General features: G+C 38.2%; 2 protein-coding genes across 3 annotated transcripts; one reads left to right on the top strand and one right to left on the bottom strand.

The window, feature by feature from the left end:
* Nucleotides 1–1,534: 1,534 nt before the first annotated feature.
* NAALAD2 (N-acetylated alpha-linked acidic dipeptidase 2) lies at nucleotides 1,535–31,938 on the top strand. Of its 2 annotated transcripts, XR_010785498.1 has the most exons (20): nucleotides 1,535–1,642; nucleotides 3,125–3,236; nucleotides 6,157–6,343; nucleotides 7,927–8,028; nucleotides 8,831–8,956; nucleotides 9,634–9,820; nucleotides 10,885–10,978; nucleotides 11,308–11,406; nucleotides 13,096–13,181; nucleotides 13,834–13,953; nucleotides 14,358–14,440; nucleotides 17,273–17,336; nucleotides 19,266–19,333; nucleotides 22,333–22,424; nucleotides 23,840–23,930; nucleotides 24,586–24,850; nucleotides 28,061–28,142; nucleotides 29,342–29,434; nucleotides 30,761–31,074; nucleotides 31,733–31,938. XR_010785498.1 is itself a non-coding variant. In XM_066570417.1 (19 exons), the coding sequence occupies exons 1-19, from the start codon at nucleotides 1,555–1,557 to the stop codon at nucleotides 30,948–30,950; spliced, it is 2,229 nt and encodes a 742-aa protein (XP_066426514.1). In that variant the 5' UTR covers nucleotides 1,535–1,554; the 3' UTR covers nucleotides 30,951–31,513. The 2 variants fall into 2 exon arrangements, 1 of the variants encoding a protein (XP_066426514.1); XM_066570417.1 differs by lacking the exon at nucleotides 31,733–31,938 and having other exon boundaries at nucleotides 30,761–31,513.
* A 9,889-nt stretch (nucleotides 31,939–41,827) lies between these two features.
* CHORDC1 (cysteine and histidine rich domain containing 1) lies at nucleotides 41,828–54,890 on the bottom strand. Its single transcript, XM_066570433.1, has 11 exons — nucleotides 54,747–54,890; nucleotides 51,368–51,417; nucleotides 49,287–49,343; nucleotides 48,649–48,809; nucleotides 47,973–48,073; nucleotides 46,985–47,043; nucleotides 45,922–45,992; nucleotides 45,541–45,646; nucleotides 44,363–44,482; nucleotides 43,676–43,738; nucleotides 41,828–43,152 (listed from the first exon to the last, which is right to left on the bottom strand). The coding sequence occupies exons 1-11, from the start codon at nucleotides 54,808–54,810 to the stop codon at nucleotides 43,009–43,011; spliced, it is 996 nt and encodes a 331-aa protein (XP_066426530.1). The 5' UTR covers nucleotides 54,811–54,890; the 3' UTR covers nucleotides 41,828–43,008.
* Between the last annotated feature and the right edge of the window lie 17,199 nt (nucleotides 54,891–72,089).

The following is a 72,089-nucleotide window of genomic DNA, read 5'->3' on the forward strand; positions in this document are numbered from 1 at the left end:
TAGAAGCCATTTGGCTGCTGCTTGTTGTTCAACCTCAGCATTGCTAATGCCCTTGTCACTTTAAAAAGACATTCACATAGAAATAAATGCATTTCATACATTCTCACTGTTGCTAATCTTGCCTTCTTCCTCCACTGATGTTATTATCATGTGAGGTCTAATTTTGATAGCAATCTCCAAAAGCCCCTGTCAGTTTACTGTCTATTATGTGCCAGTCCTACACCTGTGGTGCTATATAAATGCTAATAATACATCAATATGTTCATTCTTTGTGAGTTCTGTAGGTGGAATTCCATCTGGTTTGTATATGTCAATTCAGATGCTGGTGTGAAATGTCATTGCTGTTCAGAATTTGTGATGGTTTATGAGCAGTTGGGAAATGACAGAAAAGAAATCACAGGACTGGACCTGCTTATCATTTGAACAAAGACATCCAGCTCTGTGCTTAAGACAGTGGCTGTGACTGGTGTGGAATACCCAAGTGGTTTAATTTTTCTCTGAAAAGCCCTAGTTTAAGTAATTAGGACATTAAGTAGTCTTTCCTGCTTTTTCTGAATATTTTCAGCTCGTCATAATGTATTTAAGAAAGTTTTGATACTCAGAGTACTGACATTTCTTTCACAAACAGTACTTTGGGCTTTGGGAATGAGTGGTAGGAATTTGGAGCATGCCCAGGTTCCCAAAAAAGCTTTCCTGCCTTCAGTCATATAACTGGTCTCAAATGGGCAGGTCCTCAGCTCCAGAAAGATCAGTCTTAGCTTCCATGTACCCATGAAGGAACTCGGCAGCAGGGAGTGATGCAAGGTCAGAGTAAGATTATGCAAAATGATGATTCTGTGAACATATCTTTTGACTATTCCCTGGGCTGCAGTTGTTTCCTTCCCCATGAGACACTGATGGATTCAACTAAATTAGACGAGGAAAACTTGATCTTAAGAACCTTGTAATCTTAAGTGCAAGTAGCTAGAGAATATAGGAAATAAATTTGCAACTTTTCCTAGTTGCAAATTGAATTATGTCTGGCCAATCTAAATGATATTCTCAGGTGCTCTAAGTATACATTGCTTGCTAAGGATTAATGTTACCGTGGATTAAAAAGGGAAGCAATTCAGTGTTTTGTTGGTAAAGAGGAAATAATTTTTTCTTTAATTTCATCTTTTGGTCACTTCCACTGGAACAGGTTGTGAACAAGCTTAAATCAGGAACTTTCAAAACCAGAAAGTCCTGATAATTAGTAGAAATTAAGATCTTAAATACTACATTGCTTGGTGCGCAGCCTGGATACATATCTGTTACAGAGATACACACCCAGCTACACAGGAGCTGTCTGGTGGGGTGAGACTAAGAAATGGAAGAGTTTAATTGCATTTGGAAAACTGTTTTATCACCACCACCCAGGGATTGAGGCTGCTTAGGCAGCATGAGAACTGAGAAGCAAAGAAGGCAGGGACAGCCCTAGGGCTGCGGGTGGAAGGAGGAGGAGGAGAAGGAGGAGGAGGAAGGCAGCTGCTTGCCAGCCCCCAGAGCCTGCCAAGTGCCGGTCAGTGTGACAGTATGGCCGGGAGCAGGAGCAAGGCTTCCCTCCGTGCATGGCTCGTGTGCCCTGGGCTGCTCGGCTGTTTCTTGCTGGGCTTTCTTACAGGTGAGTGCAGAGACCCAGGGGCTCAGCCCCCAGCTTCCCTCCCCTGCACACACCTGTGTGCAACCCCTCTTGTGATTGACTCACCAGCAGGGAGCTTATGCTGCTCTTCAGAAGCGTGATAAAGTATTTGTCCCACTGCTTTTCTAAGCTTTTCTGTCCAGCACTTTCAGTCTTCAGGGAGTGAGGAACAGAACAGCTCTGTGCTTCAGCTCAGGACAAGCCCTGGTGAGCTGACAGCTTCCCAAAAGAGGCTGCCAGGCATTCAAAGAGAAGAAATTAGTACAAGAGTTTGAGACTTCAGTGATTGCAAAATCTCCCAGATTTTTTTTTAATTTTTATTTCCTGTTTTTTACTGAAGATATTTTTAAATGCTACTATTCTGTTGCTATTTTAATGAATGAAGAGGAGGAGTTTGACTGACAGCCAAGTTACTGAAGTTTTCATTATGCACAATGAACTTTACTAGGCATTCTTTTCTGAAGTCACTTGCAGCATTTGATTTCAAATTGAAATTGCATGTCCTTTTTAAACTTGTGTTGTAACACAAACCCAACACTAAAGCATGAAAGAAAAATCCATGAGGGGTATTAAGTATGTAAAATATTAGTTTCATTTTGGAGATCCTTGAGCTGCTAATTTCTGGTGGTTTTGCTATGCTTATACATTTCCCTGAACATCATCTTTTGGCCCAGCTCCAAAACAGGATATTGGGCAAGATGTACTTTTAGTCTGATCAAGCATCACTGTTCAGTTCAGAGTGTTACTACAACTGTATTTAAGTGTAACAGGTCATATATACTGTGCATGTAACAGCACATGGATTTATCTTTCTTAGGAAAACTTTCCCACTTTGGGGTTGTCTAACTATAATAATAAAAGGATATTTTTGTTGTTGTTTTTTTTTCTTAAGACAAACTCATACAGTTGATATACCCTCTCCTACTACTATTATTCCTACTACTGAATAAACATTTTAAAACTGGCTTGGGCAACAGTTAACTTTATTCTTTTAATTATTAAATAGACTAACCCCAGCCTTCCCCAGGTCTGTAACTATTACAGTGTTGGCAGGGTGGCGGTTAAGTCCTAGACCTTCACTTTATCTGCTTACACATCTATTTTAAAATATATGCATAAATTAAATAAACTAATTTCATCATGAGTGTCAGGAGTTCAAACCTCACACTACAAACAGTTAATTGAGAATTTAAACTATAGTTTAAAATTAATGAGAGATGAATCTACCTTAAAAAGGGGATTTACCAGGGATTTAGGTTTTACTCTTTTCATTGTGTCACTTTTAGGCATTTCAGTCAATGAAATGTATTTTACTTTTCTGCTTGAGCCCTCAGACACTGGCAGAGGGTGCTCTAAGCCCTGTTCATCCTTGTTGTTTTAACTGATTAGTACCACAGGCTGCACCTGTGCTCAAACATGTGAGAAAATTCTTGCTAGGTGGGAAACTTTTCAAATGTGTTTCAGGGTGGTTTACAAAACTGACTGAGAAAAACCCCAGCTCTTCAGAAGTGCATCAAAATGTGAGACAGAAACTTGTGGCTGAAATGAAAGCAGAGAATATCAGGAAATTTCTTCGGTAAGCTTCGTGCATTGTTTTTTGAACAATTTTATCAGTCAAAAAACCCAGAAAGTGATAACATCCGCTCCAAGGAAGGGCCTCTGAAAGCAGAGCTTTTAAGATGCTTTAGAATGGTTTAGTTGGTATGAAATGTCTGAGGGAAGAAGGGAAAGGCTTACAATTCTTCTGTTCCCCTCTCCCCATTTTTGAAGTTGTGTTTTTGAAGTGGTTGTGCAGTCAAGTGGGCTTCCCTCAGCTGCATTACTGCCAGTGCTTACCAGTCTTCATGATTTCCCATCATCATGATTTAATGAAGTGTGCCTTTTTTTTATCTTCACAAATATCTGAAGCTCTAACCTCAGATAACTGCTTCCTTTCAGACTGAGATGATTTTACTCTGTTTGGGATACAATGATTGACATGAATTACATCTGACTGATCATCTGTTTAGTGTCTATTTAAGCTTTCAGTCTGAGCAGAAAACTAATGGATTAAAAACTAATGCTACAAATTTGCATAGCACTGAGTTGCATGCATACTTACAATTTATAATTCCTTTAGTGTGATCATATTGGATAATGTGCTGTTAATTGGGAGCTCTGACATCCCATTATATCCTGTCTTCTCAGATAAAGGGCTCTGTCCATGGTCAGTGTGCATGTATGGTTGGTTAAGGCTTGCATGATGTTAGTAAATATACTTTTTTGCATTGTAGTGCACCCATGCAGTTTTTTAAAAACATCTAAAATACTGGGGATATAAAAATATCCTTTTTTTTCATTCTACGAAAATTAAAAACCCACCTTATTCGCTATATTTATATTTTCTATAGAGGAACAAATATATTCACATGAAAGGTAAATAAATACTCACTCTGGCTAGTAAAATGTTTGTATTTAACATGTAAGTCAGCAGCTGCATCAAGAACATCAAAGAATTACTGGCAAATTTGATTCCTGTACATTTATTCTAAACCCAAAAGGTTTCTTACCTAATATCAATAAGCTTTTCAAGTCTACAGGCCCAATCTTACTTTGTATATGTTGCTTTCAGTAGATTGGAGAGTTCCTGAAAATTATTTTTGTGTGAGCATCTAGGCAACATAGCATGGCATAGCTCTGTAATTATGCCAAAGTCTCTTGGCCATGGGATATTAATGGTTTCTCATTTGTCTGCTTGCTTTGATGATGGGCCAAATGCTTCATGCTCGTTGGGGTTTTTTTTTGCCTAAATTCAAATAAAAATCAGGAAATGCAGAAAGATTGTATTAACACACTATCCAAAAAGTTAGTCAAAAGCATTAAAAAAAGAGAACTTGAAAATTTTGATCCATATTCTTTATTTTTCAGACTACTACATCTGCTTTTGTCACATAGGGAAAAAAAAACAAGAATCTCATTAAGTGCAGATGATTTGCATTGCATGTCTTAGCATTGTATCATAGCTCTGGAAAGGGTTAAACTGTTTAGAAGGGAAAATTTGAAAAAAAAAAACCACCCGTGTTTTTCCTGATGGCATATGTAGCATTTAGGATACCTAAAGAATTAAAAGGTACTTAAAATACTAGTGGGAATTAAAGTGCAAGAGGCAAACAAACAACAAGGTTGGGCAAAGGTTGCTTCCAGACTTTGGTGCATACCTTCACAGTTTAAAGAGAAGGAGTAACAACAGCAAAGAGCAAAAGGTTGTGGTCTACTTAGAGAATCTGGATGCATTCAAATTCTGGGGCCAGGTGGGCCTCATGTGAAAGACTTTTATGTTATGATTGCAATGTTGCTGTAGATGAGAAGTTCTGATGATTGCAAGAGGCCCCAGGTGGCTGAAAAGGGCTGATAGTGTGCCCATCTTAATAAGGACAACCTGGAGGACTCTGAGTTGGTCAGCTCCAGGTCTGGAAGGGTGACAAAACATCCTTCTGGAATCTGTTTTCAAGCACGCGAAGGACAGAAGAGTCAGCATTTATTTCCTGTTTGTTTGTATGGTCAGCATATTGCCTTCTGTAAGGAAATGACTGGCTACGTGCATAAGGGGAGACATTATAGTGGCTGTAACAGCCTTGACTTTAACAAAGCTTTGGACATCATTCTCCTTTGGAAGCTGAGGGAGTGCACACTGTAGAACAAGGGTTGAAAACAGTCTGAAGTGATATTAATCATGGTATTTGCTACCACTAATTAATGGTAATTGCTGGTATCTGACATCTGTGGGGCAGCCATTGATAAGTAGCCTGTTGGGAATTGGAAGCTGATGCAAAGTACCTGGCTGACTGATGAGCTTTCACCATTCCTTACTTGTTCACTGGGCCAAACAAATTGTGCATAGATTGCTGTAGGGCAGCCCAGAGGGATGGATGGATTCTGTTTGTGACTGTTTATCAACATTGTGTGTTATATCTGATATGGAAGTAAATGTTGTTAAGAAGGTTTTGCTATTCAGGCTTTTGATTAAGAAAAAAGAGCAAATCTGTGCAGATAATTTAATGTAATGATTTTCAAGTTAAACTTATTAGGACATTAGGGCACGCTGTGACAATGGTACAAATCATGATCAGATACCAGAATTATCTGGAAGGCTCCTTTCTGAATACTTAGCTTTCCTATATTTATTCCTATTTTTTGCATACTGCTAATATTCTTTTGCTGAATCTTTGACATTGATTTTCATTGCTTGTGTGTAGGTGTGGCTATTCCGTTGTTATGCAAAGAAGAAAGTTCAGTTGACTTATCTTAAGGCCTCAGGAAAGATCCTCTGCTTTGAGTACATTTTGTACATGTCCTGATGCAGATTCTGATAAGCAATCATGTTTTACAGCTCACACTTTAAGACCTTACTGTCCATGCAATGTGTCTTGAAGATTAGCTTTATAAACACTGATCCTATTTCACTATTGGGTATCTCTGCATTTGCTGCTTACCAGTGGTTTTCTGTTTTGTTCTAGTTCATTTACCAAGTTGCCTCACCTCGCAGGAACTGAACAGAATCTTCTTCTTGCCAAAAAAATTCAAGGCCAGTGGAAGGAATTTGGATTGGATTCAGCAGAACTTGTTAATTATGATGTGCTTCTTTCATACCCAAATGAAGAGCAGCCAAACTACATTTCACTAATTGATGATCAAGGGAATGAGGTGATCTTTTCAATGACAAAAACATTGTTAATGTAAAACCTAAAAAACCTCCAGTGATTTCCTGTTAAAAAAGTGTCATCTTCTGTATTCTCACGCACTCAGCTCAGCATGTGCTTTATGTTATTAAAAAATAATCCAGTGCAAAGGGAGTTAGTGTTTAGAAATGGTTTTCCAGGCTATGCAGAAAACACAGCAAAGGGCCTGAGATCTCAGTGCCTCATATGGAAGAGTGAGGATGTGTGGAGAAGCTGCAGTTAACACCCATAGACCATAAGGTGTTAGAGGGATTCAGCTTAAGGATACATCTAGGCTAATATCCTTAATATCCTGTTTCCATAAACAGCTTTAAGTGAATGCACAGGGATGTTTAAGGACAAAGAAATCTATTTCAGGCATGCAGTTCTTTCAGTGTCTAGCTCTTTTCAGCTCAGGGCTTCTCTGAATATGCTGAAATTAGTGTCTTGAAAAATTCTCATTAGACCTTTTCCAAGTATTTATCCAGTCAGTGACCCTCATTACATCTCTCTTCCAAGTACCTATCCAAACCCTGCTTGAACATCTGTACAATATTTTCTTCCACTACATGCTGAGGTAAGGAATTGTGGAGATACTATCAATTTTATGTAGTATTGCCTTGTTTCCCTTGCTCTGAACCTGATCTCACTGGCTTCCTATGGTGTCTTCTAAGTTAGTGTTGGAAGTACTAATGAACTAGTCAGCCTAGAGACATCTTCTCTCTTTTGAAAACCTGGGGAAATAAAGAAGTAGTTGTAAATTCTGACAAGGATCCTGAGCAAGGAGAGAAGGTGGGACTTCTAGAGAAGCATCATAGCACATAAATAAGGATGAAGAGCCAGGGTAGAAAGTAAGGAATGTGTGCTCAGGGATGACACGAGCTTAGAGGTGAAAGAATGAAGTTCTTCCAGAAACCCTGTAACAGTGTCTCAGCTACAGTCTCACAAGGTGACAGAAGGTGGATGTGCACCTTAAAGCAACATGAGTGTTACAATGCATAGTGATGAAGGGCAGCACGTTTAACTGGAGCATCACTAGATAAGAGATAAAGAGAATAATAATGCAGGTGGGAGAAACCACAAAAAGACACCTGGGATGGCATGGATGAACCAGATGTCTTTTTCTGTCACTACCTCTTGGCAATTTTAAGCTACTTCTTTCCTTAAGTTCAGGGAGTGACTGATGAGCAACTTCTGACATGTGATGTGTCTCTTTGTATTCATATCTGCATTCTGATACAGAATTTCAGCTCTGGATCCCTACCTGTGTTTTTGTTTGAACTTATGTGTACTAGTTAGAACTGTATTTTTTGCTATCAATTCATGGAAACTATAATTTAAGCTGCTGACAAAGCTAACTAACTTGGCCAAAGCCAAAGCTTTTGATACTTTTCATCTATAGGACTGCAATATTTTGAAATAGTAATTATTTGACAAGGAGTCTGCTGCACAGAAACTGAATAACTGTTATGAGTTTGACTTTAGTTTAAACTATAATTAACATTTTTTTAGTGTGTGAATTTGTGCCTAGAATGTTTGATCAAAAACTACTGTTATTTTATTTTATAGGTTTTCAATACATCATTGTTTGAACCACCTCCACAGGGGTATGAAAACGTTACTGATATACTACCACCCTATAATGCGTTTTCAGCACAAGGAGTGCCAGAGGTAAGAAAAGAAATTATGTAATGGTACTATTACCTATTTTTTGAAACACTTTCTGGGACAGATTGCTCCAACTTCTCAAAAATTTGTTGCAGTAGTTTTAATTACCATTTGTCTTAATTAAAGAACACTTAGGCATGGACAGACGTCATATTATGCAAAGGTTGAGCTTTCTCAAATAATTAGAACTCTGAATCACATAATAAGTGAAAAATTTTTATCTTGATGGAAAATTTTGGATACATCTCAGACTGTTCCATATTATTCAGTCATATGTAGAGGACTTGATTAAGACACAGGTAGAAGTAGCATTTAGTAGAATAACACTAGAATATTTATATCAAGTTGGAAGACATTTTGGATTAAATGAATGGCTTCAAAGGCCACAAAAGGTTCTCACTTAATCTGCTAATTCATTATGGAACAGGTCAGGGACAACATTGCATTGCATGAATGAATGAAATTTTATAAAAGTGAGTGTTTGCGTATGTAAGTCATACCACTGCTTTGTCACAGCCAGAGAAGTTTGTCAGTTTACCAAAGTACCCTGGTTTATTTTCCAGCCTGTTTTTAGGCCTGTTAAGTGCAGGATAATAGCCAATCAGAATTTTGAGCCAAAGCTTCCTATGGAATATTGTGGATATCTTTTGCTATTGTTTTTATGGGCACTGGATCTCAGTTGTAGAAATGAAAAAATAGTTAAAAATCCTCTGTCATACATAGTGAATGAAACATTATTTCTGATAAGAGTATTTTGTTTGTTGACTGACCAGTTGCCAGGACACTGCTTTTCTTTTCTGCCCAGGCAGATCTGGTGTATGTGAATTATGGGCGTACAGAAGATTTTTTTAAGCTGGAGCGTGAAATGGGAATTAACTGTACAGGAAAGATTGTCATTGCCAGATATGGGAAGATCTTCAGAGGAAACAAAGTAAGGGTTGAGTTTTAATTTTTCTTCTGTGGGTCAGACACTGTTGATGGTAGAGCTTGAGGGAATTAATAAGGGCTGTTCATTGGAACATATGAGCAGAAGGAAGACTACAATATATCCATTGTGACTGCAGTCTAAGAAAAACTTCCAAAATAATAAAAGCAGATGAATGTATTAAAGTCCTGAGACAGAGATGACTGCAAACTCCCTAGGCAGTTCTTGCAAGAGAATAGTTCAGGGAATGGAGTAGTTTGTAGAGTCAAGTCTATTGACACATGCCATCTATAGAACTGCACTACTTTGAAATAATAGCATTTTGATGAGGAGTCTGATGCACAGAAACTGAGTAACTATCTCTTCTGATTTTAGACAACAAATCTGGCAAAACTGGTGATAGTGGGGCAGTGGGGATGGTAGTCAGGTTTTGGTTGGGCCTCATTTTTATGTTCTGTTCTTCATTTCATAGCCTTGAGCTATGACAAAAGGTTTGACACAAATAATGAACATACTGCATTTCACTATGCTTGGTTCTTCTGCTAAATCTGAGGTAATTTTCAACTCTTTCACATACTTGTCTTCTAAAAACATGCCTGCATGGAAGCAAATCTCAACGTTCAGATTTCTTGCTGCATTAAAAAAAAAAAAAAGCTGCATCTTAAAGCCAAATAATTTCACAGGTTAAAAATGCCATATTAGCAGGAGCAAAAGGGATCATACTTTACTCAGACCCTGCTGACTACTGTGCACCTGGAGTAGAACCTTATCCAAACGGCTGGAACCTTCCAGGTGGAGGAGTCCAGCGTGGGAATGTTTTAAATCTGAATGGAGCTGGGGATCCTCTGACTCCAGGTTATCCTGCAAAAGGTGAGTGAAAGTTCTCTAGCCTGGGCCATCAAGTACTTCATAAACTGCTGCTGAAAGTGTGGCACTAGAAGTTAATTAATTTTTGGTACAGATGCACAGAAAAAAAAGCTGCTTGAAATTCTTATTGACAATAGTTAATTTTCTATTGCACACTAAGTTCTGTCTGTGTCATTCTAACTGCATTCAGTTAGGCAGGGGAATAAAGTTTCTAGGAAATTCTTTATATGGTACGACCTTTGTGACACTTAAAAAAGCAGGATGTGTAAGTTTACAGACTGTGAAGGAGCAGAAAACAACTGAGAATTATAGCCATTTTAAAATGTCTATGTTTCTCAAGAGGACCACTTTTAAACAAGGTTATACTTTGCCATCAAAGAGGACTAATAGTTTTACTTGGTGGTATGTTTCCTTGTTAATCAAAAGTTCCAGGAAAAAAACAGTTTAAAATCCTTTTTAAGGGGAAAAAAATTCCTGTAGCAAAAATAAGAGCAGCCTGGAGTCTTTCAAAAGTTGGCACCACGTGCTTCTCTTGTCCTTGTTGGCATCCTAAACTTGGTCTGAGCTAAGATACCTGCCAGTGCTGGGCGCTGGTGGGATGGCTGTACAGGGATGCTTCTGGAAAGCTCATGGGCTTGTGTGGTCACTGCTGGGGACATAGGACAACCTAAACCAGGAGAGGTTGTGTGTGCCAAGCCCAGCAGACTCACAGAGACACTGGCGGTCTTCGACCCAGGTAAAGGCATCTGTGGATGTCCTCTGCAGCTTGTCAAGCAGCTGCACAGGTGCCATTTTCACCTCACATGCCAGCTTGGAGGAAATGTTATAACATGGTTGGACAGCAAATCTAGCTAGCAAATCATGCATCAAGCATGGCGACATCTTCTGCACTGCTGTGCAGATGGTTCTGTCATTACAGTTTGGTTTTCTAGAAGCAGTGTGTGAGAAATGATGTAAGAATTAAAAAGAATCATGTATGCTGGTGGCTGCTCTGCTTAAAAGTGTTTCCAGTTTGGTTAAAGTTGTTAAGAATGCCATAAACTTTACATTTTCTTCTGTTTTCTCAGAGTACACTTTCAGGTACAAGGTTAATGAAGGTGTAGGGATTCCCAAAATCCCGGTTCATCCCATTGGATATCATGATGCAGAAGTATTATTGCGGTGAGTGTACATCAGCCCTCCTCTCCAGAAGTCAGGGTTGACAAATGTGCAGACAATTTTTTCATATTAAGATGGCAAAGTCTATGTTGTTACTTGCATTTGCTACTCTTTTGTAGTAATGAAAGTAATTCAGAAGTAATAATGTAGTAATTAATGTAGTAGTAATGTAGTTATTCCAGAAAATGTGGAAAATTTAAAGCATTCTATTTTTGCAATAATGCTTTTAAGAATTTTGTAAAACCACCTAGGTTTTGCTGCAGTAATTATTAAGAGAATTTAAGGTTTCAGCCTAATGGTCAACTGCATTTGTCTTGGTTTTCACTTCACAGTGCAATGGGAGGACCTGCAGCTCCAGACAGCAGCTGGAAGGGAAGTCTCAATGTGTCTTATAATATAGGGCCAGGATTCACAGGCAACTCTTCTGCAAGGTCTGTTTTAATACTTTTCTGTTCATACAATTTTGCCAAAAAAAAAAAAAAATCCCTCTGAGGAAAAGACTCTCAATCAATACATCTAAAGATACTCTGGAGATATTTACTTCCTTCTGCTAGGATACATTTGGAGATAATTATTAGAATTTGAAAATAAATTCCATTAGAAAAAGATAATAAATTAGCAGATCAAGCCACATGACACTGACATTTGACAATAAATTGCAATAAAGCTAAAGCTCACTTTTTTCTGACTTTTCCACATAAATATAGTTTAAGTTTACAGAAGTTATTATTCAGTGAGGACTGTTAGTGGACCCCAAAAAACAGTGTGTAAAAATGGTGTATCATTATCACTGCTCTATCTCCTGGAAAACAAGAGTATGTCTGAATATATATATATAATTTTATAAAGACTTCATTTATCATTATTCTTTTCTGCTCTGCTTTAACACTAGCTAGCTGAAAGTTAATAAAGTGGGAATAACTAAATAAGAAAGCATATTTGACATAATTACAGTGCTGTATGGAGTATCTTGAAGAGCAACAGTGAGAAAACAATATGATTCATCCACAAAACTTGTATTTTTGAGTAGGCTTTTTAACATCTTCCTACTTGATAGAGTAACATTTTTGTTGTAAATATGGATTAATTCTACACATAGTTCTTTCTCAGAGCAGTTCCATATCAAAATGAACCTTTTGATTCTAGGTAGAAAGTCTCTTGCACATGGGAAGTGTGCACATATATGCACGTTCAAGGCACTGGTGCCTGTTACTTTCTGGGCAAAGATCCAGTGGGTGTCCTGAAGTAGGTTTTGATTTTGACAGCTATGCAGATTTGCTGCTGAAAAGATAACTTCAAATGTGGATCTCCTGAGGTTTTGCCAGACACACAAACCCCCCCATTGTTTGGTGCTTTGTTTCTTCCACAGCTTAAGGGGGCTCAACATGCGTTAGTTTTATCTCTCCAAATATCTGGATTCCCTTGGTTGTTATAAAATTTCACAAGTGGATTTTACTGGTAGGGGACAGGGAAGAAAAAAATGTGCTTCTAGTAGAAGGTGTTCTGGCTCTAATGGAGGATTCCCTGCCCATGCCAGGGAGGTTGGAACTGGATGACCTTTAAGGTCCCTGCCAACCCAAACCATTCTGTGATTCTGTGACTGACAAATCTTAATCACTTAGATCTACTGTCCTAAACACAGATTTCAGTTTATTCCTGGATGAATATTCCTAATCATCTTTTCTTCAAGTTCTGTATTGTTGTATGGGCCTGTGCTAGGAAACCAAAGTGTATTCTTTATAAACATCTGCATATCCACAATTATAATTTTGGTCAAAATGTAGATTTTTTTTTTTATCACTGTGCATGTTTTTCAGTTTATTCATCTAATACACAATTATCTGATGGGTTCCCATTAAAAAAAGGTCTATAAATTCTGTAAATCTTTGCAAATGTATAGACTAGAACAGCTCATAGGCTTTTTTCTAAGGCATCAGCAGTAGGCTTTACTGAAATAAAAAATGGGTCTCTGAGACAGCATGACAGTGCTGAACACACGTTGGATCAGTGCTGAAAACTCAAGGCAGGACAGAAGCACAAACTCTCTGGTTTGCATGTTATTAGCATTGGCTATTTATTGGCTTATCAATCAGAAATGTATACTCCACCTTCCATTTCAGAAAAATCAGAATGCACATTCATACAAGCAATAAAATAACACGAATTTACAACGTCATTGGCATCCTCAGAGGAGCTCTGGAACCAGGTGAGCATCAGGTGCTTGATGATTTTAATTCCTTCTCTCTTTTGTATTTGTGTTGTACTTGTTTTATATTTCTATTGTACTTGTGTTGTAAGAAAATTAAAGTGTTTTAGATAACCATACAATACAGAGTCTTGAGAAATTCTTAGTAGTTTTTCTGTCCTTCCCATCACACTATTTGTCATTGGCATTCCCAAGAATAGCATTCCCTATAAAATACAGTGATAGACATCAGAGAATGTTTTTTTATAATGCCTGTCACTTTACAGTAGGCTTCACCTTACATCATTCATACATTTTGCCTTTGCAAAAATTAACATAATTCAAATTACAGAAACCTAGTGATGATTTGGAACATTAACATTATACTATGGATACTATTGATATATTATATATTGATACATTATGCTCTTGTAGCAGGTCATACAGAGCAAAGACTTTTAGATGGAAAAATATTTATTAAATATTTATTGTCTTTAGTTGCAGACCTTAGTAGAATAAGTGAATGATTGCAGTTTCCCTTAAGAAATAAACTTGTAGCACTAGTATTGAACTTCATATTTGATTTCATACAAGTAAAGATGCAGTCAAAGGAAATCACAGGTAATCCTAGTGCATTTTTAATTACTAATTGATACTGTATGTTTGTTTCCAGACAGATATATTATTTTAGGTGGTCATAGAGACTCTTGGGTGTTTGGTGGTATTGATCCAACCACTGGTGCTGCAGTTCTGCAAGAAATCGTACAGAGTTTCGGTAAAATGAAGATGGAAGGTAACTTACTACAGATGTAAAATGATGGATATGAAAAACAGCAGCTTTGAGGATCAGTGCTTCCATAAGTTGTTCTATTGATTTAACTTTTCACCTCTACAGAAAGTTTTATTTCTCATTATGAAAGTTGTAGATTCATTGAAGAGATGCATATGTGGCATTGTGTGGAAGTTGGCTGAATTTATCCCCTCGTGAGTGTAATGGTACCCTCTTAGCTGTGCAGATTGAAAATATTGCATTAAGAAGAAATGCCTCTGCAGTAATATGTTCCTCTAAGGATTTTAGAGAGGATTTTTTTACTGTTATATCAGTTAAGTGCTGTTTTTAAAGCAATTTCAATACACTGTGGTCAGTAGACTTTTAAAGTATAAGTTGAATTTTCAAGTTTAATGATGTAATTGCAGGTTGGAGACCTAGGCGAACTATTATTTTTGCTAGCTGGGATGCAGAAGAATTTGGATTATTGGGTTCCACAGAGTGGGCTGAGGTAAATAAAAAAACCTATGTAAAGTAAAGCAAAACTTGAAAGTGTGTTGCAGGTGACTACAGTACCCAGGATCTATACCTAAACTGCAATCAAAAACTCTGTGGTAAAATTGGAGTACAACAGACTCCTTCAGGTGTTGTGAGGCACTCATGTATTTATATAAATTACCTACCTACCTAGCTTCTTACACTTATGTTGTAAGTGTAAGAACTCTTTTAAGATTTAAAAATATACTTTGATTCAAAGCTAATATCCCACAGTGGTCTCTATGTGGAAATATATCTCATAATTTAACAGAATTATACCATTTTATTTAATCCAGATTGGTCTAACTTTCTATTTGAGAAATTCCTTAGTTTCTATAAATTCAAGTCCAGATCCTGAACTTCTGATCTGTAAGCATGCCAAGCCTTTGTATAAAAATCAATCCTACTGTGCAAATGAAAGAATAGATCATTTATGAGTGAATAGAATCAAAATTCCTGTGAATTCCAGCATTGTAGAGGCTCGGGGGCAGGACAGTCAATTAATTCTGTAGGAGGATCCCTGACTATATACCTGTCTGAAAGAAGAATGTTGGCAAATTCAGAAATGAGGTTCTGGGTATTTCTATCTTCCTTTTCCTATTGGGCATGCTATTTTTGGCTTCCTTTTCATGCCTGAGGGAGGAATGTTAGGAAATTCAGAAGTGAGGTTCTGAATACTTGTATCTTCCTTTTCCTATTGGGCATATTCAGTTCTTAGTAGATTTGTTCAACCCCAATAAGAAATATAGGTCTTACAAGAGTTTTCATTGCTTTGTCTGTAAAATCTAAATTAGAAATAGAGCAGGAAGAAAATTGCCTGATAAAACACATTTCTGCTGAACTATGTCAATTTATTAGTACTGAATAGTTTAACAGAAATGTGTTGTCTTATTCTTCTATTAGAATTTTATTTACAAGTTAATATTTAGCTGTGTGGATATAGCTTTCAGAATCTATAAAATAAAAAATCTTTCAGTTTAGTTTATTGCCATGTGTTTCAGCAAATCACAAAATTACATAGTAAAACGGCACGTGTCAGAGGAGATAACAAACCCAGAAAAATGCTTCCAAACAGCAAGGGGATTCCATCACTCTTCTGTTAACAAAGCTGAGATTTCTATTCCTTCAGATTTGCACTACTTTTTTCACTCATAAACTGGCTTCCAGCTTTAACAATGTCTTCATCTTACTGCTGGCTTATGAAACATGAAGAAAAAGTAATTTAAATTATTTTAAATAATTTACTAAGATATTTTAAAGAGTTGCCATTAAATTTTCGTCCCACCTGAACTCCACTGGTGGCAAAAATATGCTGTATGTAAACTTTGTGATTTCTTTGTATATCTCTGCATACATAGAGTTGCTGTCAAGAAAAAAACCACACAATTGTTTTCATTATGAGGAATATGAAACAATGATACCAAAGAAACCAATTTCTCTTGAACAAGTCATTAATAAATTAGGGAGTTTTCTTATGTTCTATTTGTTAAATATTGCTACTGCTGTTCTGTAATGGGTTTTGTGTAATAATTTGGTATCTAGTAATCTATCGTTCATTATTTCATGAAATGGCAGCTGTATAAGGTTAGAAAACTGTAAGCACAGTTCATATTTGAACGTGTCTTTTAATTTTATTTTTCCTTACTTCATCTTGGTGGTGTGCATTACTACTTTTTTAGACATGAATTAGATTCAGTTTCTCTAGAGACATTCCTCACAGCTTACATTCCTCTTCTCTGCAGCTGCCAGATCTGTCATGTATTAAATCTCGAGGAAAATTAACCCATTATATTCACCATCTTCTGTGTAACAGAAAGAATTCAGCTGTGGCAACATTCTTTTGATACACAGATGATCTCCATAGCTCGTAAACACAGATATTTATTTATGCTGCAAATATGATTTTGCATATATGCAAGGCTCCATATAGGCAAGTACAGTCTTGCTCCCTCCCATCATATTCTTTTGCATGATCTCCTCTCCTGTGTGGTTTTTTTTTTTTTTTTACATGGTGTAATTATTAATTACCAATTAAATTTTTAGTTCACATGACTTACAAATTATTAGTTGGGTTATAAATTGAATTAATCAAGTAACAATTGCTAACCTAATTAAAATATCTGTCACAAAGCAAAAATCTTGTGAAATACCACTTACTAATTAGAGTATCAATTTCAAACATAATTACCAGTTTGGAAAAAAAAAATAAACAACATGTCTGCATATATTTAGCATGAAAGCAATGCTTAGTGAACTCAAAATAGTCAGTCAACTGCATTTAAGAAGAAAATTTCAGTGCTTTGGCTTTCCCTTTTGAAAAAGAAGATTGTAGATATGTCAGGAGTGCTTGGTTTATCAGTGTTAAAATTGAGTTCGGTGCTGGGAGCACATAATGGAAGACTAGGGATTAAAAGCATGGAGGAATTCTGGCTGACCTCACAGTCACATGTTGCATGTTCAGAAAGTCCAGAAGTGCAGAGCTAAAATGCATGTAATAACCTAATTTTACTGTGCTACAATTCTATCCAGTAATTTTCCTGCTCCATTTTGCTCGTGTGTGATGCAGCAGGCAGCACCTACACTTTTGGATGTTTTCCACAACAAATTAAATTAAGTCCCAGAAAGGGTAATAAATTTCATATGCTCAGAACATTTACCATCCTCAAACAATATAATTAGTAAGGTACGCAGTAGTAATTATCCTGACTGAGATCTTAATAGTAATGCTCTAAAAAACAATGCACTTGACATGCTCTTGACTAAATGCCACTAACTGGAAGTAAGGATTTTACATTTACAACCCTAGGAAAATGCCAAAGTCCTTCAGGAACGGGCAGTCGCTTACATCAATGCAGATTCTTCTATAGAAGGTGGGTCTTTTATTTTAAAATTTGCGTGACTTTACAGCTATAATTTTTATTAGTTCTCTGTGAATTATTTACTGCATGAGATAGGTATTATGGTGTACAGAATAAGTGTAGCAAATATGGAGTTAAGAGGAGAGAGAGAACAATTTAAGTTTTCATGTTGCTTTCTTTTGCAAGTAGTGGCATCCATGAGCTGCAGTCCACGTGTCTGAGTCCAGAATATCTCCTCTGGAGGAGTTTATTATTCTGTGCTAAGGAACTGAGCATTCTGTATGTTAAACTGTCTCTTAGCTGCATTAACTTTAATTTACAATTGTAGTTTTAATATATGACAGTCTGCTCCTTGTTCTGGTCATAGCTCCAGCTCCTGTCCCTCTGGAATTATAATATTTTGAGACAGTAAATTATTATGATGGTAAGACCTCAGGCTTAGACTTTGTGGGGGTGAGAGATACTTTGGTGCTTTGAGCCAGTGCGCTCACCTTTGTTGATTGCCAGGAGCAGGGGGTTATATATTTATTACAGCAGGACTTTTTTAAAAAATAGACCCTGAAAAGTGTTTCACAAAAAACCTCAGCCACCATTATCCAATTTACTGTGTCCTTCAGATTATGAGAAGAATATGCCATTCAGGAATGCTGCTTAGAAACTGGCCTTTGTTTTTTTGAGAGGGCCCAACAGTATGATCTATATTACAAAATCCTTCTGAAATTGTGCTGGACTTTATTACAGAAAGACCTTTCTTACTGTTTCCTGTGCTGAAATAATAGTCAGAAGGGTCCTGTGAAGCTGCTCTGCATCATAACCTCTGTTACTCGGGGCATTACTCTTCCCACATCAAATCCAACTTATTTGGGCTTCCTGTGTGTGAATAAAATTGATATCTACAGGCATATTTAGGAGCTCTTTTTATTCCTGTCAGCTAAAAATTTTGTCTATCACAAGAGGATTGGAAAGAAAGAAAAGCCAAACCCAGTTTCTAAATGCTCAGTTGGAGCTGGGAAATAAGGAGGGTTAGAGCTGTTCCTTCATTTATGCTGCCTAGATGCTGTGTAAAAAGTAGAGCAGAATTTCACACCTAGAAAATCTCACAAATGAAATAATAGTTTACAACTGCTTCATATTCTCACCATGGATTGTAACGCATATTTTTTAGTTGGTTTGCAGCCAACATCCTGCTGCCTTAACAATTTTCTTCTAAATCTTGATTATTCAAACATGTCTCTTGCTTTATGCATTAAAGGAAATGTGAAAGCAAAACAACTGGAAAAGAAGTGTGTAATAAGGAAAAGAACACCATTTTCAGTGCACTGGCTTAAGTACCTTGGACATCTCTCACCTGAGCAGTAAAATCCCCTGTGGACTCATAGCATTCATCTACTCTGAAAATTATTTTGTTTATCATCATATGTTCTCCACAACACTTCTTATACCGCTTTTTGGACAGTGAATTATTTCTATTTATTGTCCTATAGCAATGAAAAGAAGAAAAGCAAGTCATTGTTTTAAGCACTTTTGTGGCTTGAATTTCCAGTTTTCACATACAGACTCTCCTTGGAAACATCATTAACATTATCTTGTATTTTTTCCATCATCTCACTGTCTGCCTTCTGTTCAACGAAAGCTTTAGGAAGTGTATGAGTGACAAGGGCTTGTAGCTAATGAGGGATAATTAGGCATACTTTAGAGCTATGGGAAGGCTTAATTACATTACTGTGGATGTACTATAACCAATACTTTATTGCCTTGTAGTGCCAGTAGCTTACAAAGTGAGACCATGCAGTCTATTGCTATATATCTCTGAGGCAAGATCAAAATTTTTGCCTTAGTCAAAAAGTTTATCTATGAAAGGACTGCAGGGTTTAATCCATTAAGAAGATAAAGCCACTAGTACATGAAGGGAAAATTTCCATGTTTTTGTTTTATTTTCAGGTAACTACACATTAAGAGTTGACTGTACCCCTCTTCTCTACAAACTGGTGTATAATCTGACAAAAGAGGTACAGAACCCATCTACTTTTCTGCCTTTCTAAGAATAAGTAAGACTCCAAGTTTATTTGATAAAATTGGACTATCAAATAATACCAGACTGTTTTATTGCTGTACTGGAAGATTCCACCAAAATCAATAGCAAAACATCCCATCAGCAGTACACAGTCCATGCTCACAGTTCCTCAGTATTCTTAAAAGGATGGAAATGTGTCACTGACATAAGTGGAATCTTATTTGCAATATACAGTAAAAATAGTAATAATAAAAGCAAAATGCTTGAGCAAGATCAATTCTCTAAAGTTATAAACATTGAAGGGAAATATTTTTGACATTGGCTGGCTACCATTTTCTCACTGTCTGTTCCCCTGAATCTCCTCCATATCTCACTCAGCCCCTGAAATATGTGATAAATATTGAAGGATTAAGAAGGTTTTTTAACAGGCCTGATGTGTGGATTTGCTTTGTTTCAAGTGGTGACTTGAAACAACCATGACTCCTTTACTTTCATCTCTCGGGATATGTTACCATAATGCTGAAAGGTTGTGATCCACTAAAGCATGGAACTTTATCTTCCATTTGAGTTAACCAGATTAGACTCCTTTCATGAGCCATTGCCATGACCCTCAGATGAGGATTCATCTCAGCTAACAAAAGACAGAACAAGAGCAACAAGGCTCCCTGTAAAGGCATTGGGTAGAAATTAGTTCCTTTAGGATGAGATTTGTTTGACCAAATGTGGTTGTCTACCTTTGTATGTACTGAACTCAAACTATTCCCCCCCTAATCTTAATGGAACTCAGGTCACTTGGTCCAATGTAAAAATCTGCCCTGTAATGGCACTTAGTAGGATGGCTCCAGCTACCAATCTCCCATCCTGCTAGATGCATTCATCCCAAGTTATTTTCAAACACGGCACACTTCTACCACCTGAAATGCCATGGTTTAGATCTGGGAAAGTTCATCTGTGCTATTCCCATGATTTTCTATTCTTTTCTACATTTTATTTTCCTGTCAATTCTGTCTTAATCTTTCATCCTTGCAGAGGGAAGAAGCTGTGCTGTTCGAATATTAGCTCTGACTCTTGGCACACTGAAGAGCATTCTCTTTTGTCTAAAAAACTTTTCGTGTCCTTAGTGCTGCAGGGCCGTTGATAAAATAATTTACTTTCTCTCTGCAGCAAGCCACTAACTCAGGAAGACATTTCACTGTAAAAGATAAACAAAGTTACAAAAAAGTGCTCGATGCTAAAATTAGTACCTAGCTCTGATCTTAAGTCAACTATCCAGCTATTGCTGATTTGAGTAGAAAACTTCCATTAAAGTAACCAGGCAAAGTACTTGAGACTGACTTGTAAAAATAAATGTCATATTCACTGTTATTTTAGCTTTTAACAGTAGAAGCATGATGTAAACAATAGAAAACCTGGCAGCCTGATTATGCCTGTCCTAAGGAAAGTTATTTCTGTTCCTATTAAGGTGTCCAACACCCAGTTATCCAACATCCAAAGACCTCTTTGCTCTTCTTGTTTTTGAGTGGGCCAGTCCTCACCAGAAAGAAATGTAGTGTACACATGAAGTGTTTTCTTTCAGGGAGTTCTGCCTTTAAGTGTGGTCCAGCATACAGATGGGACATTGAGCTGTTGACTGTCTTCTTGGCCCTGCTTTACTGCCAGGGTTTAGACATTTGGTCACCACCAAATGGTGTCTGCAATAGTTCAACTCCAATCCTCCTGTGATTATCACTGCTTCTTTTGCATTTATAGTTAGAGAACTCTTCATCTTCTCTTGAGTTAGCAGGAAGCTTATGCTGATCCTAGATTTGGATCTAAGTCCGGGCAAATATGTTTTACTATGCTCTCAGTGTTGTATGAAAAAGCTGACCAATGTTTTTACATGACCAAAACTGTTAGAATAACATCTTTGCCAGAGCATAGAGTGCTTTTCCTCCCACATGCCAGAGTTCAGCTTGCTCTTATTAATGTGCATTTTTCACTTTAGCCCTAGGACTTGACCAGAGTACCCAGAAATGACAGCAGCCAAGCAGTTATTTCACAAAGTTGTTATTTTCCTGCTAGTTGCTGACAGAATCTCAGAGGTCAGAACTCTTTGCAATTTCAATTTGGAGTCTGAATGTTTTTCAAGGTCGAATTTAAGTCTCAACAACATGGTGGGACCATGTAAGTGTCCATGAACATTTATGCTTTGTACTTTGGAAAAAAAAAATCCAATCCTCTGCACATAATAGCCAATCTTATACTTAAGGGACCATGTCTATTAAAGGTTGTTTAAGTGTAGGTGGAGACCAGGGTTGGAGTCTTGACTTATTTCTAGTCTGCCACAGATTTTCTAAGAGCTTTCGTCAACTTATTTTATACTCTTTCATAGTTCTGCTGGCAGCATGATGACAACACTAATATTTACCTTTTCCATCCTGGTTACAGAGCTTTTGGGGTTTTTTTTGAGGTGAGGGTGAGACCTACATTTGTACATACGGTGTCTTGCACAATGATTCTCCAGGCTTGGTTGAGTTCCCTTGGAACTGCTATAATTATTTTGTACCTTTCCTGCAGAACACGCAGTCGAATTTTAGGTTTAGCCTTGTTGAGAGAATATTGCTGCTGTGCAGGGCAAACCTCAGGACAAACAGGCTTGTGATTGTCATCTCCCCATGCCTGCTGAAAGGAAAGCAGGTTCCAGTAAACTGAGGAGTCCCACAGTATTATATTTGCTGTTGTGTGTGTACATGCCCATTTCCCCGGTAGTAGATGAGCTCCAGGTAGCATCCTTTTAACCTGTTCTTTCCTGCTATCTGTGGTTGGTTCCAAGTGCCTGTGAGATGCTTTCCTTGTTTGGGAATGCATAAATGTGAGTAACAAATGTCAATATTCACTTCCCTGCGTGCAGCAGCACTGCTGGTTAAGAATGAAGCAGGGAGCTGCAAAGATCTCCTTTGATAATGAATCGAGTTAGAGGTATTTTCAATGAGATTATCATATTTCCCTCTCCAGATTTTAAGCCCTGATGAGGGTTATGAAAATAAATCTCTTTATGAGAGCTGGCTGGACAAAGATCCCTCATCTGAAAATAATAACTTTCCCAGGTAAGTTAATATGTTTCAGGGTTTATTACCCCAATATTTTAATCATATCATGGCATGGCTATTCACTAGAATTTTTTGAGATGTGCTATTTATGGCAGCAATAAAAAATCTTCTAGTGCAAGGTGACCCTCTAGCAATAATATTTTTAATAGTAAAATAAAATAGTATTCTTTTTATTTAATGATGGTGACATTATTCCTGTGATGAAATGAAACCCCACACTTTCTAAAGACCTTTATATTAGTAGAAAAGCAATCTGAAAATTCAAAAAAAGCAGGGTAGGGAAAGGGTTCAAAACATAGTTTAGTCACCTACTAGATAAGATAAAATCAAAATTGTTAGGATAAGCAAACAGTTGAAAGAACCTGCCTAGAACAGTAATTAAAAAGCAGTAATTAAAAATCTTGAGATAATTATTTCTTGTTTATTCAATGAATGTAAATGTATTACATTACAAATCTATATATGAGTGTAGTAGCACTTCATATTTCAAGGTATTGCAAGTCCAAAACACTCTTTCCACCTGTGACTCAGAAAGGCTAAATCTCATTCCCAGTGTGGCGTTACTGACATAAGGTAGACAGAACTGCCCACTTCTGTGATTTGACAAAAATCTTCTGCATGTTTCTGGCTCTGCTAAGATGAGTTTCTGGATTCATTAGACCCACTGAGATTTCTTCCTTTTGAAAAAGCAGCCACATTTGATCTTTCTTAGTTGATGCACATCATTCCTTATGTACACTAACTTCACCTGGAAACAGAGGAAACTTTTTTTTTTTTTAGCTGATAAACACTAATTATTCATCCGGCCAAACATATAAACCTGAAACTTAACTTCAAATATAAATATTTGAAAATACTTCGGGTGCGGTGTCTGTCTTCTGCCGTCTCCTTGCCCCTGCCACGCCGCAGCTCCCCATCAGATGGCAGCGGCGGCCCGCGGGTGCCGAATGCCGCCCGTGCCTTTCGCAGCGGGAATTATTTATCGGTCTTGGATTCTGCAGCGGAACGTGCCAAGTACACAAACACATCTGTCTTTACACATACTGCTGCCCAATTCGTATTAGTTTGGAAATAGATGATTGATGTTTTAAGACGGCAGAGACATGGCTGATACAATTTTATGGCTCCTGTGCATAAATTGTTTGTATTTTTAATGTCAGCTTTGCCATAATTAGGATTGCTACAATTAAAAGATCTTCCTAGCAATATTGGATACTGAATCAGAGTGTTGGAATAAAATCAGTTAAGTAATTAAGCTTGCCATTAATCTGGCCTTTGATCTTGCTAGTGTCCCTGATGTGCCCTTCAGAAAATCTGACCTCAATTTCTCTGAAAAATCTGCATTTTGCATAAATTACTACCATACTGTTCAGTAAGTGCCCTCACTAAGATGTTGTCTTTTCTGCTTGCAGAATAAACAAACTGGGGTCAGGCAGTGATTTTGAAGCTTACTTCCAGCGACTGGGAATTGCATCAGGTAGAGCTCGTTACACCAAGAACAGGGTAAGTCTGACAGACTGCTCAAAGAAGTTTGATAGTGCTGAGCAGTCATCCTGTTAAAAGCATTTATTCATAATTAATAAAAAAGCTTCAAAGCATCTTTGACTGGTTTGTATACAGTGATGTTTCTTAATTTAACAAGAAACCTAAATGTTTGGAGAATAAAACATGTTACAGTGATGTGTATATTCTATAGGATGTCAAGTTCACAGAGAGGTATTTATAGAGTCTGATTGAAGGTGGACAGTTTGTTCCACCATGCTATTAATAGTCCCCTTAATATACAAATCTTCCATAGCTGTGTTCAGAAACAGCTACACAAGGTAAAAAGGGGCTATGATTGATGACTTTTGCTATCCAAACTCCAAACTGTTTTCACTCTTGGAGAAGGCAACCTCTGTGCAATGGAACTGAAGGCAGGTCTGTGTGGGTAGAGAGAAGGAAGCATGCTCAATCCTGTGCAACAGTCCATGGATTCAGACTGGTTTAATTTTTTAATACAAACACATACAAATGAAGGATATTAAATTGTGTTTTGTAGCAGATAGCTTTTTTGATTTGGAAACCAAACAAAGCATCAGGGTCATAAAGGGATCAATACATCTTTTAACTGCAGTCAGAATACAGGGCATTGACAAATTTGCTTGCTCTTTTCCAGAAAGCAGACAAATTCAGCAGTTATCCTGTCTATCACACTGTGTACGAGACATTTGAGCTAGTGGAAAAATTTTATGACCCCACCTTCAAGAAACAGCTAACAATTGCCCAGTTACGAGGAAAACTGGTTTATGAACTGGCAGATTCCCAGGTCATTCCATTCGACTCTAGAGACTATGGAGAAGCCTTAAAAGGATACAGCAACAGAATTTATAAATTAGCCAAGAAGCATGAGGAACAGCTGAAACTTCACAAAGTATCATTTGGTGAGTAGCAGCCACAGGTCTGCATTATGTGCATTAATTAGATGTGCAGGGACATGTTACATCTGTCATAGCTCTGCAAATTAATTCCTTTCTTTCCTGTTTGAAATTTGCCCTCATGGTAAAGAGCCTCAAATTTTTTTTTTTTTCTAAACACAACACAGGTTTAGCTCATTATTGTCTTGATAAGAGGGTGTGGTGGTCAATTACTAAAGGTTATAAGAATTTTCATGCATATTATTAATTACAGTCCTTATTACAGTGCTGACAGGCAGTCAAGGACATCAAATGTAGGACAAAGTGGTATCTCAGCCTGGTCCTTACTTTCTTGCTTAAAAAAGAAGACAAGTCAAGTGCTTATGGCAACTGTTTGAAATCAAGGGACACAGGTGTCCATTCCTCTTCATCCAAAACTTCAGCTGACCCTGGGGAGCTCCACCATCTCCCTCAGTGCCTGGCTACTATTTTTAAGCCACAGGAGCACCTTTCCAGCTCTCCTACATGAATACATCTGTTTGCTGAGCACATAGTTCTGGAGCCCATAAAACAGATTTAAAGCAGCACAGTGCTCAGGATCCCAGGCTGGGATAGCTTCCACAGTCATTTTCAGTCTCCTCTTTTTTTCTTCTTTTTTCCTTCTTGCCTTGATCACTCCTTGTGTTTCTGCACCAAGGAGATATTTCAGTCAGTCCTAATTCACTTGCTATCTGATGAACCCATGACTTAGAGATACAAATCACCTTTTGGAGATGCAGTCCTCGTTTGGGGCATGTGAAATATTGTAAGAAACTCAAATCGAACCCACATTTGGGGGAGGTTAAAAATTATGCTTGAAACGTCATTAATGGTTTAGGTGAAAAATTGTTGACTATTTTGAGAAGACACCCTTTTTTGTAAAAAGGCCTCTTGAGACAGAGGAAGCATCTTGTTTGATGGATCATCTGGTCTGAGATTCTGTAAAACACCCAGAGCTACTTCAACATGTTCTAGTGTTCACTGCAGCATGTCTTGTAAGATCAAATATTTTCTTTTTTTTTTGCAGTAGTAGGACATCTATCAAAATATCTGTGAAAATATTTATTTTCATTGTTTTTTTATCTATTTTCAGATTAAAAGTTGCACAAACTACCTCCTGACCAATGCATCTATTCTCATTCCTAGAATTTAGAAGCAATTCTACTTTTAGCTTTTTTTTTTACCCAAATAACACTGAGACCACTCCTTAATATTTTATAAATCTGTTATTTTGACTATTTTTTACAAGGCATGTTTTTCAGTCTCATCATTATTTTCATGGCTCTTCTCTGATGCCTGATGAATTTTAAATTATTTCTTGAATGAAGCTAAATTTTCTAATTTTTTATTTATTGTATTGCACCAGAGTACATTAAATAATATAGGTAGGCTTTACAATACTGTGAAAATTAAAGTTTATTTCACTCAGCACTTTTATAGAATTGCTTATTGTCAACACTGAATGTCAGAAAATTGTTGATTAATCCTAACTAAATCATATAGTTGTCCTTCAAAATAATTGATTAAGGTTCTTATTTGCATTTGGATTCACATTTTGGCTGTTCATCTGCAACAAAGAAGGCTGGAACATTTTTTTTTCGTAAAATTTGTGCGTGTAGTCATATGCTATCAGGAAATAATGTTTTCAAGTGGAGAAAAAAGAAATGTGATGTTTTCTAAAATAACCAACATTGACAACACTGAAGAGCTAGGGAACATGAACACAAAGTTTCTTACATTATTTTTCAGATGGTCTTTTTATTTTTTTCCCTCTCTTTAATCCCCTCCTACTGCTTCTGAAATATAATCTGTTGCTGTGATATGGCCATGATGTCAGCAGAGCAGGACTCTGCCCCAGGCAGACTTAGAGCTCTTGCCACAGGGTTGTGGACAAGTGTGAATTCTCACCCTCACAAGGTGACGTGTCCCTCTGAGCTGCAGTCTGTAAACAGCTTGCATGCATAAAATCTGTGCCTCCAATTGCACCAACTAAACAACAGCAATAAGACAAAAATAAAGCAAGTGTAGGCTTGTGATGAATAAATAAGTTTGCTAGAAACAGGAGAGGAAATGAGTCTGAGGAACAGCTTTCAATAGCAGTCCTGGGAACAGAAAGCCTGTCACATGAAATTGGATGATAAAGCTATAAACAATGAAGGGATAATAGTTGCCAACAGAGGACTGGATTTAGGGGATGATCTAATCCTATGTCCCATCTTCCTGCACAGTTGAAGAGATAATACTCTGGTTTAGCCAAAGTTTTCTGAAACTTGTGGGCAAAATTTACAAGTTTTAAACTGTCTTTCTTTCTAATTGAGTTGAGTGTTGATGGGGCCAGAATTTGGTGTCATAACCTCCACCTGTGATTTATTCTACAAAAATAACTTGCATAAATCAATACTTTTCCCAGGTCTGTATTAATACAGCCTTCCACATCACAGCTGCTACTGCCATTAAAAGGAAGGCCTGCTGCTTCTCTAAGTTATTCCACATGTCTTGGATGTACTGGGCAGGAAAAAGCAGCAGCCATTCCTGCCCACCTGCCTGCACACAGTCAGGCAATCCCCTGGGGTCTGAGTGGCAGTGCTGGGGGACAGCATGGGGGAATGTGGCACAGGCACCTCCTGTGCTGCAATTCCAGCGTGCAGCAAGCACAGGACTTGGCTGCTGAAACCTGCTGTGTCTGTCCCTGTGTGGCACGACAGCTGTGCCTTCTGTGCCTCACCTCACACTGCTCAGAGCATGTATCAAACTCTCCTGTTGTGCTGTGAATGGCACATCTTTCTCCTCAGCAACATCCTGCTGTTCTTTCACAGCCTTCTGGAACAGCTGGTGTTTCTGATGGAAGTCAGGCTTTTTATACCTGAACACTGCAGTGCATTCGTTTAACAGGAAGCTGCAGAGCTCTCAGTTTGCAATGACAGCCAGTTTTTTGCTTGCAAGGCAAAGGGAAGATGTATGGTTGTGAAAGCTTTCCCAAGCACTCTGCTTTACTGCTACTCTTATTGCAACAGGTATTTGCTAGTAGTGCAGCTCTTTAAAGTCTGCACTAGGAAAACTAATCATTATGTAAAAATGACAAAATTAATGCTCTTATATCAGCAAGACAAATGTAGTTCTTCTCCCTCTGGGCAACTGAGAGGTATATTTGGCTTAGTGGATACTATGAAGTTGTTCATGTAGTCCTTCCATTCCTAGATCCTCTTTTTTCTGCTGTGGTGAACTTCTCAAAGGCTGCTTCTGAATTTCACAGGAGACTTGAACAAGTTGACAAGAAAGAGTAAGTCAGAAAAAAAGAATTTTATATATGTATATATTTATGTCCTGGTTTGCCTTAGGTAGCCAGAGTGGCAGTTCTTTATTTTTTCTACTACACAAGGATTCTCTCTGATGAGTGTAGAACAAAGCTCTGAGCCCTGAGACAGGCAGTATCTTTTAAGATGAATTAGCAGATACAGGAATATTTGCTGTGATTGATAATATGAGCTGTAGAGCTTATTACTAGTATCAGGTTGTCATTAAAATTACTGTAATATGTGGAAAGGCAGGTAGCAATGAAAATTAGATTTGGACTGAGATCTGTTTAGACTATTGTAGGTGATGCCATTTGGAGGGATAGAATGTAAGAGAATAGTGCAGAAGGTAGTCTCACACCTGAGGAATTGCAGCTGTACTAATCACCAAAGATTAGGAACAGGCCTGCCCTTAATAGGCCACAGCTGTGTCCAATAAGAAGAAGAGTGCCACAAAAGAGTGGGTTAGCTGGGTGAGGAGAGTTGGAGTTTGTTGGTTGTGCTGTGAAGAAGGAGTCAGTGCTGCAAGGAGCTGCCCATGAGAAATCACTGTGAAGGTATGGGACTTTTGCAATATGATGACAACAATGTGAGAACTTTTACTTTCAGCACACTTCAAAGACAGAGGATGATGATTCAGAATATCTGAGATATCCATATGATGCTTGACAGCCTAAGGCCCCTTGCAGGACTCCTGTGCCCTCTGAGTGCAGTCACTGCAGGCCACATATGGTACCAGTTGTGTTTAGACAGCTGAATCCCATCCTTACTATGTTACTGCATAGATTGGAACAGGACTATGGACATTTGGCTTATGAGTAAACACTAAACTTTAGCTGTCTTCATCTGTGTAAATCTTGGTCTTCTCCATTCTCTTAAGTGCTATCTTTCCAGTGCCATTTAATACTAAGCAAGTATCTGACACTCTCAGAAAGTTTCCCATATTTCTTTTGCATAGTGTGAAATGTTGTTTTCTAACACAGAAATATCAATTCATTAATAAAACGTGGATTCAGAATCTCCATTTGCAAAACCTCACCTTTTTCTGTAAACTGTAGACCCCACTGGTCTTTTTTTCTTTTTCTATCAAAAAGAAAAAAAAAAAAGAGAAGAAAAGTATTTTAAATGAAACTGGGAGGTTCTGTTTCCCTGCTGTGTGACGTTTCTCTGTTTCCCTCTCCTGCAGTTCAGTTGCAGTGCGCATCGTGAATGATCAGCTGATGTTGGTAGAAAGAGCTTTCACTGATCCTCTGGGCTTGCCAGGAAGGAAGTTTTACAGGTGAGGCTGAAAGTTTCTTGACCTGCTGTCCAAGGCACCCTATTTTTGCAGCTGACTGGTCAGTTGAATTGCTGTATGGGTCTCACAGCAAGTACAGTTCAACACTTTGCTTTAAGTACAATTCAGCGAGTAGTGGACTTTGTTTATAATCCTTAAGGAGAACTACTTGGCTACTTCAGTCTTGTGGAGCCAAATTCGTCTCTTTTGGATCTATTTATCAGCTGTGGTTAAACTACAATAGCATTGTACTCTGACTTTTACTTGTAGATGTGCAGTACTACTGCTGTTACAACTTGCTCTTGTGATTGTCTTCAAAGTGAGGATTGAGTGAAGAATGAATGAACTGTATTGAAAAAAAAAAAGTGAAAAGAGGATAGAATAAATGAGAAGAGATATGTAATGAGGGTCAGTTGAAGAGAGAAGCCAAGAAAGGAAAGCTTGGAGAGTTTGGAGAGGGAGGGACCTTTCAGCACAGGATAAAGGCCTGTGAGCTGTGCTGGAGAGCCCCATCTGTCCCAGTTTTGGCTGCTTCTGTAGGTGCTCCAAAAGGTTAAACCACTAACTACTACACCCTTTCTAGAAACCCAGGGGTTTTATTAGGAATACCTGACAAGATGCCAGCTTTCAGTGTCAGGGGTGTAAGTACCTCACTTTGCTTTCAGTATCCCCCTTTTCCTAACAACTGGATACGTCTGACTCACTGATGGATGGCTTTCATGCCGTGCCAGAAGTCTTCCAGGCAGGTAGAACTGGAATCACACTTCCATACTCCTTGGATAAACTGTCATTCACACTTTGAGAAGAATGAAGTAATTTCTTTCAAGAAATTTTCTGTTGGGTGTTGGGTATCATTTGGAGCTGTATTTTTTTTTTATTAGTTCTTACTTGTTTGCATTTATTAATGTAATTTTAATGTTTCTTTTCATTTGGAAGGACTTTTTCACATGGTGTAAATGTGCTTTGATACTTCATAGTTAAAATAAATTTAATTGCAGATCTACAGCTATTATTAGGAAAAAAAAACTATACCAAAAAATAAGATTGATATTTTGTGCAGTTCTGATCCATTATGACCACTTCTCAATAATTCATGCTTTTCTCAAGAATTTGCCCACAGATTTTTTTCTCCCTCCTTTTACATTCCTTTCCCAGGTAAGTAATCTGCTTACCATTATGCAGCTACTTAGCTGTTTTTGAGGTTTCTACTCCATTTCTCACAACACACCTATAACTAGTTTTATTCATATAGTACACATACAATGAACACACACCCCATTAATAGTTTCTTTTACTCAGGATAATTGCCTTTTTCTTCTTTTCCCACAGACATGTTATCTTTGCTCCAAGCAGCCACAACAAATACGCAGGAGAATCCTTCCCAGGAATCTATGATGCCATGTTTGATATTGAAAGCAAAGCTGATCAACGTGAAGCCTGGGAAGAAGTGAAGAGGCAGATTTCCATTGCAGCCTTCACTGTGCAGGCAGCAGCAGACACACTGAAGGAAGTAGCATAAGATGAAGGCTTTGAAAACTCCCACAGCAGAGCATGGCACACAGAGCTGTCAGGCTGCTGCGGTGTCCCAGTGTCCCTGACTGCCTGCCCTGCCTGAGTCTCCAGCCTCCCAAACCACAGGGCAGGTGAGCAGAGCTCTGTGTGTCAGAGAACTCCTGAGCTAGGAGTTGCTGCATCTCTGCTACTCACAGAACTGTAGCTTCATGAACAACCCTGGGTGGAAGCAAATTTGGGTGTGGGGAGAAGTGGGGAGGGGGGGGGAAGCAGGAACAATCAGTTTCTGATTAGAATTTTCTGAGAGATCTACCAGCTTTGAGGACCCAATGTTTTGGATGTAAAGTTATGAAAACAATTATTTGCCAAGCTACCTGCAAATTTTGTCCACAGCAGTGATCAACAGCATGCATTTTGATGGAAAAAATATAATACTCAGCCTGTATTTCTTGTTCTGATACTTTTATAATTAAAAGGCATCTCTGCATATAAGAATCTATTCTGCAGAACCAGTGAATGCTCTTTACACTTATTTGCTTTCTTGAAAAAAATAAATAAGTGACTCTCCTACTGGTTGCCAAAGCAGTACTGGCCATTCTTGATAATCAAGGAAAACAGCTGCTTATGTGCAGAAATCCAAAAAGCACGCATTCCGTGGAGTGCACATCCATCCCTCTGAAAGTCTCTATGCATCTCCTTCCGTTGGAAAAGTGCAAATCTCTCTCCCTGCTCTTTTTGGCACCTTCTCTAGTTCTGAACCCATGGCATTTTGTTCCTATTTTCTCCCAGGCAACCTACTTCATATTTTTTCATCTGAAGGAGCTGGAGGACACTTACTATTAGCATGGAGCTTGAGATAATTCTGTCTTCAAGTAAGACCTGAATGACATTTCCCAGTAGGAGCTGATTTTACATTCAAAGAGGAACTGAAATGCTTGAGAACGCCAGTTATACAAAACTGTTTAGTTTGTATAAAAAGAAAAAAAAAAAAAAATTTCTTGCTTCATTTGCCCTTTAGGTGTAATTTTCATCTACATGCTTTAAAACTAATAAAATTGCTAGGATTTTACTGAATTAAATTCCAGCTTGTGGAAACTGACATTAGCCAATTTCATCTCTTATGTAAAATATACTACACTTTTTCTCACTACCATAAATTGCACCATGTTGTAGGAATAAAATCTTAGTTTTATGGGGAATAGAACAGATGTGGCTCTAAAAAGGAGAGAATTAGAAAAGCAGGCCAGAGTTGCTGTTGTCATCTCAGATGCCTTGAATTCAAACATGGGAACAAGAAATAACTTGTGGGAAGTTGTTTTGGGGGATATATGCCACCAAGACGAGAGGCTTTCACTGGCATCGCCTCTAATATGCCTCTGTGAAAGATGAAGGACTGCGTGCTTGTGGATGTTTTTCTCATACTTTACTGCTCAATTGCTTTTTGCAGATCAAACCTTAGGCACATGAGGAGGAAATTACACTTCCACAGTCCATGCTTTACCGCTTCTCTTGGGAAATGGAGTGCAAAACTGACCTTGCTAGCACACACATAAGAGACAGGAGTAGCTGATGCTGGGGCAGAGAACAGGTGATTCTTTCCCTCTCCTCTGGCAAGGCTCCACCCGGAGTGCTGCTTCCAGCCCTGAGGCCCCAGCATAACAGCCATGTAGGCCTATTGGAGCAAGTCCAGAGGAGGCTATGAAGACGATCAAAGGGCTGGAGTATCTCTCTCTCATGAGCACAAGACTGAGATGACTACGGTTGGTCAGCCTCGGAAATGGCAGGCTCTGGAAAGACATTATTTACAGCCTTTGAGTAGCTAAAGAAGGCTGAAGAGGGATTATTTACAGGGGCAGTGTAGTGATAGGACAAGGGGGGATGGCTTCAAACTGGAAGAAGGTGGGTTTAGAGGAGAAGAAATTCTTTACTGTGAGGGTGATGAGGCACTGACACAGGTTGCCCAAAGAAGGTGTGGACGCCCCATCCCTGGAGGTGTTCAAGACCAGGATGGAAGGAGGTCTGAGAAACCCAAGGTCTAGTGGAAGGCACCTCTGCCCATGGCAGAGGTGCTGGAACTAGAGGATTTTTAGGGTCCCTTCCAACCTAAACCATTCTATGATCCTATGAACAGTGGATACATTTTTGTTGTTCTCTTTACTTTTACCTAACTGGGGCCACTCACAGTTTTCATCTCATCTGTAGCTGAACTTACTGCTTAAGAATATCTTGCAAAGATGTGACTGGTACGTAACTGCACTGGGTTTTTTCTTCCCTTTCTTTGAATCGTGTGCCCTTTCTGCTCCATCATAACTCTACATTAACTGCAATGGGCAGTACTGAGTGTGCCCCCAAGGGAGGGTTAGGATATCTAGACGGTAGAAAAAAGCCATGAGTGCCTCTTCCTCATGAGCAGCAGCCAACTTTGGATCTGCCACTGGTTGCTGCTGAAGGATCATCAGAGTATAAGGCATACAAGGAGCTTCCACATTGTAAAGAAATATTTGTTGAAACTTTCTTCTTCCTTCATTTACAGAAATGTATAAACCAGTGAACAAATGTTTCACCAGCAAACATAACTCTTTCAGTGGTAGCTAGCCTTTGAGGTTCTGTACTATTACCTTGCTGCTGCAAAGAGCATACAATCTCTCCTTGCTTCCCTGTGCAGTTTGAAGCTGTAAGAATAGATTACAGCTCACAGCAGGCTGAATGCACAGCTGGCATTGATTGCTTTGTTCCTCTTGTCAACTTAATTGATAACTGTGTGAATGTGAGATTCATCATGACCAGCTACATCCTGAGAAGTACACAAAATATATTAAATCTATTTCCATTCCTGTCTTTAAAGTTCTACTGAGGCAGTGATATCCAAACCCTTAAAATAAGGAAACCAAACCACTTATAAATTGCTTATACTAACTAAATTCCACAAAATCCCTTATTCTTGGTATTTTAAGGATCAGTTACTCAGACCTCCAATTGTCTTTCCTTCCTCAATGAGTAGAATCTTAAGTTTTATAGATAAGCAAACAGGACTCTGTTGCTCTCCCCCAGTGCAAAGTGTAGCTCTGCTTTCCCATAATTTTAAAGTACAGATGGGTAACACAGTCCTTCCCCAATTCCAGTTGCCCAGTTGCTTCACTCAGCCTGGCTGAAACAATCAGTGAATCCTACGAAGGGGAGAAACTGACCCTTCAGCCTAGTAGACTGGAGCTGTGAAACAATCGGGCAAAATTAAACTTGGATGGATCAAGTATCACTTGGATATCTGGGTTGTCAATTTCCTCTTTAGAAAATCAGTTCCAAAGGGACAGTGCCTGGAAGTTTATTTCAGCTTGGAAACAAACTTTTTAGCAGGACCTGTTGCATTAGGTACATGAGGTGTATGTACATGAGGTAATAATCTTAAACTGGAGAAGAGTCAATTTAGATTAGATACAAGTAGGATTTTTACAATGCAGGTGTGGAAACACCAGAACAAGTCGCCCAGATTGATGGTAGACACCCCATCCCTGGAAACATTCAGGATCAGAGCTCTGAATAACCTGATCTAGCTGAAGATGGCAATGGGATTGGATTGGATAGCCTTTAAAGATCCCTTTCAACGCAAACCTTTGATCCTATGATTGAGATTCTCTTATGGTTGAAATACCTTTGCCTTGACTTTGGAAAGAAATCTGTAACCTTAGGTGCTGGAATCTCCAGGTGACACTCTGTCAGACTCCTCTGGGGACCCCCTCTCTGCAGCCGGCAGAAATTGGACATGCATGACCTGTTTTTTCCTCTCTAAATTCCCCTAGTTTTATTCATAGGATTTCAGTGTACAGTTAACAGTGCTACTGAAAAAGCTGACTGATGGTAAACATCAGGAACTTCCCTATGGCAGAGCAGAGAAGATAACACTAATTAAATGAAATGCAGAAATCTTGCTTCTGCTGTTCAGAGCAGAACCAAAGTGTTCTGTTCCTCAAAGAACAGCACCTGCTCATTTAAAGTGTCCTTGGAGAAACCAGCAGGAGCTGAATTTAGCAAGCAGTCTTTGTTAAGGTAAAAGATTGCTCCCATTACACCACTGAGACTTGTGCCAGTTAGAATCTCTAAGGTCAAGGATGTGCTTCTCCTGATGGATGCTGGACCCTTAAACATCTTCTTCAGCTCGGGGAGCTCAAGGAATCTAGGAGGAGTAAGAGTGCTTTGTTAGGCACCTCATGCAGGAAGGGCTGGACCTGGTTTAATTAAACTCCAAACATATTCCAACCTTTCATTAAGGGAAAGAACAGGAGAGGTAATAATAGAAAAACATTTCACAGCAGGGTATCGGATAAGAATAGACTTGCTAAGTTTACATGGCACCTTCCCCAGATGTGCTTTGCTAGCCTGCTGACAGTGCAGCTGACATGTTCCTGATGCTGCCATCCATACTACTTCCAAACTTGGCTGTACTCTTAGAAGGAAACCCAAGTCAGAGTTGCTGGACACAGTGACTGTTGTGACAACACACCCTTATGTAACCCGTAAGAAGCAGGAGTCCAGACAGAGGAAACATGGCCAGCTGTGAACAATGAGCACTGAAAGATTTAGATCTGAGGTCACTCATCCCTTCAGATATTTCTGCAACCACCACCCCCCTACTGAAGCATTGCTTTTGTTTTCTCAGCTCTGTCTCCTAAGCCATATTTCCATACTCTCCACCAGAGCCTGCATGCCTGGACAGCACCTGCCTGCACTAAAGCTCTCTTCAGTTTGCAGCACACACCATATTATCCTGGCACTACCCTTACAGGAGTGTGGGTACTGACAGCAGTGATAGTGCTGTCCACTGCCATGGCAGAAGAGTCACACATAAGCATCCTGCCAATCTTATTACAAGCAGAAAGAAATACACTTTGTAACTAAAGACAGGGTCGTTGTTGGAATGCTGGAAATCTTAACTGTGTGATTGAAGAATGATTAATTTCTATTATTAAAGAAAAAAAAAAGAAATTATAGTACAAACCTTTCAATAGAAAAGCAGTTATATTTATAAGCTATTTCTCTTCCTGGGATCTCCATTATCCAGCAGTGCCCCTTCTCCAATCATCCCATATCAGTAGTCCTCTACACCACATCCCATGCCTCAGTTTTCAAGGCCCCCTGCATGTATCCCTCTGCAACAGGGCACTAGAGTCTGTGTATGTTGCTCTACACAGTAAACTTGCTTTAGTTCTAGTAGTTATTTAAAAAAAAAAAGTCTATAACAAGCAACTACAGAATGAGAAACAAGTAAGACAAGAGCCACCTGGACATGGGAAAAGTTTTAACAGCCAAACAAGCCAGAACACAGCTGCAGGCAGGTTAAAAGAAGATCAAACAAAGCAAGCCTGGCAGGTTCTGGAACCCTGCAGAGCTGGAATGAAGCTTCTGCCACGCTACCAGCCACAGGAATTCCATGTTCATTGGACTGTCAGCAGAGATTGGCATCTGGGGACTACGTGGGGGAGGGTCCCAAGTTTTTTTAAGAAAAATCATTAAGCACAGCTATTTATCCATAGTCATATGCACACTTAAGTGTCCAGTCCTGGTAAACCTGAGAAATGGATTAAATTAACCCAGCTTTTCTTTCTGTATTTTCAAACCACCTCTGCTCACCCAATTCAGCCAGACAGGAGTTTGGTTTTGCAAACACCATTCTTGTTATCTGTAGTCTGATAAAAAACAACCTGCCTGAGGACAGGATATTTGTATAGGATTCAGAGTGTGACTGCAGGACATGGCACTTGCCTCTCAGGCAGCATTACACTGTTTTGTACTAAAACACAATTACTAGAATATGGAGAACCTCTGGCAAAATCTTTCAGCTCTCTAAAAGCTACTGCTCAGTCTGCACAAAACTATACTTCAAACTTCAATGAAGAACATCTGCAATGCATGGAGGAAAAGGGAGGATGTACAACACCACAGGTTGCAATACACTCCTGAATAGTTATTACGCTTACTGAAGTACCCTTATGGGGCAGTTTAAGGTAAAACATATGTGCACTATATAATACAATTGTGAAAAGCAGAAACTCACTAAAATTACACATGGTTTAGCTTAAGAATTATGTGCTCAGCATTTGGGTATTACCACTAAACCACACTGAATTTTTGGGCACTTTTCACTGTACAAGTCCCAACCGTACCCAAGTCTTCAGGCAATGTGAGCCAATACAGCTGTTTAATTATAAATACACATGTTGAGCTTGTTGTTGAGCAAAACAAGCACTGACCAATGTCACTGTGCTCACACAGCAAGTAGGTGAACCCTTACAAAGGTATGTGAGAAAAGTGTAAAACACTGTTAAGTTCAGCTGTAGGGAGTTTTCATTAGCATCATCCTTAGCACGTCTTCTCTGAATTATTTTTCAACAACAAACATGTGACAATCTTTTTCTTTAAAACTTATTTTCACCTACATTTCAATATCCTCCATTCATCGTACCAACCTTCTCTTCTTTACAGCTGTTAATTGCTCTTGCAAAGCACAAGCATCCCACTTAAGTTATCCAGTAAAGTAAAACTCTGGTAACAGTAGAGCCAACAAGCTTCCAGTTCACAAAGCTGCAGTTAAAGAACTTAAACTACCTCTTTACTGTAGGCTTTGAACATGAGTTGACACTCAAAATGTTAACTGCTTTCACTATGAGCAGAATGTTTAAAATTTGGGTTATGTACATAATGATATAACCTGATTACCAGGCATTCCCTTAAAAAAACCCCTAAATTAAACCCCTTGGGGTATAGAAGCACACTGCATCAACTCCGCCTTGTTATACACAAACCTGATTTCCAATTAAGGAGGAACAAATTAGGTTAAACACATTAGGCTAGAAGTATATCAGGTTAGTCTTTTCCCAAGCATGGAATTCAGTAATAATATTGCAGTATCAGTATTTATCATAGGTTTAAATCACATTTCAGAGAACAAGGTTTCTGGACTAAAAATATTTAATAGATCATTGTAACATAAAAGATCTGCCTCTAGGTAGCTTTAAATGAATTTTGTTGCAATGCAGCTTTAAAATTTAACAAGGAACTAATTCTTCAAATACTTGTTTCTAGCAGGTAACAAAAATATTTTATTCAAAAGGATGCTTAATTTTTTGTTAAACACTCATTTGACTGTGGATTAGTTTGTAATGTCTGTGACAATACCTTGGTTACCCTCTGGTCAAAACACCTACACAAACTTTGGGAAAAGCGCAAGTATTTATTACCACAGAAGATATCAGGCTTCAAGAGGAGAACCCTTTTCTACATTGAGTGAATGCCAGAAGTTTTGGAAAGTTAATCTTCTTCTCCTAAGAAACCAGAAAAAAAAAATATCAAAGCAACAGTACCCTCAGCAACTTTAGAAACAGCCACTGTATCTGGAATTACTCCACTTCCGTTAAGTTTGTGACAGCTCAAAAGTCTTGGACCTGAACTATTTCTGTGAATGAGACAGGCCCCCATCTCAATAACCACTCTCAGATTTCTGCAAAACTCATATCCTGACTGGGCTGTAGCTTTAGAAAGCACCAAACAAAGAAAGGAACAACAGGTGGGAAAAACCCCTTGGCGATGCAGTTTCCCTCCTATTTAGACTTACATGTGGAAAATGTCCACTTACATTTTACTTCAACAACCATGCTGCAAACTAACAGGGAAGTTCACACCCATAAACAAAAGCAGTCAAACACAAACCCCAAATGCAGCCAGCATGTAATAAGAATTTTATTGGATACATTTAGAAAAAAACTAGAGCATGAAGACACAAGATTAATTTCTGCCTGCAAGTTTTGTGAATGTGCAGAATCAAACAGCCATGCGAAAAGTCATCTCCTCTTCAACTGTAATTCAAGACTCTTATAATGGCAAAATTATTACCACCCTTAAACAGTGTTCCAGACACATAACTCATTACTTAAAAAAGGATCTCCTTCCTGAACAGAAGTAAAAAAAAATTAGTAGCAAATCGGGAAAGACCAATCATTAACAGATACAGTATTTAATCAATACTCATGCCATGTTTAAAGAATGCAAGCCAAAAATGGATCATTTGTAGAATAGGTATATTTTTTTCCCAAGGAAAGAATTCCTAGTAAAACTAATTCCTAAACTACTGAAATGGTGACTTGATAATCTACACAATCCAGAATACCACCCAATGGAAGATTTTTCTGTCAAATTGTATTAGCACCTAAGAGTCAAAGTAGCTGATCAGCCCTGTGCTTAGCAATGTATTAACATTTCACATAAATTCCAATTCCTCCAAGAAATGTTGTTACAGATACATGACCATAGAATTGTTAAGATTGGAAAAACCTCTAAGGTCACCAACCACAAGGTAGCACCACCACCATGTTCACCATTAACTCATGTCCTTACACCCATGTTTTTTTAAACACCTCCAGGGTGACTGCACTGCTTCCCTGGGCAGCTTGTTCTAATGCCTGACAATCCCTTCCATGAAAACTGTTTTTCCTAAAAGCCAATCTAAATCCCCCCGGCACAACTGGAGGCTGTTTCCTCTCATCCTCTATCACTTTTTACCTGGGATGCAATGTTAGATAGGAAATATGTTAAATAGGAAAATGGGCTTATACATGAGGGAAAAGATAAAGATTTCTGTCATAAACTTGTATACCCATGCAATCTTTTGTATTATAAAGAGATCGTGAAGGTGAAATTATACATGCACCTGGACAGTAAGCTCTGACTCAGGTAACATGCTTGTGTAACACATAAACAACCCATACTGAAACACACTACAGCTCTTAAACACTTATTTATAAAAATATAGTTAGATTGTATCAACTTAATTTGATAAATACAGCACAACATCCAAGAGCATGAAAAAAGGATGAATTTGACACTGAGTATTCCTGTTCATACTGGTTTGCAATATAGTGTCATATTATTAGACAGGTGAATGCCTGTGATCAAATATCACTTTGCTTACTTGACAAATCTTGCTTTTGGGAAAGTATCCATCACGATTGGTTTAGCACATGACAGCTGGTCTTACCTTCTCTCCACACTAATAAAAGTTACAGCCAAGCCAATATTCCATCAAAGTGTCTGCTACCACTATGCATGTCAAGATGTCATTGCATGAAACACCAGGAACAACCCTTGGTGTGCTGAAGCTTGTTGTGAGCAAATCCTCAAAACACACAAATTCAGTGAGTGATACAGCTCTTGCAGCTTCAGGATAGATGCAGACATATGGTTATAAAAAACTGCTAAGAATTGCTGCAGTTAAAGAGACGGCTTATGGCAGTCAAGGCCATGTGAAGGTTTATACTTTTATTTTGAAAAGCATCCCAGGCCACTGAAAGTATGCTGTTATTGTACAATCTATACCTTCTTGCCTGACCAAAGCTGGTGGGGTTTTCATGGGTTCTTTAATTTGTTTGCTTGCCTTTTTAAACAGGTAAGCTTTAAAAGTGGTTGTTTTGCCACTGATGGGAGGAGTCATTATAGAACACCTGAAGTATCTTTAGCTTTGTTCTGAAAGTATGAACAACAGGAGAAGAGTGGGATGAATACAAAAAAAAACAAAAGCAAAACTTGGGGACTGTGTTCACAGAAGCTTTCTCCCACTTATGGCCAAGGTGACTAAGCTACCAGCAGAACATAGTTTGAAAGAATGTAACTAGTAGTTACAAGATCCCAAAGCCTGCAGTATTCACATGTGACGGCCCATTCATCCACATTTCTCTCCATTTCTTAGTGCACTAAGGCAGAATACGACTTACTGAAAAACAGAAATTGTTTTCCCAAGGAATTCCATTTTCCATGTAGTTCTTTAAAATAGGTTTTACATTACATAAACCTAATGCACATGAGGATGCAAATTAAGAGAAAATATGTTTTCCATATTTTTTTAACATATTTAGGATATTTATATATCCATATGGATAGACACATTTGAACTTGCTTGTTAAACAAGAACTTTATCCTGGCATTTAAGCACTACTAATTTTGCTGTCCAAGTTCAGAGTTCTGCACCCACAAACACAGATGGCATGCTAGTAGCTACAGCTATCTAGAATTTCTCATCCAGTGATGTTCTCAGTGTCACACTAATAAGTGCTCCACTTGTTGGTTCAGAACACATCAAGGAACATCTGTTCAATTTTCAGAGGACCACGTGGCAGGCATGTATTTTATAAGCTTGTACCCTATCACTTTGCAGTACCTGACATTTTCAGATTTCAAAAAAAAAGAGGAAAAAAAAGGCATTATTAGAGGTTAACAGAATCTATACAGCAGAACTTAGAGCTGAAATTTTTTATAAGGGCCCAAAGGACCATACAACCATGCTCAAACTAAGTAATTGAAGACAAAGGATCTTGAAATTAAGGTAGTAAAGCACCAAAACAATTTTATGTATGTGTACATACATATATATATTTGTATCACCAGTGTTACCTTCTTGGTGTTCAGGGATGGTTTCTTTGGTAATGTATTTCCTACTACTTTAAGCATGAAGTAGGATTTCAAGTATTGTTAGAGACAAAAAATCTGAGTCAAATCATACCTACTGGAAAACAGCAAGATTCTCAGAAATCTGCATTTCACTTCATAATGCCTTTACTACACCCTGTGTTTCTCCTGACACTATTCCAGGTCTGCCAAGGCTGATAGATGAGCATCCACGTATTTAACAATCCATAAACCCTTTTGTCTATGTATACGGGAGTAGGCACAATAAATGGTGTGCATTTTTTATTCCTTTAATAGGAAAACATTTTTATTTCAGCTGTAAGCCAAATTTAAGAAACTATTCCAACCAGAAATAGAAAGTAATGTTACTGTGTGTGTTGCTGCCTGGATTAAAAAAAAAAAAAAAAAAAAAAAAAAATCACATTTTTACAGCTATCCTGTTTTCAGCCACACACCTTTACTGATGAACTGAAAACAAAACTAAGGTCTTGACTTCTAATTACAGCCTGCCCAAAAGATACAGTATTCTTTCAAAGTATTTTGAGTCAAAGGTACAATTACAATATGAGACAGAGATTGTAAAGCATGTTGTTTCTCCTAAGTTTTGCTCTGTATATAACTGCAGTTCTTAAATGACCATCCTCAGAGCCAAGAGATACACATATCTATATGGAAATTGTTTTACCAAGACACCTACAGTGTGTCCTGGCTTCTCCTACTACACATATCCATCTACTTTGAGAAGAGTCTTGAGATTTTCAATGTTGTAAAATAGGACAGACTATACATTCTAAAGGCTGCCAAATATATACAGCACTTTGGTAATTTTACAATAGTTTGCTGTTTGCATACTCTTCACAGCTGAAATGCTAAGTTATACAGCCATTTCACTGTCCATTTGCTTTTATATTTAACTACTGAAATAGCAAATGTAAAAGAGTAAAAAAAAAAATCCCTTCTTGCCACCTTTTTTAAAATTTTAACCTGATCTGCTTTGATACATGAAAGACAGCAGGAGCCAGCAAGTACTGAAATCCTTGGAATAACACCATTCATTTCATTCCTACATAAGCCAACAGGTATTGAAAGAAATCTTCGTTTCAGAACACAAAAGTCTACAAGAGTACAACTTCCTATTTCTGTTTATGTAACCTTTTACTCTAGATGTAGAATTACATGCCAATCAGTTCAATCTCAGATTTTTGTATCTGCATTACTGTAAGCTTCATAACAGTGTTGAATTTAACACAGGCTACCAAACGCATCCAGTCTAAACAGAACAGCTGAAAAACAAAGACACTCACTGTGAACAGAGAGCACATCTACTGGGATAGTCAGTGCATGGAAGGGAAGGTTGCAAGCAAAGGGCAATAGCTGTTTTACGCTAAATTCCCATGGAGACATCGCATCTAGCATAAACATATCCATGGGAGCAAGAGCAGAAATAACTGTTACCCTTTCAAGTTTACACCCCCATTTGCTGTGCATCAAATTTCTTTCTAGAAGGGAACAGATGAACTAGCATTAAAAAAAAGAAATCTATATAAAAGTTAAATATTTGATTACAGTAGCAAGTCACCACTTCATTATGGGAAATAACTCGTCTCTTGGAACTGTTATTGATCCGAACTCTCCTGTTTTGGTTGTGTGTTGGATACTGGTAACTCCAGACTGGCCCATAGCAGGGGCTCTGCTTTTCTCATTGTGAGCTCAATCTTTGTAGCAGTCATGTTCACGTAACTCCTCTTTACATCGATCACCTAGAACAGTAAAGGTATTTCATGCTTTAATTTAACAGACACTGGGGATTTAAGTTAGGGAGTACCTCATCACTAAATTTCAGCAGATGTTTAGGTAGATGAAGATCCTTCTAGTATCTTGAAAAATCAAGACTGTTTCCCATTCCCAAGCTATGGATTGCTTATGGCATAACCATATGCTGATGCATATCTAACATACATTGGCTAACATACTTAACCAAGGGTTTTCTGCAATACCACTACCATGGTGTTGAGATCAGAAAGGACCTTGGAAGGCCACCTTCTGTACAAAGCAGTGCCCATTATGATGTCACACTGGATCTCCAGGGTCATTTTATTCAGATTTAAATGTAATTACTCAATGTCATGCAACAGAAATTCTTTCAAAAAGCAGAGTAATGAGGAAAACCAAACCATTTTGAAAGAGAAGAAGCTAATGGCTTATGCTTACATTTCCCTCTGGGGTTTTTTGTTAGATTTTTTGTTTGCTTCTTTTTAATAGAAAAAATATTTTTATACTTACTCCCCATAACTTCACACTACGATGAAACTCCTTTTCTCCTTCAAATACAATATGGATATTTACCTAAACAGGAAAAAAAAACAAAACAAAACAAAAGTTTATCATGACAATAAAACATCTGACACCTTGAGCACATTTAAACAGAATATACCACTTTAGGACTTGGATCCTACAATGACCAAAGTGATAAAATTGTCCCTCTGAAATAGAGATGAGCATCTATTTTAATAGATTATGATACAGTTGCAATCAACAGTGACCACTGGTATCTTATCATTTTAGATTAAGAAATCAGAGAGACATTTTAACACCTGTTTAATATTAGTAGCTGTGAAACAGCATACAATGAAGAATGGTATCAAATTACATTAAGTCAAATACAAGTAAATGATGACTCTATAATTATTTATACATATGGTGATGCAAACCCATCATGCTTGAATTTTAATTATGGAAGTCAAATCAAAGATTTTTTTTTTGCATACTTTATTGCAGCTTTAAAAAAACCCCACACATTAAAGTGCAGATGTCCAAACAGAAGGGAGAAAAAAGCTATACATACTTGAGCAAACACAAATGCCAAGAAAAAGCAGTTACTCAAAAAAGAGTCTTATGCTATCTCTGCCTTGTAAATAAAACTGAGCAGATTTTCCTAGGTTCAAGTTGCTGAACTTGGTAGAGGCTTACCATTGTGCTATTAGCTTCTACATAGCTCAGATCAGGGACAGAGTTTTTAGCATATACAGAAACAGTCACTTCTCCTCCAGTCTGGTGCCAATCATGCCTGCATGGAACTACTTTAGTACCCTATATAAGGAAAAAAGTACAGGAAAAAAAAAAGACTTAGAATTACATTTGAATATTTTTTTACAAGATTAACAGCATAAACACCCAGAACTTTTTTAATAGCTAATTAGCATAGCTAATAAAGGACTGTATTTCATCTTCACAGGAGACTCAAGACTCCACTTGCAATTCTTTTTACTAAGAATTTCAGTATCTCCCTCTCAAACAAACTACAACAAAAAAAAATGTTACTTGGTGGATCAACTTCCTTTCCAAGACTACAGTTAACCAGCAGGTTATAAAAAGGAACTGAACACAGAAAAGAATGCCATGACTCCAAGAATGCTTCATAGTCATGCAAAAAAAAGTATTACTCTCTGTTCTCTGATGCAGAAAAAGTAAGTAAACTGTGAAAAAAGCCCTCAAAATAAAAACAAAAAGCTAATGTAGAAAAACCCCTTGTTGGATAGAAGCCCATTATCTCAATACACATACAATTAATATACTCATGGTTTCTTTAAATGTGGATAAATTCTTTAGTCTTTTTCTACAGTCTCCTGCTTTAGACTCACCATTTCAACTTTTTTTAATCCCTACTTTCTGCCCTTGCAAATAATTTTTGAACAAAAATATAAATATTCAAAGCAAGCAGCAATTGTAAGATTTAAAAGAAGTAAAGGATTTATGAAGTAATTGCTTTGGAATGAAGTAATGAAACTACACTCCTTATAACGTATCTTTATTTTCTTTCGTTAAACATTCCTGATGTTTGCAGTGTCAAACCCTTTTTGCCTCAGCAACAGACAACATATTCATAACAAGAACTTTTTGTTCAGCTGCATCCATCATGTGACCAAATACAATATTCTTAAAGAGTCAAGTACTCCTGTACCACAGACTACTTCACACTCCATGTCTCAGTTTCCCTGCTATGTACATTATGTATCCTCCACCTTATATCAAAGGTGGTGATCTGTAATAGCTCAGCTACAATAATAACTCAATCAAGCTACAAACTACATTCTAGTATTCAAAATTCAGAATAGCCAGTTACAGAATGCAATCCTAATGCTACTTACTGCATCCTTTTTAGTCCATATGTGTGTTCCTCTTGTGCAGCCTTCTTGAGCTAAAAATGTATTGAAGTCAGAAGTTTTTCTTTTACAACAGCTCCAATACTTCATCCTTGAAAGTTTGCAAAGTAATTAACAAACAATATTTAGGACACTATTTACAGAGAACATTTAAGCTCTTTCCTTTATGCAGTATTACTGTTACTTCCATATACTCTTTTCAAGCATTGTCATTTTTGACAGAAGAGGGAATAGAGAATAAATCAAGACAACATTTACAAAGAAAGCAAGAATACACAATAAACTAGTTAAAAAACCCTGAAGTTAACTGAATACTAACCCTTCACAGAACACAGGTACAAAAATGGAAGTTAGCTGAATACTAACCCTTCATGGAAAATAGGTACACCAGAATGGTATATACATACTTCTTCTGTGCTGTGCGGTCCTTCGTATGTCTGGTGGGACAAAGCATTTAAAGTGTATTATTGCAACAGGATTTCGAGCAAGGAATAAAATAAAACACAACAAAAACCAGAAATAATCACCAAAGCACGACAAAGCTTTTGGGTAAATACTCTAGATTTAATGGTTTGTTCTAGCTTTTCAAAGTAAGTGTTCAACCTTCCTTCACAGAAGGTTCTCTGGCACTGCTAAGAAGCTGTACTTTATATTAATTCAATGGCACACATCAGTGGTGACACCACCTATGCTCATAAAGGTTACTGCACATCCTCATAGAGATTTTTGTCTTTAAAATACTCTGAGCATTCAGAGAAAACAAGAACTTAACTTGAAAATAGATTAAATTTGTCATTCATAAAACACATGGATTCTCTGTAGAAAGTAAAATAAACAATATACAACTTAGCCACAGAATATCAGATCAGTTCTTCCCAACACAAAGACTGCCAAAGTTCTCCCACCAGAGCTTCAGTAGATAATGCAAAATCTGCCAGGTAAAATAGCTATTTTGCACAAAACAAGCCTGTCAGTGTAACTTTCACTTAAAATGACTACATAATATAATGACTAATTTTGGTACTAGAAGTGTTAAAACACTGACTTTTTTAATTCTTCTTGCAGGAAGCATTAACTGTTAAGATCTGTAGATACTTCTTATCTATACACATTATCAAGAGCAACTCAAGTGTTATCAGTAAGCCACCTCTCACCAACACTATATTTATTATGTTAAGTTGAAACACCTCAGTACCATGGATTTGACAAGCTTACTAATTAGAAGTTCATGACAGGTTTAAGAAAAAAAATCTTTAACTTTCTGTGAACAAACTCACATTTGTTCATACTTAAGTATGTTATCAAATATGCATTTGTTAAACCCAATGGACTTTGTGCCATTTCCAAATTAACTTGTAGCACACAAAAAACCAAAACTGCTCACTTAATAGCTGAGCAGTGGCATTTAGAGTACAACTGAACCACTTACTTTTGAACAGCCTGCATTTTTACATGCCGTCCCAATCTTGATTTCATCACTATCTTCCTCTGTAAACAGATTATTAGAGAAAATAGCAAATGAATTGAATAATTGACTGAACACTTTGCTTTTATTATGGACTAAAATGAGCCAAGGAGGAGATTAGAAAAATCTTCCTCTTCAAGATTCTATTTTCTGCCTGACAGTAAAATCTGCCAGAGAGGTAGAGAGAAAAATTCCAAATGCTGTATTACCTATGCATCAAATTCTAGGCTCTGTACCTTTACACATTTTAAGTGGGGTAAATAAAAAAAGATTAAGAGGATCATTACAATCGCAGGGGAAGTGAACAATCATTCACCTAGTTCAGTTTTGTAAAACTAAGAATGTAAAAGGCTTCAACTGCTGTCTATAAATACACACAAGGAAATAATTTGGATACCAGGGAGAAAGAAGAGCTAAATTAGCTTGGCACAAGAACAAAAGAGCATAAAATAGCCACAAGCATAGGTTGAAATTATAAAGTTACCTAAAGAGCAGTGTAGTTCTGGAACCAAATTCCAAATAAAATGTGGGAAGAAGAAAGAGGAAAAACAGACAAGGGAGAACCGACTAGTCTTCCAAGGAATTTCACCAATTTATGAAGGCTTTATATTATACTGTCTCTGCAATAATAGGGAGTAAAGTTCATTTCTTGGTAACTCTGTCAGTCACACATTCAGAAATGGATGTTCCCATTACATCCATTCTAACCACAAAATCTTAGCAAAGACACAGTTGAAATAATGCTAACGACAATGAACTGCTCCTGACAACCAAGTCTCCCATGTTACCCACATGTGAACTTCAATCATCATTTCCTGGACTGGAAGGTATTTCAGATTATTAAGAAAAAGAACATAATTACAGGAAACTATCACTTCAGAAATGACAAGATCAGCATTTATTTTTGTGGCACTTAGCATCACATACCTACTTAATCTCCCTGTCTCCTTACCTTTTCTCCCTTCATTTTCTGATGACAGTTTCAGTTTATCGAGAGCTTGTTTCAAGGAAGCTGACACTTTCAGCTGCAAATTTGTCATTGGCTCATCTGGGCTAAAAAAATCCATGTATTAGTGTCAACTTACTTCATAAGAAAGAATTTAAAGAAGACAAAGTAGTAACTTTTAATCTTCCTACAAGCTCTTCCTTTCAAACCTCCCTTCAAGAAACAAACTACACTTGTAAATGCCAATCTGAACTGTTTATGAAAAAACAGACTAGAAACTTAGAAGGCAGTCTTGGCTTTCAACTGGAAATCCTATATATTCTACAAAAATAAAAATAAATCAGAGATACTAAGGAATTGAAATACAAGCATTCCAAAATTATTTTTATTACTGTTTAAAACACTTAACACAGTTTCTAGTGGCATTTTAAGCTATGAGGTTATAGACTTCAATTTTTGCTTTTTGTGTTGAAAGATCAAGTACTTCTTTGCCATAACAGAATTCTTTTCTCGTATTTTGAAGCTCAAGATAACAACATCACTTCTACCAAAACCATGGTCTTCTAAGGTTAATGTCAGAATTTCTATACTTCATGAAATGTACAACACTGAATAACCGAGCAAGCTTTAACTTGGCCAACTGACTACAAATTTGCAAAACCTTAAGTTCCATATACCGTACCTTGGTCTCTTAATTGTTTCCAATGGTTTTGGTGCCTGAATTATGTGTTCTTGAAATTTGGGTTTCAGTTCAGCTAGCTCCTTTCGCTCTGAGGTAGTTTTGACTTCTGGTTTAACAGGCTCAGGAGGTTTCTCGCTGTTATGGAAACCCTTTGTACAGCCCTATTGTGGAAAGCATATGTTTTTATTTATATATAAATGCAGTGTAGTTCATATGCATTAAAAATTAACAAAAACTGCAACAAGTCTTCTTGACTCATTTCTTCAGCTCCATCATTTCCTGTAGCCCACTCTTAACACTGGCTGCAAAGGAAACCCTACCACTAAAGTGGAAAATATTCTCATTTTCGATGTAAGTTAAAAGAAAAATGCATACTTTCTGTAGTCAAGCCAAGAGGCAATAGATACTGACCATCCTTCTTTATTAGCAAGCAGTTCTATCCAAACCTACTTTGATAATTCTAACAAAGCTTGAAAATGAGCTTTGACTTCAGCATTATATAAAAAAAAAAGGATATAAGAATTAAGACAGTTTCAACAGAATTAGGCTAATTTAAAACACGTAAGCACATGCACCATTTAATATTAATCACTGTCACTTGACAAGTATAGAAATTGTAAATAATCATGAGTACATACCACAATGCTTAAGAAGTCAGAAAAGTCTGTTGTTCTCCTCTTACAACATGACCAACCCTATAAACATTTTGGAAGAGAAACAACATAGGCATGACTACTGAACTTGACAACAGTTTTAGAAAAGCAAAATATTTATTATATTTATTTAAAAGATGTGGCATATCAAAATTAGCAATTGTTTCCTTCCCTACTGTGGACAATAGTATCATCTGCATTTTTAAAAGTCAGAGAAGTTTTCTAGTTTGCTGGTGCTGCCTTAATCAGAAAGTTCAATAAATGTGAGGCAATACTTCCATGACAAGTTAGGAGCCAACTCTGTGCAACAGAAAACAGAAATGCTACTTCATCCATTAAGTAACACATAAGCAAAACAAAGACTACACCTGAGACCAGGCTCATCTGTGACTCAATATTCAAGGCCTTCTTCCAAAAATGAGAGGGATTTTTTTTTTCTTTTTCTTGAGCACCACTCAGATCTTTCAGTTTCTTATTTCCCACCAACAGAATTGGATATGTGCATTGCACAGCTATCCAACTACATCAATCAAGAGCACTTTTTATTATATAAACCAGAAATTCAACTTTAGAGTAAATTGCCTTGCCACTGTGAATAATCTATCTTAGAACTCAAAGAAGCTTATTAGAGGCAACACACTGACTAATGCACCACTGCTTGAAAGCTTAAGTGGTGCAACACAATGGGTTTTAGGTAGGTGGTTCTAAAATACCCTCAAAATATAAACTATTTCCACAATTGAGGAGACAAAAGGTTCATCCTGCCCACCTAGATTATCTAGAACTCATAGCACGAAGAAAACTGCTCATTTGCAATTATGATAGATTTTTAATTAAGAGACAAGAGGCAGGAGAAGGAGGAAAGTAGTACTTGTTTGTAAACAGTGAGTATGTAAGAGAAAGAGGGAGTAAACATAAGTTTTTGAGCTAACTGAATAACTTCTCCCTTCATAATTATGTAGAAGATTTTTGTACTGTGCTCTGAGTACAGCTGTAATTTTGTACAAAAAAATTTACCATTGTCTAAGCAACTGTACAGTATTTGATCTAAGATTATTTGCCCCAATTTGCCAGTGAAACACGATGGCTGATTCCAGAGTCAGGTACTGCAACATAAGCAACAGCTCACAGCAAACACACTGCCCAGCACAAATGCAGAAGCTTTCACAAGGCCAAAAGACACCACATTGTTGAGATGAGATGCACTTCCAGTAGAAGTACTTCTTAAGTACCAAGAAAAAAAAACCCCACTCACTCCCTCAAAGCTCAGCTAAACAGCAGTTAAGTGCTCTAAGAAAAGTCACTTAGGCTACATCAGTATTAATAAAGTGCCAGGCTCCATTTTTGGACACCAGATTTTTGACTACAATTAAATTATTAGAATGATTTCCAGCACTGTTTCAGCAGTTATGTCAGAAATGATCCCCTGTAAGCACTTTGTATGCATCCAGTAGATCCTTGAAGAAGGAAAACAGTTTAGCACAAAACCAAGGATGGGCTGTGCCGTCGGCCTAAGCACTGTGATGTACCATCACAGGTATATTTAATTCTTCACTGAAGATGGAGCCCAAGAATCCTGGGCAGGTGCATAAGAGGCATGGGTGACCAGTCCGAATTTAACCAACATCCTCATTTGGCTGATTAAATGAACATGACTGTTTTTTACAGCAGACAAATGTCACATACACATTAGTATCCTGGCCACATTAGACCACAAGCAGCTGCTCTGAATTCCAAGCAGGTTAATTAATTTAAAGAGTATGAAACCTCTCAATGGCTCCACAGTCCTATTTAGAGGACCCAATTAAACTGCTGAGAGACCTAAAGTCAGTTAATCAACAGGAAACAGTCATCTAGACTTGCACGGCATTTAGACCAGATGAGTGGAGTTTTTAATTTCTTTTTCAGAAATTAGTAACTGTGCTTTTCTAATTTCATGGGGTTGTTCATGATAGGCTGAACATCAGTTTCTCAACACTGAAAGATCTGAAATTAAAAAGATGAAAAACCAAGTAGATAGATAATACTTAAATAGATAATACTTAAAAGGACAGTTGCATACTTACTTTGAGAGCATCATGAAAAACAGGCACACCTGGATGGTATGTGCATGAACCTAGAAGGCAATGATTATTGTTAATATTGAGGCACACCAAGAATATTTATTCATATGATTACAAACCCAGCAAAAATGCCACATTCACAATTAATGTATGCCATGAGCTGCCCCACCTCCCTGAGGGCACATCATTACTCAGAAAAATCCAGATTCCTCCAAAAAAGCTATCTGAGTGCATATATTAAACATAAATAATGAGGTCTTCTTTCTTCTTAAGGATTATACTACACAAACTAGAAAGCAGGTATCTAAGACAAACTACTATTTCCACGTGGAACAAGGAAACTCTCTGTGGATCATCCCTGGCCTCCATCAGCAATCAGGCCTTACTGGTAATTTTGCAGAAGTAAGAAGGTGACCCTATGGCTACCTGACGGACAGAAAACACTGATTTATCGCTTCAAATACATGTATTTGAACTGGATCAGAGATTTCTGTTGACAAGTATTCTGTTAAAAAAGTCTCTTGATGCAAATGATGAGTTCATGATTTGAACCGTAATTACCTTGTTTTTTTTTCAATGTTTGTAGTATCCTAAGCCACCTAAGGATTTGAACCCAAAGGTTAGTCTTCCACACACATGCAGTTTTGATGCATAAATACTATTTATTACTAATAGATTCTGTACAAACACTACACTGGAACACAACCTCCATTAATGAAAGTGCTTGTATTCACAAATGTTTATCAACATTACACAGCTGTTCTCTTTTACTTTTATTCCTTTAAAATGTAATAAAACTGCTCTGATTATATAACTTCGCACTGACATTTACTGCATGGACAGTATTTTACTGGCTTGACTCTAAGCACTATCTTTTAGCCTTTAAAGCAAAATTAGAAACACTTAAAATTAAGTGACAGAAACAGTAACAATGCCCACAATAGGAAGCAAAAAAAAAAAGTTATAAAGAACAATATGCCTACAGATATTTAATAGGCAAAAACCCCAACCCAAATGGTTTTATCTTTTTTATAAATATGTAGATTTTTAAAGAAACCTCATTTAGTATAATTTTCTTTGATTTTATATTCAACGCCTATGTTTAAAGCACTAATAGAGTCTGAGGGACATCAGTTCCCACTTTAACTCAAAATGCACATATTTTGGGACATTAGTCCTCCAGCAAGGCTCACAAATACATCCATAAACCTCTATCAATTCCTTCAGTTTCAGGATGAAAACTAATGCTGGTAAACCTTACAGGAAAATTAAAAAGAAAAAGGTGGTTAGTTGCAGAGAGACCAGGACTTCACTGTTAAATCAAATAAAAATAAAAGCAAAGGTTATTCTTTTCCAAAAGTATGAAAGCATATCATTATAAGTACCATGACAGTAAAAATAAACTCTGTTTTGCAGCAAAGATTATTTCTGAGTCAGAAGACTTAAATGAGTCTAATTATTCACTAGAGAGATGCTGTTAATAACAGCTACCGTTTTAGAGACCAGAACCATCACAAAATCAACTAACTCAGGGGTGGCTATGCTCTACCTCAAGGAAGACACAGACAAGTGCCTGGTGGTCCATCCGGCCAAGTGCAATTCTTCTTCCTCTCTCCCTGGAGCCTGCCCTGCAGTAGGTACCAGGTGGAGCAAATGACAGCCCACTTGGCTGCTGCCTCCTGAGAGCCCTGCGTGCTCCAGGAGAGAAGATGCCAGGAGAAGGAGCTCTGCAGTGCCTCAGCAGAGCCAGCGGGATCTGACCACTGAGCGGTCTGACCATCGTGCCTGCTAGAGGACAGTAAAACACCAGCCCGTCTGTGCTCACACTGAGCCCAACAGAAAATTAGGATACAAGCAGATAAAAGCATATCCTAGTTCTGATTCATATGAGATCAGATTGCTGCAGCTTTTGGTTGCTATTCTACGCTTTCACTGAAAACAAACAAACAAACAAGTTACCTCTCCACTGCTGTTAATACCTTTCCTTTAGCAGGAAGACAAAAGTATTTCAAAGCCGTTTTCTCTAACCTTCAGATAAGTTTTGGAGACACAAGTACCATAATTTTTCAGGTTTTTGTTTGTTTGGAGCTTTTTTGATGTCAATTTCATAGTCAAACTGATCCTACCATGCACTACTATCACCTTACTGCCTGCATCCGTATTAAAGCACTTCATTAGTCCTTTCATTAAATGTCAAAGTAGAAATTTGTAGGGGTCACCCATATGCAAAACTGGGTTCTCTGCAGTGATCTGTGAATAATTTCATTTACCTTCAGAAATGCTTCATCTAGGACACAGTGATTCCACTACATGTTCCAGCCACTTACTGAAACAAACTGCATGCTATGAAATTGTTTTCCCCAACCCAAGCACCACAGAGCTAGCATATGGCCATGCCAACCTGACCTAGTTTACTACAGCTTGATCACAAACTGTAAAGAAGCGTTACTTTTATAAGGAGCACAGCAGGTCACAAAGTCCTAATAGGATTTATTTTTTTTAAACAATATCTGGTTTGCCTTTTGGGGCAAAGGGATGTAGAGGATGGTGGTGGAAGAGATCACTAAATGTAAGCATTCCACAACTGTGCCTGCTTCTGCTGTTACTCACATTAGCAAATCCTACTCAATATGTTGCCCCTCTCTATGCAAAACGATGTAGCTCAGGAAAATAAACACTCTTTATTGCCACGGTTCTAAACCACGAAAAATGTACAAGCTAGAACATATCAGCCTACTTCTACCCCTGGGGGGGTCACTAAAAATTAAATTAACACAAAGAGAGGATTCTAGAAATTCAACCAACACAGTTACTCTATAAACCAGGTGAGGGCAAGCCTTCTGAAAACTCAACTCACCCTTCTGCACCTCTGCGGAATTATGAAACCCCAAACGACAGAGCTTTAAATACACTTCCCTAGCATTCCCAGCAAACACAGAAGCACTGCAAGAGCTCAAGGCACTTAGAAGAGCAGACACACGTGTGCAATTCAGGCACATTTAATTACCTGCTGCAAATACACACACTTGAATTAAAAAAAACCCAAAACTAAAACCAAACCAAACCAACCAGCCAACCAATCTAAAAACCAAAAACCCGCTGGTAACTGCGATAAATGCAACACCCACAGAGGCCCTGAGCAGAGAAGCCTACGCTGGCCTAGAGAGCCTTTGGCACACATGACAGCGCCGTGCCTGCCCCGGCCCCACACGCGTGTCCCCGGGGCAGCCGCACCCGGGGCCGGCTGAGAGCCCCGCAGCGCCGCGGGGCCCGGGCCCGGGCGGGACGGGCTCACACCGCCCCGCAGAGCCCCGGGGCCGCCCCCGCTCCCCGCGCTGGCAGCCAGGGAGGCACCGCGCCCCGGCCCCTCCGCCGCCCTCACCCTCCGTGTTGTTCTCGGGGTCGAAGCGCTGGCCGCAGCCCCGGTTGTAGCAGAGCAGCGACATGGCCACAGCACCTCCTGCCCCGCCGCCCGGGAGAGCCGAGCCCGCGGGAACACGGCGGAAGGAAGAGGGAAGGAAGGAAGGAAGCCGGGCAGCAGCACCGGGGGCGGGGCAGCTCCGGCGGCGGAAAGAGCCGGCCGGAGCCTTCCGGAATCTTCACGAAGCTTCGGGGGCCGGCGAGAGCGGGCGGGCGGCGGCGCAGGCGCTGCTGCGGGGCTGCGGAACCGCCGGGCGGCTGGGCCCGGTCGTGAGTGGGGCCGCGGCTCTGGGGGAATGCTCGGCCTCCGGAGAGTTCCTGCCGCTTTTATTTTATTTTTTTTTCCCTTTCCTTGCATGTGAGTTTGATTTGGAATACATGCTTGTGTGTACGTGTTAAATGGTCGTCTCATCTGCACTGAAGCACAGATGCCAGCGTCAGAAGCCTATTAGGAAAAACACTAATTTATGTTCTCTTAGTTCCCCGAAAGCTTGCCCGGCTGCTCCTGACAGCTGGCCAACTTACATATGCTCTATGTAGTGTGCATTATAGAGGTTGTATTTAAAATCATAGAATAGTTTGCAGTGGAAGGGACCTTCAAGATCATGTAATTCCAACCCCACCACGATAGGCAAGGGCACTTCACTAGACCACGGTGCTCCAAGCTCCATCCAACCTGGCCTGGAACACCAGGGATCAGGCATCCACTGTCCCACTGCCTCACCACCCTCAAAAAAAAAAATGTTTTCCTACTACTGAGTCTAAAATTTTCAGTTTGAAGCCATTCCTTCTCTTGTCACTACATGCTGTACAGACATCTACATTATTGTGTACAATTACAAACTGATTCCTCCTAGTTAAACACCTACAGCACAGCTTTTAAAATAGAATTGCCCAGGTTTTTTGTACAGACTATGAGAAATCCTGCATGTGTGCACAGAATGAACCAAAAAAGGTGCTTCTTAAAAAAGGGTTTCAGGATGCAAAAGGATCATCAGGAGACTGCTTCTGATGTAGCCCTGATCTTTTGCATGCTTGTGAGTTGATGCCTGATGGCTGCTGGCATCTTTTTATGTGTGTTGCACATAAAAAAATACACATTTGTCTGAACCATCGAATATTGAGTTCTTCCCTCTGATCTGCAGCTCCTATTGAGGCTTCTTATAGTTTAAAGAAGAAAAAAACACCATTCTCTTGCTATTTACCAGAAGCATTTCAATGTATAAATGCAGGTGGTAATAAGGGTTTGGAAAGAAAGGGGATACCTAAGAATGCTTCTCTTTCTATATAAAAGCATTTAATTATTTCTTTTTTTGTTAGATGCCTTATAAGTAGAAGATGGACAGAAATGTTGCATATAGGTGTATGTGCATCATTGCATCATTACATTATCAATTCTTCATAAGGTGAAGAATTGTTAAAATATAAAAATCATGTTTTGAAGAATTGTTCTTAAAACATAAAATTCATGTTTCCTTGTCAGTGAAAGTGCCACATGAAAATAAAATGTGATTTATATCCATAAAATAAGTTTAGTGGTATTTCTGTGACCGTGGTTGCATTTCAGCCATAGCGTGCAAGCATACATCCATTTTAGAAGGAGCCAACATTTTGCAAAAATGCAAAAAAAGTTTTGCTTCTGCAGAGGCAGCTTCAATTTCTGTTCAAAGAATATTTTTTAAAAATTCAAGAGGAGTTATTTTAGCAGTGTGGTATTTACTGGATTAAACAGTAGCATTCCTATGACATTAGTAATGGAGTTTGCTTCTAACACTCAGAAAAGACTTGTGAAAAAAAAATACAATCCATGTGTTCCCAAAAAGTATCATGTGTATATTTCCAACCTAATTGCTATCTCACTGATACGGAGACCTGCCTGTATATCTTCCAGACAGAAATCAAAAAAGAATGCTTTTGCTTCATAATTCAAAATTCTACAGCGTATGGCACTAAAGAAAATTCACCTGAAAACTCAGTTTATTGGTAATTTTAACACACACAGTCAGATCTCTGAAGGTCACTGAGCTGTATCCATCATCTTTGTATGTGACACTAAATAGAATGAGGTGTTTTGTTTCCCAGAACACTATAGAAGCAAATAATGGTTTGTAATCAGCTCTTGAAATTGTGTGTATTCAGCACAAAACAATACTAATTGACAGTATGTAATCCTCATCTCACAGAAGTCTGCACAGCTTCAAAAAGGCATTTTTTGTGCTTGATAGGAAGGCATGAGAGGCTTTCAAAACAGTTTTGGAAAGGTAGAAAGTAACTTGTTCAAATAAGATTTAGATAATCATCTTGTGGGCATGACAGACTTTAATTTATTCCTATATATTTTGTGTAGAAACCTTTCATTTGAGATTCAGAGTGATAAGGAATAATGGTGTGATGGATGATCACTGGATTTTGGTTCCGTAGAACTTAAAATATGAAAAGTACGTAGATAATTTTTATGTGTTTTGCCCTTTATTTTCAGTTTCAAAGTCTTCCAAAGTGTTGGATTCCAGAGTGTTAGACAAGCTTTTATGGTGCCTTTAGTGATTGGATCTTGTATTAGATGTTATAACACATCTTGCCTGAGAAATAGTGAAAGATTTGTGAGTGCTTGCTTTTTATTTTAAATACATCTGCTCTATTTTTCTCATGTCAGAAATGTTACAGTTAAAAAATTTTGGGAGCAGTGTTCTACCTTGAACAGACATAACACAGGAGAATATACACTCTAGATTTTAGGTATGTATGATAGCAGAGGGATTAATACCCCCCCCAACCCCCTTTTCTTCCCTTTTTTTTTTTTTTTTCACTGAGCTAGATTCTGTGCAAAGATTTCCCTGAAAAAAGCCACCTTGAATTTCTACCAGTTAAAATTAATTCCATTTCATCCATGGTTAATGGGACTTAGGTATATTTCCAATGCGTTGGAAATGGCATAGCTTCCCTGTAGAACTGGAATCTGTAAAGAAACAGAATGTCTCAGCTCACTTCTCAAAATGCAGAATCTTTGTAAATTGGATTTCCTTTCCAGTTTGTTGAGTGAGGAGTGTTTCATCCTGGAGTTTTCAAATCAGGAAATGTCCTGATTTTGTGCAGATCTGCTGAATATGGGATTGCAAAAAAGCCCCAACTAAACCAGTTTTCAGTAAATCTGAAGGAGGGAGAGAAAGTTTTCAATACTCAAGCTTCAGGTGAGAGCTCTGTTGCATCACACCAGAATATTTTTGTTTCTAATCAGAGGCAGAGGGCATTTTGGGCTCCTTCAATTTCCTTGGAACAGAGGGTGAGTCCTTGAAATTTAAATGGATTCTAAGGGCTCATTTAAAATCAAGGCAGGTAGCTCTGTTTCAGATCTGAAAATATCAAAATGTGAAATAATTAAACAAATCCTTTCTTTAGGAAGCTTAGCAGACATTTAAAATACAAATGTAAATCCTTGTAAAGCTAAAAGCCAAAAGCCTGCAGAGTTTGCAAGAAACTCTCCTGTTCACCTGAATATGTTCAGATTTGATGGGCAGAACATCTTAAAATGTCACATTTCATGGCGAGGCAGAACAACTGACTTTTTGGGAGAGAACACTTTTCTCCCCCTTCTGTAATTTTTTAAATGCCAGGTTTTCCCAGGAGGTAAGAGAGATTAAACAGCATCCGCTTCTAATAATCTGCCAGAGTGCTTGCTGCTAAAGCACGACCTGAATTTAAGTAGATGCTTCATTAAGGCTCACCACCTCCTTTGATATCAGACTTTAGTACAGGCTTGCTGTGCAATTGTTGGAATTCATTTAAGGCAGAATTTTCAAAGGTAATTTTCTAAGTAACCTAGGAGCCTGCAATATCTAGAAAACACTATAATGTTTTAGGCAGTTTTCAGAAGTCTGCTGTCAGGTGCTGCAAAGGAGACTGAAAATTTCATTACTGAGTTCAGCAGGATATGGGATAATATGTTGATGCTTCCTCATTTAAATTTTTCTATGCCTTTGACCTCGCTGCAGAAAGTAAAACCCGTTTGATGCAATATGTACAGCCATTCTCCCGAGTGCTGCTTTGTCATAACTTGTAGCAATGCATGTATTATAATGACCTTTTTCATCCTTCCTGCAGCTGAAACAAGATTGAAATGCTGCATAATCTGTGAATTACTAAACATAAATGCTATGTTGAAATTTAAAGAATTCAACTCCCTAGAAGACAGAAAATAGTAAGATAATTCATGTAGCTCATATAGCACACTAATGCTGTGACCCAAAGCAGTTCAAACACAAAGTTGATGGATTACAGGAATATTGGTGGGAGAAGAACTGAAACTAAATATGCCATCCAGAGGGACTTTAGCAGACTTGAGAGGTGAACCTTATGAAGTTCAACAAGGCCAAGTGCAAGGTCCTGCACATGGATCAACGCAATCCCAAGCACAGGCTGGGCCAAGAATGGAAAAAGAGCAGCCCTGAGGACTGGGGTGTGTTGGTGGCTAAGAAGCACAACACAACCTGGCACTCACAGCTCAGAAAGCCAGCCATGTCCTGGGCTGCATCAAATCAGTGTGGCCAGCAGGGCGAGGAAGGGAATTCTGTCCCTCTTTCTACTTTGATGAGATCTCACCTGCTGTGTTCAGCTCTGGGGCCCCCAGCACAAGAAAGATGTTGGCCTATTGGAGCAAGTCCAGAGGAGAGCCATGAAGATGCCAGAGGGCTGAAACACCTCTCTTTTGAAGAAAGGCTGAAAGAGCTGGGGTTGTTCAGCCTGGAGAAGAGAAAGCTGCGGGGAGACCTTAGAGCATCTTTCCAGCACACAAGCAGGGCTGCATGAGAGCTGGAGAGGGACTTTCTACACAGACACATAGTGATGGGACAAGAGATAATAGCTTTAAAGGGAAAGAGGTCAGGTTTAGATTAGGTATTAGGGAGTTCTTTTCTGTGAGGGTGGTGAGGCACTGGAACAGGTTGCTTGGAGAATGGAAGTGTGAGAGGCCGGGTTGGATGGGGCTTTGAGCAGCTTTTTCTAGTGGGTAGCATCGCTTCCCATGGCACAGGACTGGGAGATGTTTGGAGTCCCTCATGCAGCTTAATGGTTCTGTGAGTCCCTTGATCAGATATATAAAAGTTACAGTATAGTAACATGTTCACTTTAACTTGGTGGATATTTTCATGGAGTGTTTGAGCTTCTATCTCCAGCTTTTTGTCGTTTTTTCTTCTTTTCCTTGGAGGTGGTTGAAATCTGGTTGAAGTTCTGAGCACCAGTTTCAGCAACAGAAAGGGCTTACATTAGAAGTGACCTGGCCTTAGTTCTGGTAAATAATGATGATCTTTACTTTGCTCTTCTACACTTTCCTCATGAGTACTCTCATTTGGTCAGTATTACCAAACTCATTCAAGGTGCTCTCTTGGACAGTTCCCACATCTGATGTTGTTTTCAAAAGAAGGGTATTTTAAATGTCTAAATACACAGTGTAAATTTGTTTGTCATAAGGATTCTGAAACTTGAATCTGACGGCTTCAGGCTTTTCTGGAGCTAATGTCTGGCTACTTACTGAAGAGCAAAAGAAAAAAAGTGCTAATTTTGTTTGGGAGCTACAGAAGTTTTAAGAATAAATTGTGGCAACGGTAGAAAAGGTCATAACAGCTAAGGAGGCTATGATCTGGTTATGCTCTTTTTTTTCATTCAATTTACTGCAAACAAGTATATTCAAGTAAAAACAGCTCTTCAGCATACTGATTACATTTGTTTCTGATGCTGTGAAGTTAGTGGGACTAATTGAACATGGAGTGGGAGAAGTGTGCAAAAGAATTTACAAGATCACTTTGTGTGAAATATTTTTCATAGTGGTGTTAACAATGGATTTCTCTGTTCATTGGTAATGAAATAAATTGGATTGAATTGCAACCCTTTTTTGAGAGGGATAAGACGTGGAAAAAGCCCACTTAGTTTTATGCCAAGAAGTTTAATTTTGGTTATGAAAAATACAAAACAGAAGGGTTTTCAAAATGACAGTTTGAGTTTTTGTGTGTAACTCCTATTTATGTATTAAAGAAGATGGGGCAGTAACATGTGAAGAGTGCAGACTGAAAAACAGCAAATGCATTATGAACTCAGTGTGTGCTGGTTAAATAAGTGCTAAGTATTTCTGTCAGCCAGAAGGTGGTAGCAGAATTCTCCTGTAACAGCTCTGGATTGTGTTCCAGAAGGCATTCTCAATACAAAGTGATTTTGAAATGCAGTTCAGAAAACATATTTTTTTTAGTAGCAGGAACAAATAGCACTGACTTTTTTTTCATTTGGCAGCATCTTTGAGTAGAAAAGTGTCTGCACTTATGCCTGAGATGTCACGCATTGGGAATGCATGTAGGATCTGTTACTTGAGTTTTGTCTCTGTTTTTTTTTGCAATTGTAATCATGGCTTTTACAGACTTTTTAATGCCAAAGGGAGCCATTTATGGGCTGGAATGACAAGAGATTTATTTTCCTCATAGTATCACAAGACTAGAAGATGTCAGTACCATGAGAAGCCCAGATAACACATTATTTCCATCCAGAGGAACTCTGTCATTCTTTCACAGATGTAAACACAAATGCAAAGAGTAATATCCATCGGCTGGGACTGATGCAACACCCCAGTCATACTCTTATCAAGTGTAACAACTTGAAGATGCAAAGGGATAGGTTTTTATTACTCTGTTTTATTGTTTTGTGATGGATTTTGTCCATCACAATGGCTTTGTGCACATAGCCATTCCTATTTCAACAGAGACACTCTTCATCACTGCAAGAAACTTGCAAGAAATTCAGGCTCTGGAGCACAGCCTGTCCCTCATTTTTTCTTAACCATTGTGTCACAGCTCCGATGATACACAGTACTCCTCTGCAGACTTCTTTAAGAAATTGTTCTGTACCTAAGAGATAGTTTCTATGGTAACTATGATTTTTGTGATTTCTTGGGGTTTTTGTTTTTTTTTTTTTAATTTTTTTTTAACTTACTGGATAGTTTGGAAATAGAGGGAGCAAGGCTTTAGTGTGACATTGGGACGAGTCAGCGCCATAAAATAACCCAGAAAAATAAAACATTCTGTGCTTGATCTAGCTACCAGTAACCTGAAACAGCAGTTCAAAAGAGCATCAATCTCTTACTTATAAGCTGCCTGGCTTATAAGCAAGCAGGCTGGAGCTGCTGGAGCTGTGCAGGAAAAAAAAAAAAAAAAGAGAAAGCCCAGAGCAAGCTCTGCCACTCTTACAATTTTGCACCTGATGGTCTTTTTAAAATTGGCTTTTTACAGTGACTGCAGCAGTCTCCTCTTACTGAAGTTTTGATATAGAAAAACATTCACCTAGAAGATTACTACAGACTATTTTATCATATGTGCTTCTCTCCCCTTTCACTGTTCTTACAGTACAAATATGAAGTTGTTTGGGACATTGTGTGCAGAATTTCTAGTGGAGCCTCAGCAATGACAGTGATGAAGATATGAAATGAGCTGGTTTAGAACACAGCAAAAGATAGCAGGAAATACAAATTATAATTAGGCATGGATATCAATAGACATATTAGAATACAGGTATACAAAACTTGGCAAAAAACAGGGAGTATATGCTGTGTGAAGAAAATGCCAAGATACTGAGATAATCACAAAATTCAAACATCCATTTTGCACATATGCTGGGAAAGCATATTCGTAGGAAAGGTCTCTTTTAGGCAAACATGTAATAAAGATGCCAGAGGTAAGATTGTAGAATACATTTCAACAGCTGGTCATTTGAAAAACCCAAGTTTTGCCAACAGCCCTGTTTTCTCTTTAGGTAGAAGATAGGAGAGGGTTAACTCAAAATAAACTTATCCGATGAAAATTCAAATGTTTATGTAATAAATTTCCTAAAATTGTATTTAGAGATCAGTGCTGTAATGCTTACCAGTTCTTTGTCTGTATTTAACTGTTTCATCTCAAAAAAAAAAGGAGACAAAATGTTTATTTTGTGGAACCGAAATAATGACATGAATCAAAGGGAGCTGATGAAGAAGAAGATGCTTTTAGTGGAGAGCTTGGATATTTTGTCAGTACTGTTTAAAAAAATGCATTATCCTTCTGTTTTGTTGAAAAATGTGGGGAAAAGGACCACATTATTCAGAAATTATTTGCAGATATGGAGTTCAGCACAGTTCTGAAGTGCACAGTGACTGCAATTTCAAATGTGCAGGGTAAAAAAAGTGTAATTTCTAGACAGGCACAAGTGAATCTTTTAGAAATAATATATGATTTTTTAATCTCAAAGTCTGAGCAGCCTTAATGAAACCCAAAGATGTTCCCATTTACTTTAAATTGGTATTTTGCATCTCCTTTGAGATTATTGAATGTTATTTTAACTTCATATAATGCTGAATGACTATCTGCTGAAAAATTGAGGTTCTTTTAAGGTGCCTTAGGTTGGACACTAAATTAATTGGGTTATCTGAACTCTATTAGTCATCTGAAACAACTTGGTCTCCATTTTCTGCTCTTAGTGACTTATTAATGTGGCTGTGACAGGAGAGGAAAAGAGCAAAGGAGTAAATGTCAGTGCAGTTATTTGCGGGTAATGCTTCCATCTGGAGAGCAATTGCCTCCACAGTTCTTGCAAAGAGCTTGAATTCTACAAAAGTTCTGGAGAGTCACTTTCCTAGAACTGAAATTAAAACCCTATAGCAGTAAAAAGTGGAAAAGCTCACATTCTGTAGGGTGTCCTATGTTGACCCCTTTGAAATTTTCCATTGAGACTAAGTGAGGAATAAGGACACCCAACTGCCACATGTTCTTCACACAGCTTGTATTTCCCTTTATCCTATTGCAATGATGTAAGTGAAGCCTGCAGCCTGTCTATTAAGCTGTAAATAAATGGAACTGTCAGTCAGTGAAAAATTTTAAAAATAGGAAAACTGTGCATTTGATCATACATAACCACTAGGAGAAACTTAAATGCTGAAACTGCTGACACTGATCATGTTCTCAGGACTGAGTAATTAGAAGTAGAACCAGCAAAACCAGGGTATGCATTTGTCACTTCAGCTGCTGGCCTGGTCTCAGAACTCTCCAAAGTAGCATGTAAATAGCTGTGTGATCAGCTATTTTAGCCAAAATCCATGGTAAAACTAAATTATTTCAAAAGATATGTGAGCAGGCACTTAGTTACTAGAGGTCTTAACAAAAAAAATCCATATTAGTTGTGCAAGGGAAGCTGGAGGTCCTTGTATCCAGACTTCTGTGGTTGTAGACTAGATCCCAGTGGATGCAAGTGCTTTGCACGCTGAACTTGTGCTGGCAGTAGAAGAGCACAGAGTCTTTGGAGCAGCTCTTCTGAGAGGATGCTCAGCTGCAAAACAAGTGATGTGATGGCCAGGTCTGTCTTAGATCAAAGCCCTCCACAGGAACAGTGCCTTGCAGTAATACCTAGTGGCAGATAAGCATATGGGCAATGGGGATGTGTAAACTACACAGTGTGGTTTCAGCTCAACAGCACCTGCCAGAGGATGTGTTCTTGGTCTAGAAAGGCTGACACTCTCAATGAAAAAAGTATGACATTATGTGATACTAGACTGACCACAGATTTTACTAGTTTTGAGCTTATTTGGCAAAATTGTCTGCTTTGGTTTTTTGTTGGGTTCCCCCCCCCCCCCCCATATTGTTGCTCAGATCTCTACAGTCCTACAGTTGATAGCAGTTTCCTTTCTATGTAATTTTGCCATTATTACAGGGTGCCATAATCTTTGCTTAACATCTCCATAGAAAACCGCTATTAGCAAGCAAAATATTTATCTGCACACTGGAGCCTATTTCAGAGTTAAGGTGAGGAGATTGGTATTTTCCTTATGATCTTCTAGGTATTTGCATTGCTGTTCCACATTGGAAAAAACATTCTCATCAGTAAGAACTGTGAGATTTCCCTGTTTTCACAGTTACGTGAATCCCACCCTTCCTCAAGTAATAATCACTCACTAACCTTGCATTTGTTGCTCTTTCAGATTTCACAGCCAGAGCTGACACTGCCGACAGCTTGATAAACTGTTTGCCACTTATAATGGCTTTGCCTCTTCCAGGAACATTCTTTCCTGTGTATACTCACTTTGAAAAACCACCTCGATTTTTATCTGAAGCCTCTGCACAAATTAGGCAGCCTTTGCTCCTGCAAAATTATCCAGGGTAAAAAAAGTGAAGTTATGGCTCAAGGAAACAGTGCCTATAATAAAAGAACAGGTTCATGTGGAAGAAGAGTTCTGTGGCACTAATAATGCTGGTAACCCTTGATGTGGATCCTAGTTTCACATGGATCTTGGCAGTAAGGATGATACAGTTGAAGATAAAGTTTGCAGGTTATAACTTGCAATTCATTTCATGATCTGCTTTGGTAATTTTCTATTTGCTTTTTAGGTAATTTGGTGACAAATTTACCGATAGGTGGTGCTGCTGCTCTAAATCCTCTCTGCTCAGTCTTGTATTGAAAAAGGAATGCTGGCACTTGTGTTTTAACATTCCAGTGATTTCTCAGGCTCTGAAGAAAAATACTATGAAATATTACTCAGGTATAATCTTTTCTAAGTATTCCTGGGAAGATAATTACAATAATGAATCAGGCTCTTTTATTGTAACCATGTTATTGTGCTTGTATATAACATCTCTCAAAACAATTAGACTCATCCCACATGTGCAAGATCTTGGGCTGTCTGACTCTGCTTGCCATAGTGTCAAGTAATATGCAATGAACATTTTCTTAATACACTCTGAAGTAATTATTTTCATACATTTCATTCAATGCTTGGGAATAGAGAGGGAGATATTAAGAATGGCTTGTCTGAGTCATGTGGGAAGTCTTTATCATGACAAGGAATAAAATCCAGGTAACTTGTGTCATACCTAATTTATTTGCTGTTGGTCAGATGCTCCTTCCTTAAGAAAGAATTTGAGAAAGGATGTCTGTCTTGTCTGGCACTGACAGAAAAGTCACTGTAACATCAGAACAAGCAGGAATGTGGTTATGCTACTTCTCTTTTCTAGAAGCAATGAGGCATAGCTATTTTATTGCGTTTGTTGTCATTAGTCAGGGCTACTGCTTGTTTGTCTGAGGCTACCAATAAACACAGTGTGATTCATGTAGAACTGCTTGAGGGATGGCTTGACTCCAAAAGCACAGTTTAGCCTTTATTTGGCAGTTGTTTGCTTAATGCAGAAAAATGTGTATGAAAGCTATGAAAAATGAATCTGTGCTTTAACACCCAGCTTGTAAAATCCACTTGATTTATCCTGCAGAAGATATTGCAATATAAAGGAATAATAAATACAATGCCTGCCTTCATTTTATCTTATTTTTTGGTTATGCTGTCATCTTCAATATTATTACAATGGATTCAGGCCTATATGGAGTCATCATGACTAATAAAATGTCTCTAAAATCAGAGATGATCTGTGACGCTGAGCTTTGAAAGGGCATTTTTTAAATCTAATTGTAACATATGTGGAATTTTCTTTCCCTTGTATGATTACTCTGATTTAATCATGAACTGTAAGGAAGAGATGCAGTGGAATAGAGAAGTAGAGCATTTGAAGAGGCATTGTTGCCTCTCCAGAAGTAGGTCATCCTCCGTAAGTTCTGTGCTACTGTTGTAGGCTGATTATTGCCTCTGTGCTTTCCTCTTGTAAAACAGTGGTTTCCCTCTTGTGGCCTTTGAATCTCTGGAAATCTTTGGGCCACTTCCTTTAGGTCCTTGGTCTTAGAGAAGGTGTGAGAAAAACACAAGCGTATTTCTTAAATGTGATCTACAGGGACTGCCATTTCCAATGAGAAAAATAAATATAACAGGGACAAAGTAGGAAAAAGACAAAGTAGGAGACTTTGAAGTCATCAATATAAATGATGGTCCCTGTAGAAACTGGGCACATGAGGGTGAGGAATGCGAAAGCAAAAATGCAGAAACAAGAGAGATTTGTGCTGGGAATAAAGCCTAGATTTTTCTATACCCAGGTGAAGAGGACTAAGAAGGCAATTTGCCTGGAAAGTTTGAGTAATTGGATTAATCTCCATTAGCATTTAAATCTCGATCAAGAGTTGGCTTTTGAATTGAACTCCCACCACCCACATTTTCTCTGCTTTCATTCAGAGTGGTCTCAGAGCGCCTAAACTAGAAACATCCCAGGTGAAATCAGGATGGAAGAGGGACTCCAGGAGCACACCTGGTCCATTTTAGTTGTTGGCAATGAGCATTCAGGAGACAGGAATAGACTAGATGTAGTCTAGTCCAGTAACCTGAAAGAAACCTCCTGAAATTGTGTAGTGCAGGCATCATATGATAAGGATCATATGAAAGCCCTTGATGACAGGGTTTTTGTTCTGCTGATGCTGGTCACTGCTGAGTGCTAAGGACGGTGCAGCTTGGTGGGTGGTGTGCAGTGGGATTCTACCATTGACCACGGTGAGGCTGTGGGCCAGTCTTCACATGGAGATGTTCCACAGTCTTCATGCTTTCCAAGCGGCCTTCTCTGGCTGGCCAAGGTGATTTTTGTGGGTGGAGGGTGGGCACCCCACTGAGAGAGGGGACAGCTGTCTGGGCCAGAGGGCCTACCTGGCTGACCAGCAAGGGAGCAAAGGTTTTAAGAAACTTGAAGAATGTGGCAGTCTCCCTGCTGGAGTCCTAGTTATGCAGTACTGATCCCCTAAAATGTTCATATTCTCTTGACGAAGTAGTTATTTTTTTATTTTTTTTTAATTTGCAGGTCCTGTTAAACACAAATTGGTGTAGCTCTACTACACAGTGTGAATAACTCTCTACATTCCTTGATATTGCTTCCTTCAGGGTATTTAAACTGTGTTATCATCTCCCTTCAGGCTCCTTTTATCTGACAGTATATATTAGACTCCTGTTTTCTCTAATTTTTACGTCGCAGTCTCAAATCTTGTCTTCATTTATTTGCCTGTTTCTGTCTTTAAATATGTGGGATAAGCTAGCATACTGAATAGAAAATTTCTTATAATTGTAGTTAGATCACTACTGCATTATACAAAGCTTCTCAGGAATTGACTTAGACTTTTAAATATATCTACTGTTCCAGCTTCTTTTATATACCAGCTTTGATAAATTAGGGATGTTAAACTATATCTAACGGAAGGGATTTTAGGGGGTTGTTTAAACTTTGTTGTTGTTGGGGGTTTTTGTTGTGGTTTTTCTTGTTTGTTTGTTTTATTGTTTTGTTGTTGTTGATTTTGGTGTTTGGGTTTAGTTTTGCGTAGCAAGTGAGATCTTCAGTAAATGTGTTTGTTTAAAAGGCAGCTTGAAATTCTATGAAATATTTTTTTAACATGATATTTGTTCTCCTTTGCTTGCATAGGAGGTCTGCAGAGTCTGCAGTTCTGCCCTGGGAATGGATGCCTTTGCACTTGGGCATTATCTAATTAGTATCACCAGGACTTTCTACAGGCAGTAAGGTACACCAATATAAATCCAGTTTAGGGATTAAAACATAGCTATGACAACAAAACAAACCAAAGCCTTAGCTAAGGAAGTGGTGCATGGTTGGAGGATAAGGGACAGTGGGAATACATGGATACAGCAGATTCACAACCTGCACAGAGGCATTGTGCAGCTTCTGTGTCTGGAGGTTTCCAAGAGCAGACTGGATAAAACTGGGTGCAGTGGAGAGTGATCTCAGATGTGGCCCTTCTTTGGGCAGAAGATTGGACTAGAGACCTCTCAAAGTTCCTTCCAACCTGAATTTCCCTATGATCCCATGGAAAAGAATGATGATGTATGAGACAATATTAACAACCCACAGGAGTAAATCAGTGTTTACTGATCTTCCTTCCATAGTTCTTACTATATTAGATTTGAACAACCTCAAGAAAGAACATATTTTCATTTCTTTAACAGTTGGGATCAGCCAATTGCTCCCAAAATACACACTACAGAATATTTTCTGGTCATATCTTCAAGGTGGCAGAATCAAGTTTACAAACATCTGTAGATGTTTATGTTTGACAATAGAGCCTGATTTTGGAACCACAGTATATTTTATAAGCAGTTTGCTGAAGCAAATAGCCTTTTATGTGGCCATTTTAATCAATCATGATTTGTCACTGTGAAAGGGTCAAGACCTTAAAATTTAACTGTATATAGACTCCCAATTAAAGAATCTTCCAATCTGCTTTAAAGTCTTATAACCTTTTATAATCTACATATAGATAACATCTTATATAATCTATAACCTTTTATAGCATCTTTCTGTAAATGTTCAGAATGCCTGCTCACAGAATCTTGTGTTCTGAACTACCAAAATGGGGATTTTTATTATTATTTTTATAGATATATTCTTCAGAAGGTTTTACATCTAAGTATAAATTTAGTCCAAGGTTGCTTGGCATATGAAGTCAGAGAAGATCATGACACTAGACAGCACAGATCAGGTTTGTGACATAATTCTAAATGTGCTTTAAATTAAGGAGAGGTCAATACCCACATTGGGTATTACACCATGGCTGAATGAGGTGAAGGATATTGGTGTATTTCGTATGAAGCCACTGGAAAAAAAACCATGTTAAATAAACACAAATAAGGCAGATTTATCAGAGAAAAAAAATGTAGATGTAAACATTCTTGTTTTGCACAAGTGCTTCCACAGAGATCTGACTGAAGAAAACACCTCATGACTTGTTCTTTGATCTCAAGAATTCACTCAGCATATCCCAATGCAATCAGATGTTGTTTCCTGTAGCCATGGGGTAGCTGCCCATTTTCCTCCCTTCCTCCCTCTCTTGCCTGCTTCTGCCTCTCAATTTTCTTTTACTTCACTCCTGCTTTTTCTCTCTCTGTTCCCCTTCCTTTCCCCATGTCTCACACATCTGGAGGCTTACAGCCTATAGACATTTTCCTAAATATCCAGTATGTTACTACTATAATAATACAGAAGGAAAGGGAATGAACCATAAAATCATTGGCAGATCAAGGAAAAATCTGGTTTGTATCACAAGGGAGCACAGGACTCAGAATAATGCGGGGGGTTTTATTTCTAAGGAAGAATTGTAATGATATGTAAATTAAAGGCAGAAGAATGGAAGGCCCAGACTGCTGCATGAATAATACTTCTGTAGTTCTGAACAATGAGGATAAGAGTTTTTCAGATGGCTCATACAGGCACCTTTACACTGGCTACATAGAAAACCACATCCAGTTTTGTCCAGACATTTAAAGTGTCCATTTGGGGATTTGTGTTCAGGAGGTGTTCCTGATGACCTAACTCCTTGGTAGAAGGAAAAACAGAAAACTGAACACAAGCAACATTCTTGAGTCCATCTGAATGAGTGTAGGAGATGTAGCTACTCACTTTTCAAGACAAGTCAACTGTGAACATCAAGTCTAATGTTCTTCAAATTATGAAAAGAATTATTAATTGTCTTATGGCTAAAGAATATTTATTGGCATATTCAGTGGCAGGGCTTTTTGTTTTTATGTATAGTGTTAAAATAATTGAGGAGTGAAAAATTCTTTTTAGGACTGTAATAATTAATCAAAATTGAGCACATTATAAAATATGGCTTGGATGTTCATCTGATGCAAATAAGCTCTTGTTTGAAATCAATATTGAGCTGTGGCAGTTTATGCCAGCAAAGGGCTTGGCTCTTTTTCTTTTGAATGAATAATATACCCAAGCAATAATTTTTCTTTCTTATAGTTAAGTGCCAGATATCAACCTGTTCATTCACAAAGCTGTGGAACATAATCAGTTGTAAACTACCCTGTCTCCCGTAATTCAGTGCTTTTGAGGATAGGGTTTGTCACTGTACATTTTTCTCTTTAGTGTCAGCCAGGTGAAATAATGCAATTGTGAGTTTAGTCATGCTTCTAGTCTGAAATTAAAAGTTGAACATGACTGTAATTTCTTCTTAACTGTGCCTCCAAAAATCTGGTGTAATACTCATGAAGTCGTCAGTGTTACAGTAGTGTCAAATATTTCCTACCCTTGGATATTTACTGACAGGAAAGAAAACAGTGGGTCTCGGCTGATGAGGAGCGGTTTTTTGACAGAGATGCAGAGGTATTTTGTCAGAAATAATGCTGCAGCATTGTAGCAACAGCATAGCAGATCTCAGCAGGAGATTTTAGAGAGGCAAGAGTGATTAAATTTTGAAACAGAGCTGATTTAATTCATTAATTCACACATTTCCACAAGCACGCACAGCACCAAATCATGTATGTTCAAATATTCTGTCTTCCCTTGCAGCACCATGTGCAGGCAGGCAGACTGAGATTCCTAGTGGTGCTACAGGGACAGAGTTGTATATCACTCCCTCAGGTAAGAGACAAAAGGACAAACAGAAATGGGCTCAAGTTGTGCTAGGGGAGGTTTAGATTCAACATTAGGAAAAATTCCTTCACTGAAAGGGTGGTCAAGCATTGTAACAGGCTGCCCAAGGAAGTGCTGGAGTCACAGTCTCTAAAAGTATTCAAAAAAAGATGTAGATGTGGTGCTTATAGACATGGTTTATTGGTGGACTCAGCAGTGCTGGGTTAATGGTTTGACTCATTGATCTTAGAGGTCTTTTCCAACCTTAATGATCCTGTGACACAGAGGATGAGAGAAATAGGCCAGGTTCTCTTCAAGTCTTTTGGATTCGGCTTAGGTTGATGATTTTGGATATGGCTTTTTTGTTCCACATATAAACTGGGGATTACTCTGCATCCTGTTCCACCTGTGGCCCCTCACTATTTTTACACTGTCTTTTCTTTCCCAGTTTGGGTATCCTGAGAAGAAACATGGAGATGTGCTGGGATCTTGATGACCTCCTGATCTAAGTGCCATCATTCTTCTAGCCCTCCTCCTGCCACGTGATCCTTCGTGGTGCTTCCACGCCTGTACATTTTTGTCTATTCCAGTTTAAACACCTCTGCTCCAATTCTCTACGCAAGACAGATGCTGTTCTCCTAATATTTGATGTAGAAATTCATGATGAACTGTGATGCTGAAAAATATGTTAATAGGTGCATTACAGAACTGATAGTGAACTCTTGTCATATTAAATAGAAGTATATCATCACTGGTGTATTACTTCCCACTAGAAGGAATGTTGCAGTAGCAGGAGTATTATGGGCTTGAAAGCAAAGGAACATTAAGCTTGTTTTTCATTTAATCCACAGCTGAGTATACCTCATAATACAGGTAATTGCTGTTAAGAGTTGTTAACATAATCTGCATATTTTATTCTTGGAACTGAATTAATCTCATCTAACTATCTGCAGTGCTGACATTTACTTCTCAGATACCCTAAGTTCTGGGTTACTGGTGAAGAGAAATGTACACTTCTAACT

Source organism: Molothrus aeneus, chromosome 2, assembly GCF_037042795.1.
Source record: "Molothrus aeneus isolate 106 chromosome 2, BPBGC_Maene_1.0, whole genome shotgun sequence".
In the NCBI taxonomy this organism is placed as follows: domain Eukaryota; kingdom Metazoa; phylum Chordata; class Aves; order Passeriformes; family Icteridae; genus Molothrus; species Molothrus aeneus.

What these genes read in the sequence shown, in the direction of transcription:
- NAALAD2 (XM_066570417.1), top strand. Translation starts at nt 1,555, where the DNA reads ATGGCCGGGAGCAGGAGCAAGGCTTCCCTCCGTGCATGGCTCGTGTGC. An exon ending in CTTGCTGGGCTTTCTTACAG is followed by an intron (nt 1,643 to 3,124) that starts GTGAGTGCAGAG and finishes AATGTGTTTCAG; the next exon opens with GGTGGTTTACAAAACTGACT. An exon ending in TTGATGATCAAGGGAATGAG is followed by an intron (nt 6,344 to 7,926) that starts GTGATCTTTTCA and finishes TTTATTTTATAG; the next exon opens with GTTTTCAATACATCATTGTT.
- CHORDC1 (XM_066570433.1), bottom strand. Translation starts at nt 54,810, where the DNA reads ATGTCGCTGCTCTGCTACAACCGGGGCTGCGGCCAGCGCTTCGACCCC. An exon ending in AGAAAATGAAGGGAGAAAAG is followed by an intron (nt 47,044 to 47,972) that starts GTAAGGAGACAG and finishes ATCTGTTTACAG; the next exon opens with AGGAAGATAGTGATGAAATC. An exon ending in TATGGACTAAAAAGGATGCA is followed by an intron (nt 44,483 to 45,540) that starts GTAAGTAGCATT and finishes TTCCTTATATAG; the next exon opens with GGTACTAAAGTAGTTCCATG.